Here is a 72,089-nt window from a genome sequence, read left to right on the forward strand (position 1 = left end):
AAGCAATAAAAGGATGCAAGATCTTTCTTAGCACTTTTGGAAATTTCCATTGTTGGGAAATCCCCAATGAGATAAAGAGAAAGTTTCAAGAAAGTTCTCTAATATTAAAATATCGAGCAGGCGATAATTTCCTTCCATATTCAATGGTATACCTAATAAATCCCTTATGACTGTATCAGTTGCCCTCGGGTCAGCAGGAGTAATCACACGGCCTCGTTTATGAAGACCTAATAAGCCCTCCACTTCTTCCAGAAGAGGAGTCATTTTCGTCTCTCCAAAGCGGAAAACATGGCATTCTTCATCCCAAAATTCAACGGCAGCATGAACCAAATCATACCGAGGTTGAATAGCTAGGAAAGGAGGGATGCTTCTAGTAAAGACACTGGTATAAGGAGGAAGGCGAGGTGGAGAAATATTTTCTACCACCCCTTTTAGTTGGAGCTTTCTAGCTCCACTAATCTCATTGATTTCTTGATGCATCGCATTCATTTTTTTTTTAAGGAAAGGTAAGGAAAGAAGAAGTAAGAATTGAAAGGAGAAAGAAGGAAATGGTGAGGAAATGAAGGAAGACTACCTCCCTTTATATAGGGGTGGAGGTGGTAATGGTGCGAAGAAGAAAAAGCCGTAGGAATTTGTCTTTCCGCAAACTTAGTATGAACCACCTAATGTTTTTGCATCCGAAATCCATAGATTACGTCTTTCAAGAATAATTATCTTTGTTCCTAAAATTCATGCAACATGGAATTTTGATCTTTGCCCTAGAGGATCCAATAAACATCCGTCTAAATTTGATCAGTGCAAGGTTGAGCCGATGTTTTTCAACTGCACCCGAGCCAACATTAGTGTTGCAATTGAAAAACAATTCATTCTTTTTCAAGCCAGTTTTTCAACTGCACCCAAGCCAACATTAGTGTTGCAAGTGAATAAGAAGTTCATTCTTTTTTAAGCCAGTTTTTCAACTGCACCCAAGCCAACATTAGTGTTGCAATTGAGAAAAAAATTCATTCTTTTTCAAGCCAGTTTTTCAACTGCACCCAAGCTAACATTAGTGTTGCAAGTGAATAAGAAGTTCATTCTTTTTTAAGCCAGTTTTTCAACTGCACCCAAGCCAACATTAGTGTTGCAATTGAGAAAAAAAATCATTCTTTTTCAAGCCAATTTTGCAACTGCACCCAAGCCAACATTAGTGTTGCAAGTGAATAAGAAGTTCATTCTTTTTTAAGCCAATTTTTCAACTGCACCCAAGCCAATATTAGAGTTGCAAGTGAATAAGAATTTCAGTTTCTTTTAAGCCGGTTTTTCAACTGCATCCAGGCCAACATTTGTGTTGCAAATGAGTGAGAATTTCGCTCTCTTTTTAAGTCAGTTAATCAACTGCACCTATACCAATGTTTAAGTGACCATTTAATTGAAAATCAATTAGGATTTTCTTTCCTTTTTCTTACAAAAAAAAAAAAAAAGTATATGCATCTCATTGATCAAAATTTTGTCTTTTCTCAAACATTGATTATCGTTTTACTTAAACTCAATCAATGTGAGGCAATCTGTAGACACCAAATTTTGATCTTATTGTTGTGGTTTATTATTATTATTATTATTATTATTATTATTATTATTATTATTATTATTATTCTTTATAATTTTTATCATTATAATTGTTATTTTTGCAACAATTATTATTATTTTGCTTCTTGATTACGTGGTAAGTGTATGTTAAAATATTTTTATAACTTAATAACATTTTTTTTAAAAAAAAAAAACGAAAAAAATGAGTAATAATAATGATTTTATTTCATCATTTCCAAAATACATGTTACAATTTGTACTTCTAAACTACTAAATTACAAAACTTTGAAGTAAAGCTAACACCACATGTATTTTTACCCTGCTACTCCGAAGTAATTCCGGGCTTCACTTGTGGATTAACAAGTAAATTAATGCAGCCATTAGGAGGACCACTAACCCCACAATGTACATAAAGTACACCCATATCATCCTCATGTCTTTCTCGAAGGAGAAGACCGGCTGATTTACCTGGTTGTCTTGAAACATGGTGGCCGAAATTAATGGTGGTTTTGTTTGTTTTTTTTTTTCGGGTAAGGAGGGAGATAGAAGAAGATAAGAAATAAGTAGTGAATTGAGATTTGGATAAGGGTAATCTTCTTTTTATAGTAAAAAGTGGGTATTTTTATACCATATTTTTTTTGTATATGTATAACAATCGTATAGTATAAAAGTACGATATTTTTTGTCTCGTCAGGGGAATATGTCATTTTCGTTATAAACAAGTATTGTTTAACCCTTTTAAAGTATAATAATTATATTGGTATGTTCACTTAGAGTATTAGAGTTTTTTTTTTATTTTATCTAGTGATTTTTATGATTTGTGCAATACCCCATTATTTGGTCCACTTACCTATAAAAAGCCCACTAGTCCAAAGACTTGTGCCCAACCAAGGTAGGGAAAGAACAAACATTCCTTTTCCTACAATAAAGTTTGTCACACATAAAAAAGTATTACTGTCTTAGTATTAAAGAGAGCTCCTTTTATATACACTTGTTTTACCGCAGACTAAAATAACATTGTCTTTTCATCCTGCACTTAATACTTGATCCGATAAGTACAAGTTCGGATCAAACACATCGATATTTATTTAAGGATAGTTGAGTATTGTATGGACGAGGGTAAAAGAAAAATACTTGAGGAGTGTATAAATACAACGCGTAGAAGAATAAGTAAATGGGAATGGTAAAATCAGCGCAAAAATCGGATCTTGCCTACGCCTGATCCTCTACATTTTGGTAAAAAGAAATTATTGTTTCTGGCATGATTCTTTTGTGATTGTTTCGTTTTTTTTTTTTCATTTTGTTTGTTTTCATTTTACTTTTCTTTTTTTTTTCTTTTTTTTTTATCTTATTTACTTTTTAGACTTGCTTATTTCGGTTTGGTATTTGTATCCTTTCGCCAATTTTGATGAACAGTTGTCAATAGTGAAATAATGTTACCTTTTTTTTTATCTTCCACGGTTAATATTGTATCCAATAAATTTCAAATTGGACCAATTGTATCAAAAATTATCTGACGGTAATTGGGACAGCTGGATTTCATACTGCAAATTACTATTCAAACACTATTTGACACTATTCAAGCACTATTTGACACTATTCAAACACTATTTGACACCATTCAAATAAGCATTTTCACCATTACGTTTGTTACCGACGTGAATTTAGGCCTCTGTTTTATTTGTTTTCATGTTGTTTTGATCTAGCTTTATATATTTTTTTTTACGAATGTGATACATATAAATTTGTGTTTTAGTAGAGTAAGACAAGATAAGAGTTCATTTTTTTTTTAGAAAGTTGTTCGGTTAAGGGAATATATTTTACTCCTGACTACGTTAAATTTATGTCATATGACTTAACATAATATTTTTTTTTTTACTCTCAACCATGTCAACCTTTTTGTTGTATGATTTTACATGGTATATTTTCACTTTGACCACGTCAATCTTATGACTTTATGTGATTTAGCTTATTTTATAATTTTAGTAAGGGTCATTATTTGTAATGCTCGTGCGTATAAGATTTTGTCGTATGATTAGATGTTCTTTGGTAAATTTATATGTGCTGTCTAATAAGGGAAAGGGTTAATTTTTATTTTTATATTTAAGCTCTGAAAATATTTTTTCTGACCCTACGAGTATTGTAACCTTATGTCTCTGAGTAACTTTTAGAGCTGATATCTTAGGGAGTTATTTCTTTTATAAGTGTTGTTTTAGTACCTTGGTGAGTATAATAATCAGTTAGTAGGTTTAGGTACTCTGTCATACGTATACCACGTGAGTATTTTTTAGTTTTGTCATGACTTAGTTATATATATTTTTTTAATGTCATGGCATTTTAGAACCTTTTTAATATCATTATTAGAGCTTGATTTAGTTATGGTTTTCTTTATTTTATCAATTTAAGTGTTATAAAACTGATTAATTAGTTTGTTACATAAAAAAACAAAAGAATTTAATATCAAGATCTTCATTATTACCAAAATCTTGATATTTACCATTTAAATCCTCGAATTACCTTTTATTTATTTACAAATTAACCCCTTTATTTTCCTATAAATACCCCCCTAATTTTCTCATTTTAACACACCAAAATTTCCTACTAATTCCCTCTCTAAAAATTCTCTCTAAAAAATTCTCCTCTAATCCTTTGTTTTAGTTAAAATCTCTCTAATTTAGCTTTATTTTTAAGTTATTAGCTTATAAAAAGCATCATCTAGTTAAGTTGTTATTTTTTCTAAGTATTGTTATTATCTCTAATTCCTATAAAAAAAATATATATATATTTTAAGTTCAAATATTGTTGTCATTTCTTATCTTTGTTAAAAAAAATTAATTTAATTGCTTAAGTGTTCCTAGTCTATATTTAAACCAAAAAAAAGTTTATTCTTCTAGATCTAGTTTTATTAATTCAAGTTTATTTTCTTTAATAAAAAAAGGGGGTTCATTAGCTTTATGTTGCACTAATTTCTTTTCATATCTCAAAAATTCCGAAAAGTATCACTTAGTCTCTCTTATTTTACTTTAACTAAGGAGTTATCATCTTTTAATCCTTGATAAGAAAAAGGGGTTATCCTAATACCTACATCTAACTCAAGGTATTATCCTTATTCCTTTCTTAATTATTATTATTATTATGCTAACTAATGTGTTTGTTCCCATGTGATGTTATCAATATGAGTAATGATGATATTAGGGGCTAAACTATCCCTGAATCTTTCATTACTCCATATTAGAAAGCCAAGCCTACTTGTGAGGTGATAAGTTATAAAAAAAGGGGGAAATTAATTGCATTTTGCATTTCATTTTTTTTCCAAATGCATTAAAAATATAAGGTATTAATGCATTCATATGTTTGTCTAAGATATATATTAAGAATAATTTTCTTTTAAAGTGAGTTTAAAGACCTAAGGAAGTAAGAATTTATGTAAAGGATGTTCAAGGATAAAGTTTAACTTACCACGTCCTAAAAATGGTCTATGCAACAACCCTTATGCCCAGAAACAATTCCATTTCTTTATCTCAAGTGATAGAATTTTTCAAGAGCTTTCCAAACATATCTCACAATAATGTTTTCGATTTTTATATGATTTGTAATGATTTTTTTCGTTCAAAATATCTAAAATGAGAAAAATGCACGTTTTTCTTAATTACTTTCTTTTAAAAAAATTGAATAAATTTGTTTTTTAAGAAACTAATTGTATGAAACCCATATTACACTATGGTATGTAATTTTAACTTATGAAACTTTTATCATGAGGATATCTTTTAATTTTATCTAGATATGACTTTCGAAATAATTAAAAGAGTTTTAAGGAACTTTAATCTAGAGATGACTTTAGAAATAAGAGTTTTAATAAACCTTAATTTTTGTTCTTAAAATGATTGTTTTTGAGGAAACTTAATCTTATATTAAGATGTCATTGGAAATAAATGATATTTTAAGAAACTTTAAATTTATTTTAAAACGATTTTAGAAATAAAAACTTTTATAATTTTATGAACTTTTTTTTTATCTCAAACCCTTTTCATAACACAAGAATGAATTATAACTTTGCATGCTTGTTTGTAATAATTAATGATAGTTAATATAAAGTTATGGCCTCATTTCCAAACACGAGGTTAAGATTAATTATTTAGTTGTGTAAGGTTGTAACAATTATCCATTTCCATAAAAATAAGCCCGGATCCCATTATAATTACCCGATGGATTAATTGACAATCGGATATGATAAAATAGTTTATTGTTCCCTTTTATTTGGAAGTAAGGCCTTAACAGGTGTCGTTTTTTATTTGGCCAATTCTATTAAGCCTAAACACATAACCCTTAAAACCTTACAAAAATTACCCTTGAGTGATTTTTAACCCAAAGTGAGATTACATAGTGAACCCTTACAGTTTCACTCTAAAAAAAACCTTGACCCACTAAAAAGTCGTCAATTGGGACGCATTTGTTGAATTGTCTTGTTCAAAAGACATTTTTGGTAATCACTAATCGGGGTGATTTTCCTCAACCAAGGTGGTTCATTTTACTTTTATGAGTGAATCCATCTAAGATCACTAAAAACCCACATACAAAAATAACGTTTATGTCAACTGCTCAAATTAAAAACCCAATGAAATTGGTTATGTAAAACACGGCATCAGTCCGAACTACGAAAGTTTTGATCCGTGAGTGAATTCAAAATTCCACTGTGATCGGTACGTAGTGCAACTTTGGTGCTCAAACCTACCTTATATTAATTATTATACCATTCCATGTGACTAACATGCCTTAAAACTTGACTTTAAACAACACATTAGTAAGAGCCCGTTCTTTAGAACGGAAGAGAAGACGAATTCCAGACGTTCGATTCTCTTAACCTAAATCCCGAACCCAAGACTATGCCTTGAAATTTTCTTTTTATGGAGTTAGCAGTTAGTTTTTAGTATTATTTCTTAAAAATTGATTGTTTTACAATCCGTCCTTATTCGGGTAAAAATAAGATGGCGACTCTACGTTTTTAATTAAAAGTCTTATCAGACACTTAAGTGGAACCTCTTAAGACTAATTTGTCCACTAAAAACCGTGTACCACATAATGAAGCATGGATTAATTGTGATGGGTTAGTGAATGAAAATAATTAAATTGGCATGTTGTATATGAACCACACTTTTATTATTGGCATGATAAAGAGAATGTTTAATTAAACTAAATATTTAATTTGGTTTGGAATATTGAAAAGGAATTTTAATAAGGTTCATATAATTTTCATAATTGCTATAAGAATGAGGAAAGAGCTATTTAAGTGTCTATGCACACGAGGAATAAATTATATATTGGTGCCTTAGTGCACTTAAGGTGTTTCTAACACCGAGGAATAGGAATTTTGGCGCATTATGCGTTTAAGGTGTCTTTGACACCGAGGTAGATTAAAAAGGGTTCAACATTAAATATTATGTGGTCACTAATTATTCAAGAATTAAATTGGTATGTTTAGTTATTTGAATAATTATTATGATTGATTGTGTTATGGTTTGAGAGTAATATGTAAATAACGTAAAGTGAAAGAGATTATGCACCAAAACTCTTGTAACGTATATACCTTGAGTATGAACAAATGGGGGGAGTTATGGGGTTTTATATTTAACCATAACTTCTAATGGGAGTATAGGACACTGTATATTCCTTTTTATTATTATACGCAGGAATTCCGCCACTTACGAGTGGTTCTTTTATACTGGCACGGTTAGCTCCCGTGTTAGTACCCTTTATTGGGGCAGGTTAGGGGGGAAACCCGTTCGATGCGTAATCAATGCTAAATGAATAAATTAGTTATTTATTTGAGGGTCTTGTTGTATTTTGCGTGCTTGTAAACAGGTGCAATAAGGTAAGTTGTGTGATGATGGGTGAAAGCATGTTAGTGTGTTTCATTTACGCTTATGTACTCAGCATTGCTGATTGTGTGTTTGTATATTTGTTTGGCCTTGTCTTTACTTTGACCCTACGATGACCCATTTCTAATGGAGTAGTGGGGACAAGTAGAGAGGAGCTTTTTAGGTGATGAAGCATATTCATGATGGGCATGAGTGAAGAGTGAATCATGCTTAGTTTCCATAAGTTTATGATGCGGTATATTGCTTTGATTATTTTATTATATTATGCTTATGAGATTAACACAAAGGTTTTTAAGTTGGTTTGGCTTTCATAAGAGCCTACGATGGTTCCAAGTTGTAGGTTGACTTCGTTTTATTTTGGTTTGACTTTACTTTTGTTTGGTTGACTTTTAAAGTTGAATTGTTTTGAATGTTTTTAAAGATAGTCTTCGACTATGTGTCTTTGATAATTGTCTTAGCCGTTTTCATGATGGCGGTAATGTCTTAGATTTTCCTTTTTTGAGTTTTAAAAAGAGCAAAATAGGTATTTTAAAGGAAAGGAATTTCTAGGGTATCACAATTTAAGCGGTCGGAAAGGGTATTTTTTAGGATTTGGGGGGGTGAAGGAGGGGTTTCGTGGTGGGTCTATGGTGGTTTAGAGGGAAGAGCGACGGCGGGGGCGGGCAAGGAAATGGGTCTGGGCGCGGTGCGAGTGCCGTGACTGGTTGCCTCGGCTGGGCGGTGGGTGAGTGTTGGGTAGTAGTGGCGCTGCTGCCTGGTGGTGCTATTTTTTTATTATTATTATTATTTTTTTTATAAAATAATGAGTTAAAATATTAGTTAAGATTTAATTAGTAACTAAATAAAATGTAAATTTATTTTGACCTATCATGCAATGACACATGTACATTAAACATTACAAAAAAAAAAAAAAAATTACTTGTTCAACAGGTTACAAGTCAATTCGGACCATTAAAAGCAAATTGATATTAAATTTCGAATTATTAAAAAATAATCGAAAGTTGGGATTATTTTGGGCGAATGAGGCAAAGTTGGGATTATTGTTGTCAATTTTTCCTAAAGAAAATAATTTAAATAACCACTGATTATTACTATCGTAATAACCATGTAAAAAGATAAAATTTATATGATAAAGTTTGGTGGCACGACCATGTATAGCGTCATCTACTTAAAATTTTGGGTTATTACAAATACTATGAACAACTAAATTTAAATCAAAAGGTTTCCCATGACATAGCTAGATATGGCGCGCATCGCAAGCGTTAATCTCGCAAAATTAATTTACGCATTTAGACCTGAAAATTCTCACCCAACCGTGACCCGAAAATATCAACCCAAAATTGACCCAAACACAAAACTGACTCGACTTGACTCATATTCGACCTGAAGTGGAGTTGACCCGAACTTGACCCGATACCTGAAGTGACTTGACCCGAAGTTGACCCATTACCCGAAGCAATCCCGACCCGAAGTGACTCGAAACATGAAGTGACTTGACCTGATCTTAACCCAAATTAATTGACTCGAACGAACCCGAAACCCGAAGCGATTCGAACTATATCCGAAATGACCTGACCCAAAATTAATGATACTCAAAATGATCTAACAAAATGAGAGCTTAATTACTTTACCCAAACGAACACTTATTGAAAATAACCTAAACAATACACTCTTGTGTGTATAATATTGTTGGAATGTGCGTCTAATCTATAATTTATATATAATATAATATTATTAAAACCCATGGGATTAACATGTTGACGACATGTGTCATCATAAAATTTATGATATAGCGCCACATGGATGATGACATGATTACACATTAATATTTAGATTAGATATGAACCATTACATCCCTTGAAATTCCCAACTTTTCATTACCACCCTATTCTACGATTAGTGTCACTTTATTTCTTAATTAACATTCATTTTACCATTTTTATTTTATTATTTAAACTTAAGGTATTGGTTCGAAAATATTATTTAAACACTCAAGCTAATTTTTTTTATTTTGCATTTAAACATAATACGGGGCATTGTCCGGGCCACAAACTAGTTTAATACTTATAATTTATAAATAATTTCACTTAATCATTTTATTAGGAACACTAGTTATTGTTATTATTATTATTATCAATCTTCTTTTTTAAATTAACAATAAAGCTAGATTGTGAAATGATATTTGATAATTAAAAATTCAAAATGTTTTACCTCACCTCAGAAACTTCAATGGAAAAGTGAAATAAACATGAATTTGATAAATTGAATTCAAGTTTTATAGGCGTGTTTCTTTTTTTTTTTTTTTTTTTGGAGGGCCATCACTATTCCTCATTTCCTCCTAGATCTATATTTCTTCCTCACGTTTGCGCTGGACCTCTTCTCTCTCCTCCATTGAAGCGTACTGTGTATTCTCCATTAAAGCGACTTCTGAGCTTAATCTCCTCCATTAAAGCGACTTCTGAGCTCTATCTCCTCCATTGTAGTGGCTTGTGAGCTCTATCTCCTCCATTGAAGCAGCTTCCGAGGTAAGATAATTTTTTTATCGTTTAATTTAATAGTCACTTACTCGAATTAGGGTTCTTCAAATGCTGATTATTGAGCAATTGGTTACAAAAACTCAAGTTATGAATGATTATAACGAGCGATCTCATTGCTAGAATTTCGCTATTTATAATTTTATATACTTGAATTAAGAGGAGTTCAACTTATTTTTTGATAAATTGAGTCAACTTTGGCTGATAATGTGTTGCAGGCTTTGGTTTATATAACCCTTTAATGTCAGGATGAAACCATGAAAATGGACCTTTTCTCCAAGCAATATATATTTAATACTAGTATTATTAATAATAAGAATAATATTATGCTGATTGATTAAAGTATAATCTTTAATTTTAAGGGGAAAAGAGGACATACATTGCTGCTGAATTGGGGGAGATCTAAATGGGTAGGTCTGTAAGATGAACAACAACTGTCCTGTCCACCCAAGACGGAGCTTCTTCAAGGTTTTTATACTGGTGTCATAGATTAAATCTTCACGCCTCGCCTTCATGACGACCAAACGTGCTTATAAGCTACGTATCCTTTTCGTTCTTATGCGATTGTTACTTTACTCTTTGGATTATTTTGTTAATTTTTTGAGTTATGAGAGTTATTTTTGTCAATGCTTGGAAACTGTGGCCCTAATTGCTTGATCAGTGTCCTAAATCGTTTAATTTTCCCTGTTTCTGTACTACATTGTCCAACGATGGTTCTTTTATTTTTATGTATCGCGTCTTTGGATTTGTTTCCTTAACGGATTGGTTACAGAGGAATTTGTAGCGCATACTTCTGCTGTCAATTGCCTGAAAATTGGAAGGAAGTCGTCAAGGGTTTTAGTCACTGGAGGAGAAGACCACAAAGTCAACCTTTGGGCCATTGGAAAACCCAATGCCATATTGGTTAGTTCATTCAGCTTCAACATGTATATTTACTTTTACTTCAACAGTCTTGTTCAAAACAAATGGGTTAATATTTGTTTTATGCTGAAGAGAGAGAGAGGGGGGGGGGGGGGGGGGGTTGGAGTGTTAAGATTACACAAAAGGAATTTTTGCCTTAAAGGTAAAGCAGAGGAAAATAAGGGTAAAAGAACATGTAGTAGTTTGGTTTAAGTGCCAGCCACACTTCATAGAGTTACAGGGTGGTTGTGATGCTTCTGTAATTGGTAAACTTGTTTCAGACTAACAATACAAACTTATTATATGTATCAAGAAGCATATGACTTGGCCGGAATCAATTAACTTTTTGCCTTTACGTCGATTTTGTGAAGGGAAAATAACTGAAAACTTTGGAGTGTTCTACATATTGTTTGGAAAAGTGCCATAGAAGATATCTACTTAGGCATTTAAGTTTTCTCAAATTTTTTAGTTCTTGTTCTTCATTGATCATATTAAGTTCCTCCTTTGTGGTGTTGAACATTTTTCTTGCTTACAAAAAACATCATCATGTAAAGAAGAAAACATGGGGATGCTTCGTGGTATATGGTACTTTTTTTTTTTGTTGGTCCTTTCTCTTTAATTTGTAAAAAAGATGGGGCTAATTGGTGGTTATGGTTCTTCCAGAGAGTTGGCTCAAGTGTAGTTTCGTTGTAAGTATTACTACAATCTTACAAATAAGAAGAGGCTTCTCATACATATAATGAATGCACTTGTTTTTCTCAAATACCCGTGGTTCATAATTTGTTGAAATTTGTCATCCTTTTTAACTATGACTTCTCATGCAGAGTTTGTCAGGTCACTCAAGTGGGATTGACTCAGTAGGTTTTGATTCTTCAGAAGTTCTTGTTGCTGCTGGAGCAGCAAGTGGAACAATCAAGCTTTGGGATCTAGAAGAAGCAAAGAGTATGTATACCAGCTGTAATTAGGCACATCACATTTTCAATGTCTCTGTATTTTTTTTTGAGGCTCCCATCTGTATGAAATTAATATATATTTCTTTTAGTTGTTCGAACACTTACGGGACATAGATCCAACTGTATATCTGTGGACTTCCATCCATTTGGGGAGTTCTTTGCATCTGGATCTCTGGATACAAATTTAAAGATATGGGACATTAGAAGGAAAGGTTGCATTCACACTTACAAAGGCCACACTCGAGGGGTCAATGCCATTAGATTTACGCCGGATGGACGCTGGGTTGTATCTGGTGGTGAGGACAACACTGTCAAGGTTAGATTTGTCTTTATGAAAATTATAGTGTAGTTGCAGTATAGTGAGATTGCCCCTTTTACTTCATAATACTAGCTTCTAGTGAGTAGTGAGACTAGTGACTATCTAAATTTTTTTTTTTCCCCCTGCCACGTCTAGTGTAAATATGATCATTATACCTTATTTATTTGTTTTGTTTTTCATTGTCGCACACATTGGAAGATGCAGGAATTTTAAGATGGGATACTAAATAATGTTGACCTGACAATTTTTACACTTTTAACATTCTTTCTTTCATTTGCAACTTGCAATGTTGAATTAATTGAACAATTTTTTTGCTTTACTGAATTTAGCTATTTCTTGTAAATTTAAGGATGCTGTTACCAATTTACCATGTTTACTTGTTTAGGCATGTAGGTCCATCAATGGTCTTCATCTGACACATTGATTGAACTTAATCGCATGCTAATCTAGCAACAGATATTACAAAAACTTTAACCTGTTGTGGTTAAGATACTGATTGGCACCAACCATGATATTGTACTTTATTCACATTTCGCGATTATTGCCTACTTCTGCATATATTCCAAGACTTTGAGAACTTTCTCTTTTATGTGTAAACCTCAACAATAAAACAATGCTCTTAAATGCTATTTGATGATATATATCCTTAACTTGCTTTTAAAGTCTTGATTTCAAAAGCTGAATATTTAGGTGGTGGTTTCTTTGAAGTGCTAAAGTTATAGTCATAGTGCAATATGGAATGCAGCACCCAGATTCCCAGAATTATGATAAATGTTTTACAAATTTAAAGGGCTAAGTGGCTACCATAGTTTTGATTGTTACCAATCAACAATGCGGAGTTATATCACCAACAAAATAAATGCTAACTTCAAAGATTTTGAAAATGATAGCTCTAATCAAGTAATTGGGGAGTTAGAAATATGTGGCAAGAGGGAAAGGCTATATCTAATGCTTCTTTCTAACCCCTTAAAGCGTTATGGCTCCCGCTTTGCACTTCAATTGAAAAACGGTAAACAGTACTCACTACCTTATTATTTTTATCCACTTATACTAAAAAATACCCCACAACCAACATCCTCTTAAAATTATGTTCCTGATAGAGATGAGAAGTTCTTTGTGGGACGAAGGGAGTAAATATCTCTTAGTTTGACCCAAAACATAAAGGGGATAAACAAACAAACCTGCTAATGTAGCTGTACGTATAGCTTTAGTTGGCCCAAGATAAGAAAGATTGGGGGGGGGGGGGGACTTACTCTTGTTTGGTTTTTAGATTAGAAAGTTGCACAAGCCTTATCAACTACTGTCAGGTTGCAAAGTCTTAACCTGTGGAACAGTTATGAGTTGCTGATGATGGAAGCTCCAGAGGTGCTATATTGATAACTGTTGGTTTACCTAAGTTCTTTATTACTTCAGCCATAGCTTTACTATATTGTATTACTTGATATAGTACCAATATTCAATATGCCTATGGTTTTTCTATTCCATTTGCTTGGTTGATTTCATGAGGAGGAAGAGTTAATCATTTTTGTTTGATATTTATCCTCAGTTTTGTTTGGGATGAGTTGCTATCTTTGCCAATGATATTTCTGTGGCAGTAAAATAAAAAGGAAGAAAGGTTGGATTGCTGAAATATGGGGATGGTTTTGTTTGCAATGTGGTGGTGCTCTTGGAGAAAAAGAAATCATTAGATTTTAAGGATGGAGTTTGCACGCATCAAGAGTTCAAGTTCTTATTTTTGAGGCTATTAATTGGCTAAATCGAAATCTTTGGGGAGCTTAATGTTTCATTATTTTGTAGACAAATTGTTATCATAACAGCTTGAGGGCACACTTTTAACCTTAAGGTGACCCTTGCTTGGCTTTATTTTTTATTTTTTTAAAAAAAATTTTAAATTTTTTTTTATTTTTATTTTTATAAATATCTTTAAACTTATCTAAAAGATTAAAACTTGTTTTTCTAAATGCCAAATGTATAGGGAAAGAAAGATCCTTTGTGTAATTGTAGCTTGACAAAAGCTAATTTCATATATTGTCATTTTAAAACATGTAAATTAATTGGTATCCTGTACCTATGTAAAAGAAAAAGTAAGCTACGGTAGTTATTTTGGGTGGAGACAGTATAACTGCTTACCTCTTTTTGCTTCTTTTTCTGCAGTTATTCAATTAGGGTGCATTTATCTCATAGATTTACTTGCCTATTTATTTATGTGAAATTGTTTAAGAAGCAGAGTACAAGGTCCTTATTATGATGCCGTTCTTTGACAGCTGTGGGACCTGACAGCCGGCAAACTACTGCATGAGTTTAAGTCTCATGAGGGGCAGGTTCAATGCATAGATTTCCATCCGCATGAGTTTCTTTTGGCTACAGGTTCATCACGCTTCCTTTTAGCTGAATATCATATGTCTTTTTTTTGCATTAAATCTGTTGATTTTTTTTAGAGTAGCTTTGAAAGAAATATTGATATTGCATTAGCTTCATCTTTTCAACAAAGTTTTAGATTAAGAGCTAAAACAATAGATGAAAGTGGATTGGTTGTCTGCTATAGAGTTCACATGAAACTTTAAATTTATGGCAAAAGTTTCTTTTATAATTAAATAGGCATATCATAAGTTGGTCCATTTTTATTGTATTATTGCTTCATGTTAGAGGGTCATGATGAAATAATAAAAAATAACCAGGAATGGGTTTTAATGAATTAGATGTCCTTGAGCAAACATACTTCCTCCATTCCACATATATTTTTATCATTTTGGCTTTTTAGCTATTCACATACTCCCATATAATCATCTATTATGATTTATACAAAGGGGAAAGGAATTTTGTGGGATCTTGTTACATTCGTCTTGATAGATACTTTTAAAATATCAATTTTTATTATATTACTTAGAATATAATTGAAGATACAAGTGATTAAAGCTGTGTGTTGGGAAGTGTAAATTCCTACATGTTGCAATATTTATGTAACAGAGGAAGTGTAATTCAGTATTTGTAATGAGCTACTCAACACATCAGTATATGGCTTTGAGATAAAAGTTGACATAGGTTGTATGACTTGTATCTACCCATTTGGTTTGTACTGTATCTTTTCCATAAAGAGTCTCTGATGTTCGTATTGTATACACATGAACTTAACTGAATATTACTCTCCCTTTTGTGTTATCTGTGTGCTAATCTTTATATCAACTTTGCTTATGTCTTGCATAGGTTCTTCTGACAAAACAGTCAAATTCTGGGACCTTGAGACTTTTGAGCTAATTGGTTCAGCAGGACCTGAGGTAAAATTTCCAAATAATGCTTAATCAGACTTTGACTTCTTCCATCTTTTATTTTATGGATGTATTTCATGTTACTCAGTTTCTGGTGTCAAGTCACTCATTAGTTGAATTTATCTTGTGCCCATAAGACATCAGGAGTGCGTTGTATGGCCTTTAATCCTGATGGGAGGACCCTGCTCTGTGGATTACATGAAAGCCTAAAGGTACTTATCCATCCCTATTTCTGCTGGCAATAACTGAAACTTGGGGATTTTTGTTTCTAATAATTACATGCCAAATTGATTTATCTTTTAATCCCACAATGTAGGTTTTTTCTTGGGAACCGATTCGTTGCCACGATACCGTGGATGTTGGATGGTCTAGGTTGTCAGATCTGAATGTGCATGAGGGAAAGCTTCTTGGCTGCTCTTATAATCAGAGCTGTGTTGGAGTTTGGGTAGTTGACATCTCGGTAAGTGAATTTATAATCAAATCAATATATCTAGTGGACTGCGTATGTGTTTTTCTTTTTATTTTTTTTAATTTTTTATTTGTGTGTGTGTGTGTGTGGAGGTTGGTTAACTAATTTTGATTTACAGTTAATTGATTTGTACATTGTTGTTGCTTTGTTTTCAGCGGATAGAGCCATATTCAGTTCGTACGCGCTCCAATGGATATTCTGAATTGAAGTCTGCTTCATCTGGTAATTTGTCATTGCAAAACGAAAACCCTGCTAAGGTTGGATCAGGCCGGCTATCAACATCACATAATTCAGATTTAGCAGAAAAAGAAACAAAACCTTCAGGAAGGCATTTGGCAAACTCAAACCAATCAAATAAAGATTCCAGAGTCTCTCCTAGTATGTCAACAGATCCACTAGACTGTCCTCTTTGTTTATCTCTGTTCCTCTCTTAGCTATATTGCGCTCTCAAATGCTGTTGTTCAGAGATATGATGCTGACTCGTTTTCCTATTGGTTATGTTTGCTGTTAGATCCCGGTGGTATACCTAGCACCCCTCAGCGAGTCAATATGAGCACTAGTCCAAGAAACACATTGCAACCTACAGCGGTAGTTCAGAAAAGGAATTCCTCAAAAACACAATCAATGCCAAATGCTTCTATAAACAATAAACCTGATGTTGCGCCCATAATTGTCCCAAGAGATGATGCAAGACTAGAGCAAGCAGAATTCAAGAGGGAAGTATTTTCCAGGAGAACTGTTCCTCATCCTTCACAGTCTAAGTCTTCTGAGTCGAGAAGGTTTTCAAGCGCAACTGAAGAATTTGATGGGCCAACTATTACTGTCCAACCTGAAAACACAGTTGTTAAGGCACCAGAAATGAGCGGAGTTGCAAACAAGAGTATGTTACTTGCTGCCAGAAACCTGAATACTAGTCTTCCTGTTACAGAGAGGAACCTGAAAGAGGATAGGTGTGTCGGCTCAATGAAGGTTGAATCTAATTCCTCATTGCAGCCTCTTACCAGCTCTCCGCTTGACAATTGTATGTCCTCTGATAGCTTCCTGTAATATTTTTATATTATTGCACTAATTTACCACATCAAGTACGAGTTTGATAACTTTGGCTTGAATTGACCTAGTGAGGAATTAATTTACTACATCACGTTCTAATCGGGGCATCTGTTGCTCATGGCATCTTATCACAAACATTTCATTTGGGGATCTAGTGCTAGACACAAATTTTTATCCATCTTCGAATCTTTTCCACGAGTCAGTTTAACACAGTAAACAACATTGAAGCAAGGTGGTGCTATGCAACTGGTCGGGTAAGATGTGAAAGTTATGATGAGAGTATCGAGTTTGTACTCTAGCAAGTAGCAAGTTTGCATTGGTCCTTCTGTCCTGATACAATCATTCTTGTGTCTCAGCTGTGGTCCTTCTGTATGGTGGGATTGACTGCAGATGTGTAGAAAACCATTTTGTAGAGCTAAATGGCTTAGCTTTCCTGCTTAGTGTTACTGTGGTTGAAGCTCACTTGACACCATTTTTAAACACTTGTGAAAATCATATCATTTTTCGTCAAGGTTTCTTTTCTCCATCCTTCATCAGGTTCCTGAAAGTTCTGAAAATATAGTAGTCTATTATATGATATTTCTCGACTTCCTGAGATACCCATGGAAAGACACATCGGGCCCAGTGAGAAATTTGCTTCTGAGCCTTTTATGCTCTCTGCTTGCTGATCTGATCTGATTTGGAGCTTAGTGTTATTCGAGAAAGTTTTATTCCCAATTATATAATACCTTTTGGGTATAAATATAGGATCGTTTGCTCAGTGTTCCCATCATTGACTAGGATTGTGCTATTTTACATGCAATCATCTAAGCTTTTCAAGTTTTGGATAAGGAATTTAGCCTCCCAATTTCTAAGCAGAATCTCAACTGTTAAATGTGTATTTATAAGTATCGTTCATGTGTCAGGGTTGAGGATGGCAAATTAATGAGTGATTTGGGAGTAACAGGGATTGCTCATGTATGGTGTTAATTTTTCAAGGCATAGAGGCCTTGAAAGGGAACTTCAAGGTTTTGGAGCAGTATAAAAATATCATGTATTAGAAAATGTTGTAGGGTCTTAAGATTGACTTTTAAATTGTAGAAACTGTGGAAGTAACAAATTTCAAAAATATGATTGATATGTATAAAACCAGAAAATCAAATTCTGATTCCTCAGCTATGGCAATATAAGTGATTGTTTGTCTTATATTTTCTTTCCAGATGAAATTCGAGTATCTAAAACTAGTAAAGATGCCAGTTCCACAGAACGTGCTGGTATTGCCTTGATCCCTGATAATTTCTTCTTTTTTGATGTTCCGGATTGCCTTATATATGGTATCTGTATATCTGAATTTTGTGTTCATTTCTACATGAACTAGGAAGAACCCGCTCATTGGTTGCAAACTGGGAGAATAGAGAAATATCCCCCTCTTCTGAAGATCCTACTACTACCAGCAGTACCTCTATTGCAAGCAGTGTTGTTGACTCACGCCCTATTAAGATGGTATGCACTCCATGATCCCTTATGCTGTCAGCCTTTTCTTTCATATGCTTTTCTATGGCTACTGCTTGGTATTCTTAACATTGTGGCATTAGCTCTGATACTTTACTGGCTTATTTCGACTGCATGCCTATGATTATATTATCTCTTTCCTATTGTAATTATCTAGGTGCTGAGACTTTAGTATTCCTTTTGTCCCTGCTCAAACTGAACAGTAATTTGGGGTGCAATGATTAAATTGAGAGAAAAAGCTGGGTGGATGGTGGGTTGGCGGTGTTTCCCAAGCAGAGAACAAACATACCAAAAGGAAAATGCCTTACTTTTAATCTGCCTTTATGGTGATTTTTAATATTGAACTAAGACTCAGGGAATATTATTTCATTATGAACAGCTTTACCACTTAAAATATACTGGTTTCTGAGCCATGATATTCCTGTTATCAAGCGAAATTAAAGTTAGTTATCCAATTGTTAAGGTTGGTTCAAACAGTAGGGAGTAGAGCACATGCCGTGGTAGACTTCCATGAGTTTAGAATCTTACTACGTTATGAATATATGTGCTTGTATTCCATGCAAAGTGGTTTCTTATGTTTGTTTTCCAGCCAATTAAAATGCACACTTTAATGGCTATCCACAACTAGGAATTTTCTTTATTCTAAAATGTCAACATTGTCCAAGCTAGAACCAGATTGAATTTCAGACAGTGATAACTTAATGGTCATTTGGTGGCCATCTGTATAATTTGAATACTGATAAATCTACAATGTCTTTGTGTTTATAGATTCTCTCTCTTGGCAGGAGTATGTAGGTATTTCTAAGCTTTATTTGTTAGTATCTTTTTTTTTTTTATTTTTTTTTTTTATTATTATTATGGAAGGGGAGGTACAAACGTACAAGTTCTTGTTTGATTTCACCGAGAAGGAGATATCTTAGTAAAGTTTTGTTTGTGAAATTGGTGTAGGCGTTTAGCAGATTGCATACTGTATTTTGAGATTGAGTGCTACATTGGATTGTTTAGAGTTTGGGTCTGGAGTACATCTGTTTCTCTTCCCTCATAAGGATGTAAATAAAGGATGTAAATATTCCTGTGCTTGACATCCTATTGAGTCTCATTCTCTTGCAGATTTTCATTGCTTCTTTTAAGTGTTTTTTTTTTTTTTTTCCTCCATTTTCTTTTTCTTTATTTGGTGGATAAATTAACTTTCTTTTTGAAACAAAGGGAGTGCAACAATGTGAATTTCATTTCCGCCTATGGTATTAAATATTCGTCATCTGCTTTCTACCAATGTAGTAATCTCTATATTTTTTGTGATAATCTACAGAAATCTAAGCCGCGGGGAAATTCTCATTCAACTGAAAAAGACATGCCTTCAGTGAGTTCAGTCACAGACGATGATATTATTGCCCAGATTATTGGAAGGCACGATCATTTTCTTTGTTCTATGCAATCACGTCTGGGTAAATTACAGGTATCTGCTAGAACCTTCTGTTTCCCTATTTTTTTTTTTTTTTTTTTTTTTTTAAATTAATTTTTTTTACTTGTATTATTTTTAAAAATTTGTTAGTTATTTTTGTTTTTATAAAATTGGCAAGTTGGTTCTTTTTCTTCCCCCATTATTTGAACACATCTAATTTTATGGGTGTCTAGGATAAACTGGAAGCTAAGAAAAGTTATGCTGATAACAACTTAACCCTTAGCATAGGCTGAAACATAGTGGCAAAGTCTTTATTATCATTATTTTTTCATCGGTCTTGTCGGGAACCTGGAATATGGGTGTGTGGGAAAGAAGTTTCAAGAATATGAAGTGCACAGAAACCTGCATGTGTTTTCTAATGTAAGTCTTAAATTGCTGAAGTTACCTCAACCAGCATGTAAGTCTCTGTTGAGTGACAGGTGAGAGGATAGGCATTGTAAATGATGGAGGGGAGTTGTTTGATGCACATCCTTTTTATCCTCTTGGATGGAAGTTCAAAGCTGGGGGCTGTATCTCAATTTCCAACATTTAACTTTTATTGGCTTGGTAATTTCCTTCATAATAGCAATTCATGCATCAGTACTATACTACTATGTACCTAGATGCTAGACCCTACCCTAACTTTAAGTTACGGACTGATAAGTCAACCATGGCTTAGTCATCTGCAACGGACTGCGTACTCGAGATGGTAATTTAGACAAGAAAATAGAGAAAAGGTAAGGAAGAAGACGGTTGATTGCAAATTGATATAGCCAAAGGGCTTTGAAGATTACAACTAGGCTACTATGGCTTTAGGCCATGACTCTCCAAGCTAAACTATTACAACTTTCTGAATAATTCATTTTCTTCCTTACTTCTTGCTATTTAAGTTGCTACAACACTACACATGTGACTAAGCCTTAATTGCTAATGATAACTACTTTTGTCTTCTTCCATTAGCTGCCAAAATAGAGCCACTGAAAAGTAACTCTGCTCTGATTTAGTTGTCTTCTGCTTGTTGTTGTTGTGGGTTGTCTTGTGGGTTCCTTCTGCTGTAGGTATGCACAATGGGTGGTCTGGGTTGGTGTATTACATCATCACAATATCTTTCACCAAAAAGTAATATTTGCTGTTTGTGATGCAGAATAGTAAAACATGAACAGTTGGAAACTTGGAATAGTTTTGGAACCTAATATAGTATTGGGCATTTACTTGTACATTCCTTTATGCCTTCTTTTTTCGGCTGGAGAGATAATTAACTTAGTCGTCTTTCAAGTGCAACTACTTTTATTTGTATAGTTGTATTTTGCTGTTTCTTTGTGAATTTCTCTTTTTGCAATCGCAGCAGTGCGTATCTAGTGTCCCAAGGCCTCTCTACTGGTCAAAAGGTCCAACCTATTATGAGTCTTTTCTCCTATGAATTTTTGTTTAGTTTTAAAAGGGTACTTTCCAATCTGCTGGATTAAGGAGTTTCCTGTTTCATCTGACCTCTATTTCTTTCTTTGATCTTCATGACTTCATCCTAAATAACTCTTTTGATTCTTTATCCTTTCCCTTCACCTCTTTTCAAGTCTTGGCGGCATCAAGGGCCTTAGGGCAAAGCCAATATACTTGATTTTGTCCAATCTTAAGTAGTTATTCCTTCTGCTTGTTTATATTTAGTAATGTTTATAGAAGCTTATTCAAAGGTAATCTTATCTGTTCTGGTTGTCTTCTTTTGATTTTAGCGTCAACTAGTACTTTGCTAATCTCATGTCCATAACTTGTGCCTCAAAACATCCAACCTTCTCCCACTCTTTATATGGCAGAAAGGTTACAGTAAAGTAACTTGATTTCTGAAGTAAACCTCTAAGAACTACTATTAGGCTGCCTCAATGTTTGGCCTCTTATGTTGCTCTCTATTGAACTGAAATAGTAGAATACTTTGTTTTAATGAGCTCACACCTCTAGTCTTTGAAAATAAAAGGAGACTAAGTCTGGTCTATGTATTAGTAGTTCCTGATAAGATTTCACAAAAAATCACTATATGCTTGACTGCCTTACAAATCTTTTGTCATAAAGGCGGTGAAATCCCGAGAGTTTTTAATGATTTGGAAGCAGAAAATTTGTCAATGTGTAGTTTGAAGATCACCAATTATATATTGGTACTCAACAAGAACGATGTATCTCTGCCAGCATTTTTTTTTTACTTGGTCAGCTTAACCTTTTCTGATGTTTTTTCAGGCAGTGCGTAGATTTTGGGATCGTAATGATGTTAAAGGGGCTATAGGTGCTATGGAGAAGATGGCTGATCATAGTGTAAGCTTTCTACTTCTGATGTATTTTCCACTTTACCTTTTTCTTTTATTTCCCCAAGACACTTCTTTATCATTAAAAAAAAAATAGAAACTATTTAGCTCAGAGCAGTTCATTCTCCAATCACTATGTAATGCAGGTCATTGCTGATGTAGTTAGCCTTTTGACAGAGAAAACTGACATTGTTACATTGGAGATTTGTACGTGCCTCTTGTCACTACTTGCAAGCCTTCTTGAGAGTGATATAGATAGGTAAAAAGCTTGCTGAAAATTTTTATGCTTTCAAATTAGTCTTCATAGTAGTGATATTATTGTAAAATGGAGAGGCATATTGGCAGATTGGTGCTATGTTGCCTCATCATGGCACTACCAAAAAGGGTCATTTTATATATATATATATATATATATATATATATATATATATATATATATATATATATATATATATATATATATATATATATATATATATATATATATATATATATATATATATATATATATATATATATTTTAATCACTGGTATGTTTCAAAAAAAAAAAAAAAGAAAATCACTGGTAATGGAAAGATTTTCTAAACAGCCATATGACTATGACCTGATGTTGTAATGATAATTTTTACATGATTATAACTAAATTACAGAAATGAATTTTGCTGCAGCAGAAACTACCAATTTATAACCTCATTAAAGGTAAATGTAAAGATTTCATTAAAATTTCTTACGGTTCATGGATTTTGAAGGGTGAAAGAGAAGAAGTTGATGTTGCTAAATACGGAGTAACATGATGACCGTCATTTGGACCCATTTGGCTGGAACAAAATGGTCATAGTTGTAATGGAGTTGCCTTTTCTCTTGATAATTCATGAGACACAGTAACCTTGTTAGTGTCCTTATGAGCTAAGGCACCTTAGTGTCACGACTCATCTCCTAACCCAACGAGCATTGTTTGGTTTACCCCTGTATCCGTGATATGGCCATATGATGGTTTGTGCTACATACCTTGGTGATGTTGCTTGAGGTTTATTGCTTAGAGAGTGCCATAACCTGAAAAGATGTACTGTCAAGGTGGCAATGCCATTTTTATGGTGTAGCCTTAGAAAGGAATTTATTTTTAAGGTTTTAGCAGTGTATATAGCAAAGGTCTCGATGCTTCTGTTTCCTGTTTTTTTTTTTTTTTTTTTTTTTTTTATTTTTTTTATTTTTTTTTTTTATAGTGAATATAAATGATTATATTTTTGTTGAAGATCTTTAAATTAACAGCTTGATTATACTCAGGCATTTAGGTGTTTCACTTGATATGCTGGTAAAGCTGGTGAGAGTATTCGGTTCAGTAATTTATTCTGCAGTGTCTGCATCATCTTCTGTGGGTGTGGATATTGAGGCAGAGCAAAGGTGTGTATTCTTTCCTTGACTTGCAGTTTTGTCTATTTTTCGACTTATGTTTTGAAATTTTGCATTAATTTGGTCATCTATCCTGAATTAATTGTGCTAAAAGAGTGAAAGGGTAAATCTATCAAGCTATATTGTTATTTGCTTCTGTAATGTCATGTGTACCTTTCTAGAAATTTCCTTGACACACATAAACATGTTCAAGCTAAAGTTAAAGCTGGATAAGCATAAGGAAAATTTGTGAAAAAGGACTTTTTTTAGTGACCTATGTGTGTGAAAGGACCTTATATAAAAAAAGAGAAATTCTCAACGGTGACCCCTAACTTCTGTTACGCACACATGGTAACCCTCTTGAAAATGAATTATACAAAATGACCTTATTTAAGAATTTTATGCCATTTATTTTTATTTCCTTAAATAATTAATTAAAACTAACTATGGTTGGATTGATTTAAAAAGAATAGAAGAAAAACTAAAAAAATTAAACCAACCAACAACCCCACCTGCCAGCCAGAATCTCCTCTTCCGGCGATGTTTCTCCAAGCTCCCCCTGCCGGCAACGCTGCTCAACCTTGACCACCGCCAAGCTAGAACCCCCAACCCGCCAAAGACCCTCCTTTTCTCTCCTCACCGCCACCATCACCTCTACCCTCTTCCTCACCTCAACCCGAAATTCCCCACCAGACCAAGGACTGCCCTGCCACTAGACCATACCCACTGCTCATCCTCCCACTACAACCCACAAACCTCCCTTTCTCTCTCCTCTGACCTCTCCTATGCCCAGATCTAAACCCAACCGACAACCGCTCCTCCAACCATAACCCATGACCCTCTCTCTCCCCTCTGCTCAGACCCAAACCACCCGAACTCTAAACACCTCACTCCTCTCTCCTTTGACGACCTAGCCCTTCGCCATGGTGCTAGAGTTTCGGCTGAGGTGAGGTGGTAAAGTTTCGGTGAAGGTGGTGGTGGAGTTGGAGGCGGTGTTGTGGATAGATGGTTGGTGGTGGTTAATTTTTTAAAAATGTTTTTTTTTTTTAAAAATAAATCTAACCATAGTTTTAATTAACAATTTAGTGAAATGAAATTATAAGTTGGAAAAAATTCTTAACTAAGGTCATTTTGTATAATTGATTTTCAAGAGGATCATCATGTGTGCGTAGCAGGGTCACAGTTGAGAATTTCCCTAAAAAAAAGTGCTAAATTGGGGCCTTATTTCTAAAAATATTTGTGAGATGGGACCTTTTAACGGGATTCGGCCATTGACCTAAAATTTCCAGCGTTGTCTATCACCCTTTCCCCTCCGCCTTCCATTTTTTCCGTCTCCATCTCCCACTGCCATCATTCTTTGTCAACCCTGGTCCTCCCCACCCTGAAATCCTATGTACTCCCACCGAAAACCCCACCCCAGTGGCCCAACCCACCTGTAAAACCCTAACGAAACCACCTCACCCTTAGTCTTGGCCGCCATCGACTGCTTATGGCTAGGATGGTTTCGTTTTGGGGTTTTAGGTGGGAGGGAGGGTTTTTGAGGGTGGGTGGGGTTCATTTTCGTTGGTGGTGGCCAGTGAGATGGCTAGGGGTTGGTAGTTCAGCTTTCAAATGGTAGTGTTTAGGGTTTTGACGGTTGTTACGATGGCTGGTTGGGGTGGAGGAGGTGACGGGGTGCGTGGAAGGGGAAGGAGGAGAGAGAACGGTAGTGCTATGGTGGAGGGGAAGGAGGAAGGAGAAGAGGGGTTTTTTTTTTTTTTTTTTTTTTTTTTTTAAATGTCGGCACGTGATAGTCAATGCCTGAAATTTTGGGTCAATGGGTGTATTCCGTCAAAAGGTCCCATCTCACAAAAAAAAAAAAAGGGGTCCCAATATGCCACCTTTTTTTATGTAAGGTCCTTTCTCACAAATAAGTTACTTAAAAAGGTCCTTTCTCGCAAAATTTCCTAAGAATAACTCAAACTAGGCTTGAGCTCGCCAGAGCTTTTGACTGCTTGTTTCAGTTCAATTTAAGTCAAAGGCAAGAATGTTTTAAAATGAGCTTTAGATATGCTAACTGCTGGATCAAAAGAGGCTGTTATAACTCATAGGTCTTCAACTCTTCACATGTGGGTATAATGGATTTGTGGAATGGGATTTTTGTTGTTTCCTTTATAGATTTTTCATGCTAGTTTTAATCCTGTGCAATGCATTGGTGTTAAATAGTTATACTGACAATAAATTTTTATGTAACAAAACATTTATAGAACGTAATGAAATTACTCACCCAAGTGTTAAAAAGTATGAAATGTGATTAAAACACACGAGATAAAATAATTGCACATGTAATAGCTATAATGGGCAGTTTGATATTTTAGGAAGTTCACTTTAGATTTTGTATAAGATTTTTTTATAATACATTGCCCAAGTGTCCCTCTTAGTATCGCCTTTGGTAGTATGTATATAGTCAATATAGATGTCTTATAAGCTACTCAGAATTTTTTGTCTTTTCAAAACCATTATACGAAGTATTGCTTTACCAAACCTTTTAATTCTCACTGAGTTTAGCCAAGTTATTAATGCTTATGAAATTTTTTTTGAACCCATACAAATGAGTTGTTCATTAGCCTAAATGAGGTAAACACCATATTATTTGAGTTGATTGTTAACTAAATGAGCCTGACTTTTTTTCCTATTTGTTTATGGATGGGTTTTGACTGATCTTGGTGTGTTGTCCACGATGGTATCGAGTCATTATCATCCCTAAGAGAGGATGTGGAAAAAAATACAACTATGAAGAACATAAAAATTGGGGTTGACGGTTGAGGTACCGACAAAGGTCATCTGACATAAGACAATATTGCCTCTGTTAAAATCTGTAGGTTGGAGCGGTGCAACCTTTGTTACATTGAACTTGAAAGGGTTAAGCTATGTCTGCCAGCACTTATGAGGTTAGAGTATCTTCTGGTTGTGTTTTACTCTTTTTTTAAATTTGACTTTTGAATAACTAGCTCCTTTTGCTTTCTATAGAAGAGGGGGCTCAGTTGCGAAGTCTGCACAGGAGCTAAATCTAGCGCTAAGTGCTGCTTCTGAATGATGACAGATTCCATTTCTTGTTGGAACATAACATCCAAACCACCTGACTGTATTTAATCAATGATACTGCTGCACCTGATCTGTCCCAGTACAAGTCAAACACCATATGCAGCATGCAAGTTCATGCTGTCTGGGCTTGTGTGTTCACATGCTAACTGAAATCATTAACCAATACTGTTTATACTTCATGGTTACTGAAGGCGGAAGCTTGCTTATGTAGCCCCACCTGCTAAAGTCGCAAAGTTATGCAGGTGGCAACTGATCCATTGCGCCTCATGGAGCGAAAGCTATTGGTGCTTTTACTCCTCTAACCCAATATTCTGTAACCACTGGTTTCTTGAGTGAAGAGGTGTATTAAATTTCTTTTGTTCCATTTGTATTTGTGTACCAAGAAAGTTGATTCACTCAAAATGTTCAATTTTTGTGCATGTCGTGTAGATAGCTTTACCCGTGTTGCTGCTGCTGCTTAGTTATCTGCAGTAGTACTAACAAATTATGTTGGGAAATCTATGAGGCTTCTAGTAGTGGTAGTAGATTTAGTCTTTCCAAAGTAGGGTTTGAGAGTGTAAAGTCTTGGTATGGGGTAATGAAGATAAATGGTGCTTCCTTAAATTTTTATGGAAAACATAACTTATGGCAGTCTATGCATTGTTTATATACTTCACCAGCTTCTTGAACATAAAGAGTTATTGTTTGATGTTAATGAATTAACCTTAGCCCGTGGAGGCCGTTTGATCAAAGTGTAATGCAACTGTCGATTATAATTTAAATTGGCATATTGCAAAAATGATTTTATTGTACATTCACATATTGCAGAAATGAAGTAACACCCCATTTAATTTGATCACATACTCTTACATATTAAGGACTGTTGTAGCCGATGGACAGAAATTAGAATTAGATACATGCATGGACTTGAAAACGCATTTGATCACACTCTGGAATCCAACGTGTTGACTTCGAATGAAAATATCTTAACATCTAGAGATGATGTTCATAAGCTCATTTAGAACGGGAGCTTTAACCACTTGAGCTATCCCTCACTTTCATAAACATATTTAAATATTAAAACCAATCCAATTAATATGAAATTATGATTTCCCTTGATTAATACTTGAAATCACCAACACCACCATGTCCATCACTTGTTCTCTCCTGATTCCTCACAAGCACTTCCCTTGACAATCCCACAAGTCCACAACACTACATTTTTTTTTTGAAAGACACAACACCACATATTTAGTTGCTAACAAACGCTGTCACCTAACTCCGGTACCATTATACTCTCTCCTCCCTCCCACCACAATTTCGATGATGGGAATGATAATGGGTTTGAGCAGAATCAGAATAATCATAATCAAAATCATATTCATAATTATAGTAATAATCATTATAATTATATTCAGTTTAGTAATGGTGGGAATGGAATGATGATGCAGTCAGGGAATAAGTATGCTTCAGTGGTTTCTTATCATTAGCCTCCTACTGTTGGTCCTGGTAATAATTCAAGATGGACCTCATTTAGGATTATATGTTTATGACAAAGGTATAAACTTTTCTGATTTCATTAATTTTGAGTTTATGATGATTTTTAATTTGTAAGATTATTGACTTGAATTGTGAAATTTGATTGCTTGATCTATTCTGATTCTTGGGTACTTGGTTTTTTGTGCTAGATTGATCAGCTTAGTAGGGTCTGCCTTTGAAAGTTGTAGTTTTCCTGCTTTCATTATGATTGATTGGGGGATGGGGTGAGACTTGTACAATGGGAGAGCCGTGACAGTGGGGGATGGGGTGGGTATGAAACAGATGGAGACTCCGCAGTACATGCTATCTTGCAATTGCATGTCTCAAACATTTTTAAAAAAAATTGTGAGAGGACATTTAGGTTATTGTGAGCAGGGACGGACCTATTAAATGGCCTGACCGGCCCCACCAAAAATTATTATTTTTTTATTTTTTAATTAATTAAAGGTGTAACTTTATAGGTAAAATATAATTTTAATGTAATAAATAACATTAAATTAGCTTTGTCAAGTGATAATGCATTGAATTTGTGCAAAGAATCTTAGATTTTGGTCTACTTATCTTTTTTGTGTGTCTCACAAAAAATGAGGTAATGGGGATGAACTTACATTTACGCATACCAACTTATTGTGAAATCAAAAGTTAATCCAGAAATAATAATGGAAAAAAAAAAAAATCACCCTAGTGTCAACAATTTGTCACTACACTGACTCAGTCACTAGTGCAAAATGTTTTGGACTTGATCACTTAGATTTTTCTGGTCCCAATTTGATTCCTTTTCAAGTATTTTCTACCCTTGTGGCCTTGTGTTATGGTACAACGTGACTCCTACGCAAGTAGGAAAAAATAAAGCACCTCATCTCACCATATATATATTGCAGGGATATATATGCCACTGAAAATGCTTCAAAAGCCACTGAATTATGCTACTAGGCCCAAGCTGCTCCAACTTCTAGTTAACTGGCCTTCCTTACAATTACACCTAATTCTTTTCTCTTTTTTGAAAACATCTTCTTAAACCCACCTCATTAATTCTCACCTAATCATATCCTTCATTTCCATCCATACACAACAAATTCCAACTCTTTTTAAGATAACTTACTAGCTTGATCAACGATTATGTCACCACGTATTGGTCTAATTGGTAGGATACTGGTATGGATCATGTTGGTGGTAGGAACTGCACATGCAACTCTTATGCATCTTCCTGATAATACATCAGTGCCAAATATGTCTGTGGGTGGCAGGCGCCGTAGTCTCCTAAACAATGGCCTTGCTCTTACTCCACAAATGGGGTACGTACGTGTACTACTTCTTTCTTGTCATCCTTTAAACTTGAAATTCAGTCAAGGACAAATAAATGTCTGTCTATATTATATTCAACTGCATATACTTCATATATATTTAATCTAGAACAAAGGTCAGCATGATTCTGTTTTAAGGTTATTTAATTGCAACCTAAACCTTTCCCCTCTTTGTGTTCGTGCAAGTTTCCTATTTTTACTCTCCTTTAAATAAACACGAATGTGGTGACAAAAAAAAAAAAAAAATCAATCCGAGAAACCAAATCTTTGTGAAAACCAATTCTGTCATGTTTTTCTTTATAGTTGAATCTGTCATGTATTTCTTCGTCTTGAGTAGGTGGAACAGCTGGAACCACTTTGGCTGTAAGATTGACGAGCATTTGATAAGAGAAACAGGTAACTGCTTTTCTAATCAGTAATATTTGGAGATTCTTCATATGTTCCATGATATGAATATATGATGGACATCTTTGTAAACCATTCCTGCAGCTGATGCTATGGTGTCGAGTGGCCTAGCAGATCTTGGGTATAAATACATAAACATTGGTAAATCTACAAACTTTTTAAGATAATGTTTGGCTTACTGTTCTTTTAAGTACCGAAATTCTAAATTATTTTAGTCCTTAAAAAAAAGGTTCTTACTAAGTCATCAACTGTAACATAACAGATGACTGCTGGGCAGAACTCAACAGAGATTCTCAGGTGCATTCTCACCCTTGAATATCTGATTATCTTACTGTATCCTTGAAAGTGAGGGATAGCTCAAGTGGTTAGAGCTTTCCTCCCGGTTCTAGGAAATCATGGGATCGATTTTCACCCTCGTCCTTGTGGCTCTCTAAACACCGAAAAAAAAAAAAAAAAAAACTGTATTCTTCACATTTGTGATTTCTCCCACTAATCCCACTCCGTTCAAATATTCTAGGGACACTTGGTTTCCAAAGCTTCAACCTTTCCATCAGGAATTAAAGCACTAGCAAATTATGTTCATAGCAAAGGGCTGAAGCTTGGAATTTACTCAGATGCAGGGTATTCACTCTATCTCAAAATATTATGGGTCATCTCAGAAAAAAATAAGTAGTGATATGAAGTCAATCATGTTACAATTCTATGCATGTTTAAGCAGCTTAAATCTGATACCAAGACTGCTGGTTCAGAATTCAGACTTGTAGTAAGACCATGCCAGGCTCGCTTGGCCATGAAACGCAGGATGCGAAGACCTTTGCCTCCTGGGTGAGTAATTGATATCTTGATATGATACAAGGTCACTCAACATGGAATGGTAAAATACAGATTGCTCATCAGCTGTATTTTTGACTTTTTTCCCCCTCAAAAAATGTCTGAAATAGGGTGTTGATTACTTGAAATATGACAACTGTGAGAACAACAGGATTGACCCAAAGGAAAGGTTTGTAACTACTTACATAATATTGATGTACTTGTTCACTGGTGTTTTTATCAACAATCTGAAATTGATCTGCTTCATTAACAGCCCCAAGGTTTCAGGTTGAACATTACCGCCTTTCTAGCACTAACACTATCAATTGTGGATAGGTACCCTAAGATGAGTAAGGCCTTACTAGAAAGTGGCAGACATATATTTTTCTCCCTATGTGAATGGTAAGTAATTCATCAATGCAAGTTCAACTCGAAGGAGTTGTAATTTCAAATTTAGTTTACTATGAGGATATTCGACAGAACAATAGCATGATTCTCTCACAATAAAACTTGGTGATGAGCAGGGGACAAGAAGATCCAGCAACTTGGGCCCCGAGTATTGGAAATAGTTGGAGAACGACGGGTGACATTCAAGATACATGGAATAGGTAAAAGAGTAAAGTTCAATACACATTCTTATATTTGATCTGAACATCTATTTTTAGCAGTTAAAATGAGGGACTGTACTAGTTCAAGAATAGAACAAAAGTTTATTTTTCCTAATGCTTTATTGGGCTATTAAATCTGGAAACTCCTGTTGTACTTCAGTATGACAGATATAGCAGACAAAAATGACAAATGGGCATCATATGCTCGTCCTGGAGCATGGAATGGTAACAATAAGAAACATACTTATTCTCATTTTTATGATCGAGTTTCAGTGCTGTTTTCGATATGACAGATGAAAGGGGTTTAACATTGTCTGCAGATCCGGACATGCTTGAAGTTGGTAACGGAGAGATGACTAAAGAGGAGTATCGTTCTCACTTCAGCATATGGGCATTAGTAAAGGTACCATTCTAATACTCTGACTTTTATTATGCAACTCGATGAAGATGATTGGCCTGTAATAAAAACCTTGGGTTTCTGCAGGCTCCTTTGTTGGTTGGATGTGATGTGCGAACAATGGATCAGGCAACTCTTGAACTGCTAAGCAACAAGGAGGTCATTGCTGTCAATCAAGGTAAAGAAGGACTGGAGGAGGTTGTCAATTACTTCATATATACCAACCCTGTGAAGTGAACTTACTGACAAGTTTAAGTTTTATAACCAGATAAGCTAGGGGTTCAAGGGAGAAAGGTTAAGAAAAATGGCGATCTTGAGGTAATATATACTTTGCAGCTCGCTTTGTGTCAGACTAGCCATACCGTGTGGTCTAGCTGCTTGTAAAAAAACAAAGTAAATACTATAATACTAGCCAAGTAACCCCTGTAATATTGATCGAGTAACCCCATAAGGTAACCCCTGTAATGCTGACCAACTAACCCTGTAATGGCTAGCCACACAGTATGACCAACCACATAAGAGTTTGTGTATACTTTGTATACACTAGTTTTTCGGAGTCACTTTTGGCATGCAAGTCTCAGACTAATATCTTATGAAAATGTTTAGGTATGGGCTGGCCCATTGACTCAGAGGAGGATGGCTGTTATTCTATGGAATAGAGGATCTTCATCATCAAATATAACTGCATATTGGTCCGATATAGGTCTTAAGCCAACAACTATAGTGGATGCTCGGGACTTATGGAGGGTGAGTTCGTTGTTACCTTTTGTTTCTTATAAATTGTTGAACAGGACAATTTTCTTGTTTTGCTTGATGTTCAATCTAACTCCATGATCCATCTTCATTCAATACCCTTGAAAAAGCAGCATTCAACTCAGCGTGGTGTCAAAGCTCAGCTTTCTGCTCAAGTTGATTGGCATGCAGTTAAGATGTACATCTTAACACCCCACATGTGAGATTTCCAAGCCAAAAAGATCGCGTAAAAGCAAATCTTCTTGTATGATCAGCAGGGAGAGGAAAAGATGATTCAATAATTAGGAAAACAGACCTATGCAAAACACGTAGACAGTGTTTCACGTTGTATACTACAGTACTACCCAATATATACATGTTATGTTTATGGGCAGTATTTTCCGATAACAAAAGTGAGATTCAAATAAAGTACTGCTAATTCTTGAAAATCAAGAATTATATTTGTTACTACCTGTGCTGTGGCAATTTAACTCATTCTATGTTCACGTAAATGTAATTATAATGTACATTTTCATAGCAAATAAAAAAAAGAATATGATGTATAATATAAAGGAACATGAATAACAATCACACACTCTTACATATTCAGGACTGTTGGCATGCTGCATAAAGAAAGCATATTTAAAATGTTGACAGTCATAATAAAATCCTCTTTGTTGTGTTCAAACTTAAAAAACAATCATCTAAGGCACCACCACAATAGAATACCTCATTGCAACGTTCTAGATGGGACAACTCTAAAAATGTACAACACGAAATAATGTGCAAGTAAACAATGAAACACATCAACTTTATAGCTTAAATCAGGAAACTTGAAAAGGGATTTAGAGAAGAAAACATTGTAGCAGGAGGTCTGCAGGAAGAAATCCGAGAACAAAACACAGTTTGCCTGAAATATCTGTCCTTGGTTTATTTCTCCCGTTTCTTCTAATAGACGAGAATCAGAGACTAATGTCTTACCCAATCCCTTGACAATGCAAATCATTGATAACAGAAGCAGCCCCAATATGATGAAGTGCTACAATAGCATCACCGGGAAGACACAGGCCCCTTTCTGTTGCTTTCTTCAGAGTAGCCTCCAGAATCACCTCTGTAAACTCTGAATCAGTAGCCTTGGCAGACCCCTCAGCTAATAGAGAAATTAAACCTCTGTATACTTGGCAACCAATTTAGCCGCTGTAACACCACATGTCATCAGAACAATGAGCTTTGCCTGGGCTTTAATAGCAGTTCAGATAGCTGAAGATGCAAGACTCTCCAAGGGGCTCATTGGTAAAGGTGTAGCCCTAATCATCGCTTTGAAGATAGCTGCATAATCAAGGGAAGATTCTGCCTCGATACATATACAGGCCATGATCTTGACAGCAAGCTCAGGGTAAGCCCCAGCTGCACTCTCACCACTAAGCATAACACAGTCAATTCCATTAAGGACGGCATTAGCAACATCGGTGCTTCAGCATGGAGATTTAACCATGGATTCAAGCATCTGTGTTGCAGTAGCTACAATTGGTCATAAATTCAGAAGCCTTTAAATCAAATTGCTACATTGTATTAATAATTTAGACAAATAACAATCAAGTACACTTATCTTGAAACAAAAACAATGTGCTTGTCTACTACATATATCCAAATTTTGAACCCAATCCAATAAACAAAAGTCTGGCCACAACTCACAAGCCATCAATGGTTTTAAATATAAACGTGTTACATTATTATCTATACTATACATTAAAAGGGGTTCCTAAATATGTTTATGTGCCACATGTAATCGTTTTTTACACTAGAATCATGCCACACAACCATTCACTAATTTTAATTCCATGTCATTATTAACTAAAAATGTGCATACAAACAAGTTTGAACACCAAACCGCGTAGATAAAAACCATACTTATTACCATCTTAGCTAGAAATAGATTATGTATGATTAAAAGCTGAAACTTCAACGAGTGTAAAGAGTGAAGATTATTCCATCTTAGCTGAAACTTCAATGAGTGTAAAGAGCAAAGGTTATTGAAAAATCTCATAACTATTACTCAAATAAGTATGAAACATAGCATTGCATTAACATCGGTATGTAGGTCAACTCGGATATATAATTGGATCAAAACAATAATCTGAATCAACTCAATACTCAATCTTCATCATGTCAGTATAGTAGCCAAAACAACAAAAGCGGACCTTTACACGATTTCGTTGGAATTACTCCATAACTTATTCAATGAAATCATAGATGCCGTATGGCTGTTTACTAATGATATTTTTTCTTCCTTCCTGTAAAAATATATATAAAAAAAATAAAAAAATTATAAAAGAAATTTTTTAAAATAAAACTGCCTTTGCCTTATAAAAAAAAAAAAATTATAGGTTATAACTTGTAAATGTGTTGTATAAATAAATGAATTGTCATTACAAATTGAATTGAAAATAAGTGACTTACCGTAAAAGTGAATGTAGAAATCACAATTTGGTTTATACATGAATATATTAAATAAAATTTAAATTCTTTATACTTGAATATGCAACCCTATAAATATGGATCAATGGAAATCACTCTGAACAACAAGTTTATATTAATTAATCACAAATTTTTATATGCGGCCTATTGTACCGTGCGGCAGGGGTTACTTGAGTTTATGGGTCAGGGGTTACTTGAGTTTTCGGGGTTACTTGAGTTTCTCAATCAGGGGTTACTTGAGTTTCTCGGTCAGGGGTTACTCGAGTTTTTCGGCAAGGGGTTACTCGAGTTATTTTGGTCAGGAGTTACTCGAGTTGCCGGGTTTACTTACTTGAGTTTTTCGGTCAGGGATTACTTACTTGAGTTTTTGGTCAGGGATTACTCGAGTTTTTCGGTCAGGACTTACTCGAGTTGCTGGGGTTACTTGAGTTTTTCGGTCAGGAGTTACTTGAATTGCCGGGGTTACTCGAGTTTCTCGGTTAAGGGTTACTCGAGTCACAATTTTTTGTATGCGGCTTGAACGAGAAACTCGGGTAACTCCTGACTGAGAAACTCGAGTAACCCCTGAATGAGTAACCCTTAACCGAGTAAACCCCTGTCTGAACCCCTCAAGTAATTTCTGACTGAAAAAAATCAAGTAACCCATGACTGAAAAACTCAAGTAACCCCTAACAAAAAAACTCGAGTAACCCCTGCCGCATGATGTGGCCTGCTGTACCAAAAAGTTATTGTTGATTAATTTCATACAGAAAGTATGAGTAATATATTAAATTAAATTTAAATTCCGCATACATGGATATAACAAATAATACAAGATCCAAATAATAATGTGTCCATCACAATAAATTTAAATCTAGCAATCAAAGTTGGTTGAATTGTAGGGTTTTCTTAGCTTGAGAAACAAGAAGAGCTGACAAGAGTTCATTCCAAGTATCAGGGACACCAGGAAGACACCAATGAGAACAATCATTGCCTTGGTTACCATCCAAACCATATATTGAAGGATGTCCATCTTTTCTAAGTTGTGACATTGTTGTTACGTCTAGTAACGTAACCTTTTTTGACATGTTACTCAATATTTGCTTTACTACTCCGTCTGCTGGTGGTAAGCCTGCCGGATAGGTTGATCCTGGTATCGGTTTTGTTTCTCCTTTACAATCTCCAGTACTCGCGTTCCACTCTTGAGACCTAGTACAACATAAATGAAAAGAATCAACTAAGAGTGTAATTATCAATATTGAGAGTTAAAGTTATGTATTAGCATATTATTAAATAAAATTTGTAAAAAACAAAAAAGGGTCAGATATTATGAAACGGAGGTAGTATTAGACGTAAATGAGCATGTGATACTAACCTGTAGTGAGTGGGGGAGATGCCTTGGAAGAAAACTTGAATGTTGTTGTTGTTAGCATATTTGTCAACCCACTTAGACCAAGTTGTCAATCCATATTTATAAGCAGTCAAACGGTCCATGTCCTTGTAAATCTTTTTGCCCTTTAGGATGTAATCCCATCTGATTTTATGTTGAAATCAAGAATCAGATAATGGCTGATAAGAGTTAATCTAACATTAATCATAATCTAATTAGTGTTTATATCTATAAATTTAATCCTTTTAAATACATACGTATGTGTTTAAAAGGATTAAAATGATATACTCCCTCCATTTTTAAATACTTGCTCCATTTTTCCTTGCGTGGACTTTAGGAGAAATTAGAGAAAGTAATAAAATATGGAGGTAATGGGGTAAGGGGAAGAATAAAAAATTGTAAAAAGCAAAAGTAGTGGAGAGAATGGAAGGAGAGAGAATATGAAATTAATATAATATGATTTATGTTAGGTCCACTATATGAGAGAAATGAATTAAATATTGTAAAAGATTTCCAAATAAGGAAATGGAGCAAGTATTTAAAAACGACCGAAAAAGAAAAGTGGAGCAAGTATTTTAAAAACGAAGGGAGTATATTTTCTTACTATTTCGTAATTAATTGCGTATAACATAAGAATGATAAATATTACTCCCTCCGTTTTTTTTTTTTTTTTTAATTTGCATCACTTTGGATTGCACAAAGTTTTAGGAGAGTAATATAATATTGTGAGTGGGTAAATAAATTATTATAGTAAAAGTAAAATGAGGACCATGAAAGAGAAAATATGTGAGAGATGATAGATATTTTTATTATTTTAGTGGGGACCATGGAAGAGAGAGAAATGATAAAATAAGTTGAATGAGGTTTAAAGTAAGAGAGAAAAATGATAAAATTTAGTATAAAGTTACCAAATATAGATTTGATGCATTTATAAAAAAAAAACACCCCAAAAAGGAAAGTGATGCAAATAAAAAAAAATAGGGAGAGAGTATTGTTCATTTATATAGTTGATTTATTTTTTTAAAAAAAATAACTTCCTTAAATAAATTTAGTAATTAATTATTAAAAAAATAATAATATACTAAGGACACACTAGAAATTGACACATGTTATTAGTGGTGTGTCTTTTAGTATATAGTTATTATTGATTGATTGATGATTATGCAAAAAGTTTCCACCAAGATTTCACCTTCTATTTTCTCTCTTTTACTTACTCCATGTATTTCAAAATAAATGTTTCGTTTTAAATTTTTTTTTTAAAAACTATTTACATACACTATATTGACCAATGTTGATATAAACTAAATAGTTAAACGATAGTGCTAAACATATTCATGTATGTAGGTACATGTTAAAATTATCATACTCTCAATTGACTTAATGTATAAAATCTATAAACTATTTATCATTTCTACATACCAATAATTAGAAATATTATTAGTCAAAGTTTTGTAACGATATATGTGCTAATCAAATTATGATATTTATTTTAAATTAAAGGGAGTATAATTTTTCAATCATTTGTATGATTTAGATGAAAAGTAAAGTGTAATTGTTAATTCAAAACTATGAAGGGAGTAGTGTCAAAGAGATGTATTGTATGATACCCTTGACTTTTGCTTCCTTTGTGGACCCACCAATGCCAACTGTTGAAGATGAGAACATCCATCCCTTTCCAAGCATTGCCATTGTTTATAGAATCAAGCTTTAGCACCTTCCCTATCTTTTCACTTACAACATCAACCAAATATGGAGTTCGATATAACATCACCGAAATGTTGTACTCCTATATATGATAGACACAAAAGACATATAATCATCATTTTTATACTTTCTTCCTCAAAATAATAATACCATAAATCGACAATTTAAGGACATTCCAAGAAAAAACATGTCACATATTTTCTTATACAAGTAGTAAAAGCAACTTTAGATGTGATGGGCAACAAACATTATTGTAATAATTTTTTAAAAAACGTGATAGGTTAGGACAATATCATAATTTATAATTACGTACTTTTAAAGCATATATACTTTGTTCCATAAATTTATTGTAACTAAACAAAAAAATGTGCGTCCTTAAATATTTTTTCCCCTTACTTTTGGACAGATAAAAGAAAAGGCTTTTTTTTTAAAAAAAAAAGATTTGCGTATTATTTAATAAATAAAGTAAACTTATATGATCCGGTCGAAAAGATTAAAAGAAAAACATTTTATCTCCATAAAAAAGAACAAACTAGAATAGAGAAACCTAGTATAAGAATTGGAGGGACGTATAACGTACATATAAATCAACCTTTATACGTAGTATAATATAATTAGATAATAAGTCATAATAAGCATGTACCATTATGGTATGTGTAGAGAGGGCGCCTTTTACTGTAAGATTGTGATTACAATGTGGCAGGGCTGCTTGCAACATGCATGTAAATGATTGCCATTGATCAAGGCTTAAGGAATCTCCCACAAACATTATCTTCTTTCCCGTGAACCTTGTCACAAAATCTTGACCATCGAATCTACATAATAAATAATATATAATATATCAAGAAAATATAAAATAAACAAACCATGCAAATTCTTCCCTTGGAAATATATATGCACAAAAAGTTTTATACAAATTCTTACATAAAGCCAAATAGGCAAGTATCACCCTGGGTGGACATAATAAATGTGTCACCCAAGATGATATTCAGATACCCGAGTATACAACAAAATTAAATAGACAATTTTAGATGGCATCACCCTGGATGGACGTAAGTGTGCCACTCAAGGTGATGTTCATAGACCCGAGTATACAATAAACGACGTGGTTAAGGAGTTACCTTGGTAAATGGCAATCACTAGGCTTCCACCTATATTTGAGGTAGAGTTGATCCGGGCGCCCATTGCTTAAGCAATCAAACTCTTTGATGATAGATGAACAAGTAGAGGAGTCATAATATGGAGTATAAGCATCGTCATACACCCAACTACCTTGGAAAAGATTACAACCAGAAGATTTATTCGATTTCGAAACCTCTATTGTTGTTGAATCCTCCACATTAGCTATACATTGATGCAAAAGTAAAACAAATATGGCTAAAGCAAATTTGCACTCCATTGCATCAAAGTATGAGGAAAAGAGAGAATGTGTTTAGGTGAGTAAGAACTAGAAAGAAAAAAAATGTGAGCTTTTATAATATGATATGGTTAGTTAGCTTAGATTTTCGTTCACTATTTGTATTTTCATGATTAACTGTGGGCTCTATGATTGATAATAATATAGATATACTAAGCTTTTTGATTAATTTATTCAATGTTACATATTATAGATTATTGTTGTGTATAGCTAGCTTGTTCTTGAACCATAAGACACTTTTAAAATAAGTGAAGGTTACAAAGTAAGCAATGCAAAAACATGTCTGTCAATTCTGTACCTTATTATCTTTTGTCAAAATATTGGATGTATAATTTAGGCTATGTTTGGCAACACTAACTTAAATGAAACTGAAACTTAGAAAGATAAGATGCTGAAACTAATGATAAGGTAGTAGAGTAACATTTAAATTAGGTAATGGTTATTGTTTAATAAAGAGCTGAAATATTTTGAATAAGTTTTTTAATAATTGAAATAAAAGGTAATTGCAGACACTTAAAAAAAATTTCCGACCAAATCCAATGATGAATAAACTTTTCACTGTCATTTGATCTGAGTTTTGTATTGGATCGAAAGAACACTTGAGTCTTGCTTAGAAACCCAATCCAATTCCATTTCTCTATCATTTCAAGCCATTTTAGCCTTTTCATTAGCGGATTAGCCAAAGCACTTTTCCTAATCCAAAATTCATAAACTACTTTAGCCCAATTTCCTCTTTTTATAACCGTGACCTAAAATCGAGCTAAATTTGACTTTGTGCTTCATAATTTTAAAGCAAATTTTACATGGTTGGATAGCCCTTTTAATAATTTTTCTAATGATATATGATCATAAAGCCCAATTGAGATTTATAACAATGGAGATATGAACGAAATATTATACTCAATCCAAAGCCGACATCCTTACACTTTTTTTTACCATATCCAAAAATATAGAAATAATCGATGTGTGTTGACTTGATTCTAATTTGTTTAGAAAGTAGACTTCTAGATCTTTCTAACTAAAAATTATTTCCCTAAATTTAATTTTGGGACCAAAAGTTATGATAGAAACAAAAATCGCTAAACCAACAGTACATGTCGACATGCCAAAATTGGCTTGGCAGGCTACACATCAACCGGCGCACTGCACAAGCAATGTGTTACACTAATTTTGTTGTGATTGACATTTTCTAATGTGCTACGATGCATCGCGTCGTGCCATGCCACCAGGGCCGTAGCAAAGGCAGGGCAGGTAGGGCGACCGCCCTGGGCCCCCGAACCAAAAGCCCAACTTCAGTTTAATGCAAAGGCCCCAAAATAATTATGTATTAAAAAAAATGGAAAAAAATAAGGAAGAAGCGTATAACTGTATAAGCAAAACATTGAATTTCAGAAATTCAATAGCCATATTTTTCGCTATTCAACCTTCTTCCTCCCTAATTTTTCTCCCAAAATATTCACTTTCCTCGGTGAATTTGATTAACCCAAAAAAAACTACCATAAATTCAATTCTATCCCCTTTTTTCGGTAAATTTATTTTTCAATATGTATCTCAATTAAATTTTCGGTCAGATTAATCCCTTCTCCTAAATAATTATGACAAACAGTAACTTTATCCTTCAATTTTTAATGGAAATTTATCTAATTATATATAATTCTCTTTGTAAACTCTACTTTATTCATCTAAATCTTTTCTTTCTATTAAGTTTTCATCTGTACAATTTCTTTCAATCAAGAATTATAAAATTGGGGGAAAAATATCTAAGTCATTGATTAGTAGTTGTCTGGTTGAATTGGTTGTTTAATTGTGCTAATTGCTTCGACTCGTTCGACGAGAGCTACAAGTTCATCATTCATCAGTATGCTAAGGTTATTTCTTATCTAACTTTTTAATTTTGTACTTTTTCATTTCTAAATCATAATGTAATTATGTAATTTTATTTTTATTTGGTTAATTTTACTAATTTTTTTTGTTTCAATTGTTTTGTATTTTTCAGATTTGATTACTTGAATTGACATTTGTTTGGAGTGAAAATTGAGCGTACTAAGTCTTTTGTTCAATTGCTTCAATAATCAGGTGTTTTTGTTCTATTCTATACTTATTAATTTATTATTGGTTTTGTTTGAAAGAATGTTGCCTAGAAAATATTTATCTGGTAATGATAAGAGGAAAAAAAGAAAATGGACATAAGAGTTAATAGAATCTCAAAAGGGTGCCATTGACAAATTTTTTACTAAAGTAGTACAAGTAGAAGAGTCTTCTAATGAATTGGGTGAAGATGAAAATCATGAACAATTTAATGAGAATATAAATAATGAAAATCATGGTAATGAGGCAAATGAGCCTAATGAGGATGCGACTAATATGAATGAACCAACGAATGTACCAAATACATCCGATGTTAATGATGTTGGCAATGATCAAGTAGTCCCTCCTTTAGATATTTATGATCCTAAAAATTGGGGTAATCTTGACATTAAAGGAAGGGATATTTTGATAGAAAAAGGACCTATTAGAGATTTGAACCTTGTGTTTCCAATTGATAACAAATTAAGGCATTTTTCATATGCCTATTATAGTAAAAAGTTGAGTAATGGTGAGACTTTTGATAGAAAATGGTTGGTTTACTCAAAATTAGCTAATAAAGTATATTGTTTTTGTTGTAAATTGTTCACATCTCAAAATAACAAAACTTTTTTAGCAAGTGATAGTGTAAATGATTGGAAACATCTTGGTGAGAAACTCAAATTACATGAGAATAGTTTTGAGCATATGACAAATATGAACACTTGGTATGAAACAAGAGTGAGATTAGAAATGAATAAAGGCATTGATAAAGACTTGCAAGAGTCAATTTCAAAGGAAAAAGAGCGTTGGAGGCAAGTGTTAATTCGAATAGTTTCTGTTGTGAAATGTCTAGCTAAAAATAATTTTTTATGATGATAGTAATGGTAATTTTTTGGGTTTTAATTGAAATGATAGCTGAATTTGATTTGGTAATGCAAGATCATGTTAGACGAATTCAAAGCCAAGAAATTCACAAACATTACCTTGGTCCGCAAATTCAAAATTAGCTTATTTCTCTTTCATCTCATGGTGTTTGGACTTCAATAATAAAAATAATAAAAGAGTCAAAATATTTTTCTGTAATCCTTGATTGTATCCCTGATGTGAGCCATCAAGAACAAATGACTTTCATAGTAAGATGTGTAATGTATCAAGTGATAAAATCAAGATAGAAGAATTTTTTTTAGAATTCTTAAAAGTAGATGATACTTCTGGTTTGGGACTTTTAAATGTATTGTTAGATGTATGTAAGTCCCTTGATTTGGATATTGATGATGCGAGGGGGCAAGGTTATGACAATGGCTCTAATATGAAAGGGAAACACCAAGGGGTTCAAAAGAGATTGCTTGATATTAATCCAAGGGCTTTATATATGCCATGTGCTTGTCAAAGTCTTAATCTCACTCTTTCTGATATGGCACATTCTTGTGTTAAAGCTATTTCTTTTTTTGGAATTGTACAACATATATACACATTATTTGCACATTCCACTAAAAGGTGGAAGATTTTAGTTGACAATGTCCCGAGTTTGACTGTTAAATCTTTGTGCAATACTAGATGGGAGAGTCGAATTAAGAGTGTTAAAGCTATAAGGTTTCAATCTCCTCAAATTAGATTAGCTTTGTTGGAATTGTATAATTCTAGTGATGATGACACTAATATTGCTAAAACAAAAAGTGAGGCCGAAATTTTGGCTAATTCTCTTGCAAGTTTTGAATTTTTACTTGGCATGGTAATTTGGTATGATATTTTATTTGCTGTTAACATTGTGAGTAAAAAGTTGCAATCTAAATCCATGAGTATTGGAGCTATAATGAACGAAGTGCAAGGTATGATCACATATTTTGAGAAATATAGAATTGAAGGGTTTGAATCTAGTTTGAATACTGCCAAAATCCTTGCACTTGATATGGATATAGAGCCAACATTTCCAACAAAGCGTCGCATCACTAGAAAAAGACCATTTGATGAGAATGAGAATGACGATAATGATGAGGAAATACAATCACCCGAGGAATCTTTTAGAGTTAATTATTTTTTGGTGGTTGTTGATATTGCAATAGCTTCTTTGAAAAATAGATTTGAGCAATTGGAGGTGTTTGATAACATTTTTGGTTTTTTATTTGATTCAAATAGGTTGATATCATTGGATAATGATGATTTAAGAAAATCTTGCACAAGTTTTATGACTACCTTTACTCATAATAATTTTTCGGATGTTGATGCAGATGATCTTTTTTTTGAATTGAAAGTGTTACAAATGACTTTGCCAAATGATTTGATGTCAGCATTTGAAATCCTTGAGTTTGTCAAAGCTGCAGATTGTTATCCAAATGTTTCTATTGCTTATTGAATCCTTTTAACTATGCCGGTGACAGTACAGTTGCATCTGTTGAAAGAAGTTTTTCAAAGTTAAAATTACTAAAAACCTACTTGAGATCTTCAATGTCACAAGAAAGGTTGAATTGTCTAGCTACTTTATGTATTGAAAAAAATATGTTAGAACATATCAATGTAGAAACTATTATTAGTGACTTTGCTTCTAGAAAGGCTCGTAGAAATATTTTCATATGAACGCTTAGGCTTTGATTTCAATGTTTTATCTATAGGAAATTTGATGTTTTTAAAGATTATTATGCGTAATAAAACATGTATTTTTTTGCCCACCCAATTTTTTTTTAATTTTAAAATACTATATGTGAATTAGGGCCCCAATTTATGTCTTCGCCCCGGGCCACCGAAATTTCTAAAACGGCCCTGATCATGTTTAGGGATTATTTAAATTATTAGTAATATGGTAAGGTGTTTTATTAATCTTGTTAGTATCATGGTTAGGTACTTAGGTTTGCACTAATAATTTCTTAGCATCATGCTTAGTCTCGTTTAGGATATGTACTAATTTATTCCCTAATATTGTCAAGTTACTTCAAACCTATGTTTATGCATGTTTATTTATCTATTATTATGATCATCAATTGCATGATGTTTTAATCAAGACTTGTAATTAAAAATAAAGACTAATAAGAAAATTTGGATAATCGGTTTGGGTTCACTTTTAATCTTGTTGTTTTATTCAAGTGATGATCATCACAATAATTAATTAGTTTGTGTGTGCATTAAATTTAACCAACTTAGCATAATTAGTTTTAAGCAATTTGAATAATTATTTGTATGTTTATGGGTTTCAGTTAATACATGTCGTTATAAAAATCAAGTAGAGGTCAATACTGGCGTCATTGACTTCCTGACTCAATTTTGTACCTTCATGACCAATTATCTAGTTGTGGTTAGGATAATTGTGGGGTTAGTAATCTCATGGATTATGAATGGAGTGTGTAACCTTTATGGATTAAATCATTTTTGCTTTTCAGTTTGTCCCTTTTTATGGTTACTAAGTGATGCGTGAACAATTTACAAGTTTCATAAAAAACTTATTAGCGGCTCTCTACTTTTCTGTCCCTAATCGTTATAATGTCAAATTCAAATTCCGCTGATTGCCAATCATATTCACACATGCTAAGGTAGGCAAACTTCAAACAACGCTTATAGTAATATAATGATACTAGGGAAAATCATAGGTCCATGGAGATAGTAGTACTCAAAGTATGTAGTAATATCTCAATTCAAGTTCATTTCAACGTCTAAATCTATTTTAAGGCATCACTTGCCAAACACCTATAATTATATTCCCTCCATCCCTTATTGATAGTCCCTTATGATGAAATTTCACAGGAATTAAAATTATTAAATAACTTAAATAAGTAGTAGTAAAACTACATTGGAAATGTAAATTTACATGGGGTATGAAAAAAAAAATAGAGAGTTTGTAATAAAAGTTTATGAAAATGCAAAATTTACATAAAGAAGCTAAATTTGCACAAATTTGTTGCAAATTGGAGGGTATTTTGGTACAAAATTAATATTAATAGTTGTTGGAAAAAGCAAATGGGACTATAATTTTAGGATTTAAATTAGGCCATGAGGGACTATCAATAAAGGATGGAGGGAGTATAATTTAAGAGGCCTTAACATTTTAGCACCCTACCTAATGCATATTCAAAATATGGGAATTTCTTGTTTTTGTTTCTACTAGTTATGTAGATTTTACATATATATAGGTTTTTATGTTTCACTTGAAAATGTTTTCTATTTTAATTATTAATTAGAATTAAATTAGGTTTTGAGATAGTTTAATCAACTATTTTTTCAAATTTACTTAGATTAGATTTTGGGTTAACAATCCAAGTCTAATTAGGATGCCAAGTAGGATAAAGGGTTTCTAGATTATTTCATGTACAATTACTCCTATAAATAGGGGTGAGAAACCAACAACTAAAAGAGTATGTATTTTCCTTATGAAAACTTGATTAAACATGAATTAATTAGTTCTTGTGAATAAATTATGCTAAGTTGCTTCTCTCCTAAGTAAAGTTTAGAGGATCAAATTTCCATGAATTAGGCCTAGCCCTAATAAATACTTCCTCTGTTCTTTTTTACTTGACCAATTTCTTTTATTATGTTTTTCAATGTAAAATTTTAACGATCAATAACTTTAATTGTCCATAAGTAAATATTATAAAAGTTCGTTATACATTATGATAGTACTTATATTGAGACGAATTCAAAAAGATCCCACATGAATATGGTTTTCCTTATATATTATTCACAAAAGTCAGTAAAAAGAGGGTGGTGAATAATGTAAAAGTCAAAGAAGATCAAGTAAAAAAAACAGAGGAAATATCAACTCGGATCTTTATTTTACATAGATATGTCCAAATTGAACCAAAAACACATTTGTTTTCAGCCAAGGCTGTCATTAGACAATTTCTTACGCATTATCAAAGTTGTTAAACATCATTACCATTTAAGATGCCTAAAATGAGCTGCCAAGGTTGTTAAACATCATTACCATTTAATCAAGATGCCTAAAATGAATTGCCAAGCGGAGCCTTAAGCTTTACCAATTCGGATGTGTGTAATTTAAGCTAAGCATGGCATTTGATATTTTATAGTAATGCATGTGTGGCATCACTAAGGATTGTTCATGATTGATCTATACTTCGATTATTAATAACATAAGAAATTATACTTGTTCGCAAATTTGTGTTACTTGAGCTTGATTGTTCTTGTTGGATTAAAGAGAGAAAAACCATGCTTTTTTTTTATAGTTGATCAGTTTACTCCACAAGGAGGTTGTGGCCTATAAAGTTTGCGCACAAGTAAGTTGTGGAGTAGACTTTTTATTTCTTCTTTATAAGAAAATCAGTCTACTCCACAAGCTGGTTGTGTCAAATAACGATTGCCCACAAGTGGGTTAGTTGTGGAGTGGACTTTTTGATGTCTACATTCATTCATCTTTTGGCATTCTTCCTTCATCTATTGGATTCTCTTGTAACCTCCCATTAAAGTGGTTGTTTATGGTGATTTAATCAACTTCTTCATGATTCAAGTTGATTCATGCCCCTTGATGTCTAGATTCATCCTCTTGAAGCTCCATCCTTGTCTATAAAATTAGCTTGATTATTCTTCATTATTTATACACATCATACACAAAAATTAGCTAAATACACAAAAATTAGCTAAACACATTTTGTTCTTTGGGCATAAGTTTACTTGACTCCACCTCTTACTCTAAACTGCCTTTATGTAAGAGTGGTGTGTAACCTTAGGGAATGAGCCGCCAATTACAATTGTGCACCCTGGTTACGCCGGAATTCGTTTTCAAAGGCAGTGATTTATCACGCCACACCGAATTTCCCCTATACTATTTTACTTGTTTATTTCCTTTGACTATTTGTATTAGACCCCTCTTATTTAAAACAGTTCTATTTATGTTAAAGTAGCTATATTCAATTCACATTATTTAAGACTTTAAGTTGTTATTATTAACTTATTTAAAAATAATCAGATCATATCTTTTACCTTTTTATTACATTTATTATTTACCGTTTAATATCTTTATTTTTGTAATTTTAAAAATTATGAAAACTTCTTACTTCAATTCTTTTGTGTTAAGTTGACAAATTTCTTTTAGTCACATATGCCACACACATACTTTTATATGTAAATATCTTTAATTGCGTGTTAGGAAAATATATAAAATTTTGATTTCTGAAAACTAGACGTTGAGGCGAGTCGAACAAGACTTTGCTTTTTCTTATTACACCACACCACAAAACAAAGTGAAAGAAATTAACATGAATAATGCATAAAGTCAAAACATGTTAACTAAAAGGAAAAATAGAAAATATATATTTGGAAAGAACTTATTAACACGATCCTATGATATCTCATCTTATATATTTTTTTTATCTTATAACTTAGTGTACAAATCAAATTAGATTAGAAAATTTCAGATCAGTTTTGATCATATCATGTGACCAAAATATAGCTTGCGAATGATTTAAAAAAACAATTTAACATGTTTTATTGGAAATTTTGATTTTTACCACAATCCCCCGGGTGGTATTGGCTTTTACCACTGATAAGTGGTTTATTTGACCACTTATTGTGGTGATTTTAACCCGATTTTGCAATTATTTCCCCTTTTTCTAACCCGTTTTGTATATATATCTTGCATTTCGGCTTTACCCCCTCTTTATATGTGTTTGTCCATGATTTGCAGGTGTTATGACTCACTTTAATTTGACAAGCAATCAAAGCTCGGGGAGGAATTTAAGGCAAGGAAACAAAGAAGGGAGAGCCCGCTCCTGGAGGAGCGGGCGTGCACCTCTCCAGGAGCGGGCGCTTCTGCATGATCCTAACTTCCTGCCAAGTCTAACCCTGTGAGGAGTGGGCGTGCACCCTAGGAGGAGCAGGCGCTCCTCCTCTACATTTTGAATCTACCAATATGCTGAAGTAGGGAGGAGCGCGCATGCACCCTCTGTGGAGTGGGCGCTTTTCCCCTTAAAGTTGAATCTGCCCATCTACGAAGAACAGGGGAGCAGGCATGCATAACTTTGGAGCGGGCGCTCCTCACTGAAAATCCGTTTTCTTTTGATGGATTTTCCTATGTAATTCGGGGAGTGTAAATAGTACCCCTTAGGTTCATTTTAGAATTAGAGAGCAGTAGTATAGTTTTCAGCATTTCCTCTTAGTTTGAAACAATCAACTTTGGTAATTTAGTTTAGAAATCCTCAAATTATGTAATAGCTAGTTTCAAGGATTATTCTCAAGATTCAACATTTGTACTCAACATTTGAAGCTTCAATTAGTAACTTCTTCTACTTTCATCCGATCTATTTAATTTCTGATTTCATTTTGTTATTGCAAGTCATTTAAAGCTCTTTAGTTCTTGATAATTTATTGTTGGATGTTAGTTTTATCATCAGTTAATCACTTTTCCCCAATTATTGAACTAGTTAGAACCCTAATCTTTGTTTGCATGTCACTTGAAATGAGTTGTGAGTAGTCCTATTTGCTAAGGGTTGGGTGAAGCACAACCTAATGGTTAGTTAAGTAAACTTGGGAGAAGTATTGATGTTTGATGTGTGATTAAATTGATTGTATGAGATTGCTTGTTAGTTCTTCATGATAGGATTAGCTACCCTTGATTTAGGAGCTTGATAGCATGTTATGCTCAGTTTGACATGGAAATGTAAATTGAGTATGTCATTGCTTATTGCAATTTAATTATGTATCTTCTTTTACTAAACTAATAAGGGATCTAAGTTTAGTAGTGTGAGTTGTTTTCCTAATTGCATGAGGTTGATCTTACATGTAGTCTTTGTTATCTCTTGTCTATTATTTTCCTGATTGCCATGGTTGAGTGGATCCCATTCCCCACACTTGATTTAGAGCTATAGTTTGTTTGTTTACTTGACGAACCTCTAATCACCAAAAGACTTTGAATTAGCTTGAGTGTTGTAGGCGTCGTTTGAAGTGCGCCTACGTTGAGCATGTGTGAATATGCTTGGCACTCATAGAAAGTGGGAATTGACGTATACGATTAGGGACAAATAAAGTAGGGAGCCTCCAACAAGTTTTTAAGGAACTTCTAAACCGTTCACGGATCATAAAGGGCAACCATGATAAAGGAACAACGATAGGCAACAACGATTGACCCATGAAGGTTACACCCCATTAATAATCCATGAGATTACTAACTCCATAAGGTTCGGAACCACGAAAGAAGGATCGGGAATGATGGTACAAAATGAGTCATGGAGTCACATTCACCCGTATTGGCCTCTACTCGATTCTTATAGTGAAAAGTGATTCTTGCGATCTCAAAGGCATGCAAACAAAGATTCAATTTGCTCCAACTATCATTAGGCTAAATTGGTTGAATATTAATGCAACACATAATTCTAAAATATTAGTGATCACTTTAATTAATAACAAAATTAAAAAGGAACCTAAACTAGTTGTCCAAATTATCTTATTAGGCGTGATTTTCAATTACATATTCCCTTTAAACATGCAATATGGTGATCAATAATATAACAGAATAAACATTAATATTGGAAGCAATTCAATCATAATAACGTTAGTCAAATCAAATATAAATTAACCTAATCATGATACTAGCAATATAAAAATTAAATAAGTAATTAAATTAACTAATTACTCACATTACGCGCGTTTCTTAAAATTGCTACATCATGAATAAATTGTTAGTAACTTCAAAAAAAATATTAATCAAATGGAAATTAAATTAAATAAATGTAGAGTTGATTTGGTCCAAACCCTCAGTTAATTATACCTTCCACGCCTTGGTTTAAGCATAGAACCTCGGGTATTATATGAACTCTTTGGAGTGCTTAAGGAAGGAATGATGTAGTCAGGCCTGTTTCTGAGATTTTGGTGGCCTATGGGCGAACTTGTAATATGGGCCCTATTTAAAAAGTGATGTTAACATTTTGAATTTTAAAGGTATGCAAGAACAAAATAATATATAAAATAATTATGATTTAATGTAGAGTAATTTAATTTCTGATTTTCATTATTAACAAAAAAAAAGTCATTTTTTCCAACCCAATTAGCATCCACCATAGTATATACATCAAACACAAAACTTACATCAGGATAAAATTATTTTGAAAAAAAATCAAGATAAAGTTACTTAATGGAGTACAACTTAAGCCAATATTCAAAAAATTATACATGCAACTAATTTAAAACCATAACAGCAAAACCCTTCAAAAATTCCCGGCAAACTAGCATATAAACAAGTAATTAAAATGAATAAACAACAACAGAAAAAATCTAGAATTTACTCTGAACACCCCTAAAAATCAAATTAGGGACCAATTAAAAAAATTGAACCTTTAAGAGATCACCATCATGATTAACTTAATGCTTTTCTCAACAAAAAATCATATACGAAAACGATCTGCTCAATCCTTTTTCGTCATTCTCATCAACATTCTCTATTTTTTTTTTTTTAGATTTTTTAACTAGAACCCACCATTATATGTACAAGTATATAGAGAATCACTTTCTTTCTCTTTCCCCTCCTAATAAATTTCTATGAATAAGGTTTAAATTGAGAAAGAATTTTATTTTCTGAGAATTGGACCTAGTCAAACTAGGGGATAAATACAACTATTAATTATAGAGAGTAACTATTTAGGGAAATGAAGATATTTTACTGCTTATTAGTATCATTATGCGTGAATAAAAAGCGTTAAAAATTATGTTCTTTGACTTTTTTAATTAAACGAAATTGTTTTTTTTTAATACTAATTTGGGCTTCCCATTCCGGGGCCCCGGGCGGCCGCCCCGGCTGCCCTGCCCCAGATACGAGGCTGGATGTAGTTAGGAATACAGGTTTAAGGTTTAGAAAATTAGAGAGAGAAAAGAATGATCTTTGGTGTAGAAGAAAGGAAGAGAGAATGATTTTTTGTGTCCCAAAACTGCAGAAATCAGGTCTATATTTATAGGGAAAATGAGTAGAGGTACACACGAAACCCTAAAAAGATAAAACCCTAAATTTGGGTACCGTGACACGTCAGGGGTTTGCCGCGACACGGCAAGGTCTGTCGTGACACGGGACATAATACCGCGTCGCAGTAAAATAACTGCCCTAAAGAAAACACGGGAAATTCCCGTGACACGGCACATGTACCGTGACACGGCATAAAATTCCGTGACGCGGCAAAGTCCGCCGTAGCGCGGCACGTGGCGCCGTGTCACGGTGTACTGTTTTTTCTGAAATGCGTCCAGGTTCATAAACACGTGAGGGAAAGCGGAAAATACACGAAAAAGCACCGTGACACGGTGTAGAGTATCGTTTCAAGGCAATATGCGCCGTGCCACGTCAGCTTTTGTCGTGTCGCCGCATTTTAGCTGCTGCGCAGTAATTCTAGTTTTTTACGCGTGGCAATTCCAGTTTTTTTACGCGTTTTTAAAACTACGATAACTTTTGATCCATAACTCGGAATAAGGCATATAATATATCATTGGAAAGATTATCAAATATAATTTCCAACCCAATAAGAATCAGGTCAAAATCATTTGTAGATTTTAAGATATGACTGTTTTAGTGAAAGGGTGTCGGTTTTGGGCCGAGTTTAGTATTTTGCTCATATCTTCTTCGTTTTAAATCGAAATTGGGCCTATGATATATTGTTGGAAATATTATTTCAAGGCCTATCTAACCAAATAATAATTGGATCAAAATTATAGGTCCACAAAATCAGTTTCTCTCGGTTTTGTGATGTGGACACGAAAAGTGGAAAGTAAGTTATGGTTTAGGGAAATAGGCTAAAAAATGGATTGGTTTATGAAATGTATTGGGAATGAATACGGATTTAAGCACTCCAAAGGTTAAATACTCAACCCGACCAATAATGGCGGTGAAAGGTTATTCATCAAAGAGTTTGGTTTTGGGGAGACATTTTTAGGTGTCTACAAGTGTTAAGGTCTTTAGCAATTATATCCCGTTCCTTGTGGACCGAAGTCTTACTTATCATTCTATTTGGTTTGTGAGATGTTTGTTTATAAATGTGTTTGATTGAGTGTGAAATGTGCGACCGTTCTAACGCCCATCAACCACCTACTCTTTTAAAAGTTTTATTTTAACATCACAAAAAAGATTATTACTTTCATTTGGACGACTAATGTTAACATGTTTAACCTTATTTATACTAATGGTTATGACAGTGATGTAAAGATCATTAGAAACAGGTTATGATTTTCCATTGGCGAATCAAATATCAATTAACATTCGAACAATGTATAAGCAACAACGCTTAATAATTGATGTTGACAGATTCCGACGCACAACAGTGAGGTGAGACGCGTCATCATATTCCGACGCGCGACAATGAGTTGAGACACGACAGTAAGTCAAGTCACGTCATCAGATCCCGACGTGCGACAGTGAGATGAGACACGAGTCGAGTTGAGACGCAACAGTAAATTTAGTCACGTTATCAGATTATGACGACGTTGAGTTGAGACATGATAGAGTTTTAAATGACACCAAATGATGCTGTAACAATAAGCAACGACAAACATTAATGAAGCCAAGTGTATTCATATCAATAAGTGACCAAAGGGTTAGCGAGAACAACAACGTTAAACAGTCAAATGACGAAAGCAACGCGAGTACAAATTATCTCATCAATTAAAGATTTAATGTCACACGAATGTCATTCGTGACTTGCATGTTCAATACAACTCTCATGCAATATCTATCCAATCATTTTGCTTTATTCATTTTCATATGATTTATTTTGCATGTGACCCAAGCCGCTTATGATCTGACGAATTTATATGTTCCTTTGTCATTGCATGTGTCGTTGCATTATGTGTTTCCAAAGCACTTTCGATGACACCATGAGGATGATCATTCACCGTCTAAACACCACGATGTACGAATCCGACATTAATTTCTAGTGACAATCGCTCGATGACACCCGATTGGCAACGAAGACACTTGACTCTAAACGTTAGACACGAGATGAAAATGTCCAATGGTATGAGTTTCATAACTTAGATAATGCATCTTACATAGCTATTGAAATCATGATGACAACCAAAGTATATAACATATGATTCTTGTTAATCAGTTATGCATATGATTTATGTCTTAGATAGCTAAAGAAAAGGTTTAATTCGAAAGTCATTAGGTCATCTCTTAAGTTACAACTTAATGCTCATCATTGATACACTTGTCATAAGACATGACGCATGTATAAACATACAAACCACTTATGCATGACACAGATACAATTCGAATAGTGCATACATTTAGACAATCACATGCATAAGAGCATATATTAGAAGTCATAAAGCATATGAAATTTATATCATGGCTCAATAAAATAACGTCATTAATAAGTTACCATTACTTAGCTCATATCCATGTTGAATGATCTTGGCACGCTTCGACATTCAATTGGCCTTGTCGCTAGAAATTTGTCTCTTGACGCCTAAGACATTGTGGTCATGTCACCAGAAAATCTATGCTTCGAAAGCTTGAGTGGCCTTGTCGCCTGAACCTTAGTCGTTCTGCGACGTCATTGATGGCTACGTCGCCAGTTTGTCATTAAGGGGCCTAGTCACCTGACATCTTTCGATGACACTCGATGCCTAGTCGCCCGACATCTCTCGATGACACTCGATAGGGCCTAGTTGCCGTGTTTTAATTTAAGACCTATAGTATGGCTATGTTGCCAGATACCATTTCTTATATGGCCATGCCGCCCGATATCACTTTACAACGTCTTACATGTTCATGTCGTCAAATAATATTTTATGATACCATAAATGGTCGTGCCACCTGAATTTATCATTTGTTTATCTTTTTACTTGGCTATGTCCGCTAGTAAGAATCGATGATTATCTAACTAATAATTTTTCTTTGAGTAGCTTTATCTCCAATAAGTGTTGCAAACAGGTTATTTCAACACCGAGTCTATGCTCATTCTACTTTGAACAAAGGTTCTCAACTTTGTCAAAAAGTGTTGCACAAGCGCCCTAATATCACGATTGTTGGACTTGACTCCCGTTGAACAATAAGCAAAGTCATGCTGTCTCGAGAAAAAGATGAAATAACACAAGTCTCTCAATACCAATGCACGTGTGTAAAGACAAAAGTATGGTAAGCCACAAGCAAATGTTGCCAATGAACAACGCTAGTGCCAATATGAATGTAACATCAAGTGTAAAGATGATTTTCTTAGTTTACGACATGCTTCAACTAAGAAAATGGGGGCTATTGTTATGGGCGTAATTCCTACGACACAAAGTGAAGTTCGAAGGGATGTCCTATTACTAAGATGGTCGCGTGTTAGACGAGTCTTAGTGCCCAAGGTTGAATTAGATGGAGAATGCCAAGGAGACTAATGTCCATGTCCAAGCAACAATTGACATCAATGGCGCATCTTAATGACGACGCATCTTAGTGATGGACGTCAATACTCGACACCCGACAGCTATATTGACATCTAGGGGTGAAAGTTCGGTTTTCAGTTTAGTTTATAGCCCAAACCAAAACCGAACCACTCTCATTAGGTTTTTGAATTATACAAACCACACCGCACCACTTTACTTTTGAAACCAAACCAAACCAAACCATATAAATTTTGATTTTTTTTTTTTTTAAAAAAAAAAAACCAAACAACACCGAATTTTTTAGGCCATAATCTGCAACTTTTGTGGGCTTCCAAACCATATAAACCAAATTGAAATATCATATTCATCAACATAGCACTAGCATCATGGGAATAAAACAACATTAACAAGTTCTAATTCAAAGTTATAAGGCCAATTTGAAAAAAATAAATTCAACATTTCATCCAAAAAAAAAAAATGTTCAACATTACAAAAAAAAAAAAATTAGGTTTGGTTTTTGTTTTTCAATTTCTCAAACCGAAACCGAACCACTCTAATTCAGTTTTTAGATTTTAAAAACCATACTAAACCACATTAGAAAAAAAATAGAACCATATTTCTAATTGGGTTCGGTTTGCGCTTTGGTTTGGTTTAAACCAAATTAGTTTCACCTCTATTGACATCTAAAGGCCTCCAGTGACCTATCAACCTCTAGTGATCTCCGTCTTCCTTCAGTGGCTTCCGCAACCTCCAGTGACCTCTAATGCAACAAACGTTATAAGATGACGCACGACGCCAATGTCCAAACAAGACGCGTCTCGTAGTGTGACCCTAGAAACCTGCGAAACAAGTCAAGGTTGTTACTAGTGGTTGCTATAATAAGGAGAGCATTTCAACAATCCTTTAACCAGTCAAGAAGGTTGTTACAATGAATATGAATCCCCAACTAGTCTACATTCATCATATGACCAAGTCTAGAAGTCAACCAACTACTTCCTAGAATCAAGGAAGTCATCCTTATCTTCCTTAACCAATTTTTAACCGCTAAAAGGCCTATAAAAGGGGAGCAATGACCAACCATAAAGGCAGATCATTCACACCACATTCCAAGTACAAACATCCACATTCAATACATTACAAAATACATCATCAAAAGATACATCACAAGGCTTCGTTCGATGATCTAAACGATGACATGTCTCATCCGATTGTTCTACAAGCTACAATGTCGACTCAATGTTCATATCTCTTCTCAATAGCTATAATGTATACTTAATCTCTTGTTTTTATATATTTCTTTACTATCTATGGACTTAGACGCCCCAATAGTTATTGTATTTGTATCAATAATGGATATAACGCCTGTATCATAGTGAATTGGTGGACAACACAAATAGCCACTAGCGATTTTCACCCACCTTCATTGGGGTTTTCCGCGTCACCATATTGTGTCTATCTTCTTTTTATTATCATTTACATCTTGCAATCTCTTTTGATCTAGTTATCGGCATGCTAACCAAAGGTCGTCTCTTTAGCGATTTTTGGAATTAACAGCATATTACTAGATTCCGTGCCTAAAATTATTTGAAATCTCATGCTAAAATCATTAATTTAGATGACTCTTAATGTATAATCATTCATCATTAACAAGAAATTGAACAGCTGATCATCAATAATTATATAAATAAATTAATATAAATAAGAGGAATTTAGGAAAATGGGTAAGAAAAACCAACCTGAAAAAATGAACCCTGAATACCGGAATCGCCAATGGAAGGTTCAACCCCCAACTCTCTCTCTCTAAAAAAATAAAGATGTTGTTAGTGGAAAAAAGTTAAGAGCGCGTCAAAATGAAAAAAAGAAAAGAAAAAAAATGAATGTGAATTGAGAGTATATTATAGTTTGTGGACGGGAGATTGAGTAATTGACAAAAAGGGAGGAAGGTGTTAATCTGTCAAGCCCCTAATTTTGTCCAATCTTCGTGCTTGCTTGTTTCACTTCTAAGCACAAACGACATTATGGTTGTTTTGATTAGATGCTACAAGGTTTTTTTTTTTTTCTCTGGACTTTACTCTTTGGATATCTAATACATATTTAATGCCTTTGGTGTACAGTATATAAAATAAAATAAATTAAAAAAATTCATCCAAGGTATAGATAAAAGTGGTAATATAAATTAACATCATAGGACTCAAGACTCGCAGAGCTACATTGGGTACAATAAATGAATAGGTGGAGGTGTAGTAGATGCTTTGATAGGAGAATTTGGTGTTGCAGGAGCCTAGAGGTACAGAAATAAAGGTTATAAAAGGGAAAATTGCTATCAAGTTCTTTTGCCATAAAAGGAAGTGACAAGTCAAGAATTCAGTCAACATAATAAAATGAATGGACACTGGACAAGCTAGACTGGGAGCCATGATTCAGGTATTTAATATGGAGTATGTCACATACAGACATGTCTACAATATTCATTAAACACTAGTATAATTGTCTTGCACCTTAGAAATAACAGAGTTAAACTTATATAGCCACACTAAGTGTAAAATGTTGTAACATAAAAGTCATCATCAACTAAAGGTTGTGCTGAATCATTATGCCATAATGAAATGATTTTTGTAAGATACATACAACTGACATGGAAATTTTATATAGATCCACATTTCAACTTGAGCATATGTACAATTCACATCTTGGCTTGCCTCCTCGGTTATTTTATGATCCTTCTAGTTTTTAAAAATCCAATAGCAGTTACAGTACCGAATGTGCCAACTCTTCATATTATTGGAAAAAACAGTAACACTTATAAAGTTTAGCAAATGAAATTCATACTAGAGGACGATTATTGCAACAAGAGAGCAATCATAAACTCACACATGGTTTTGCAAACACTAACACATTGCAGTTAATAGTATACCTGCAATGCAACATGAGATTCCACTTCCCTTCTAGTTCATTGAACAACATAACCTGAAAATGAGAGAACAAAAGGATCTAGAAATTAATGTGAAAACAGATAGTATAGTAATATATTCTGAATATCTCGACCCAAAAATAAGGTTAAAGTAGTAACATAGGAGCAAAGAGATGAAGCAAGTGCATAGAAATCTCACAAAGCAACTTCTTTTGATTCAACACGGAAATCCCTTACGTTTGACCTCTTGCTTGGAAAAACAGGAAAATTGACAAACAGCCACACGGGTAGGGAAGGAACACTTAACCACACCCAGTGCCACTTTGACACTCAAAGGTCCTTCTTAGTCGGTCTCTAAATGTAGCATCTTCTGTATCTTCTATTTAAGGTAAGTATTTACTAAAAACTCTGGACCATTTTTCGAGGATAATATTTTGATATCAGCCTTCTTCTTATCATTTAAGATAGACTGCACGTCTTGTGAAATGGCAGGCTCATGGTTTATCTAAGATTTCTTTGATAGTTGCGCTGCTTTAGATATATATTTGCCATTTGTTGATATCATGTTAGAATTAGATATGTTACTGTAGGGAATATTTCAAGCATCCCACACTTGAGCCCCACTCTGATCGTACACTTAAGCATGGTGGCGTCCAAAGGGAATGAAGGTAGAGCAAAAGAGTTGCCAACAAGTTTTAGGAACTTGTAAACCGTTTATAGGGTGAAGGTTACACCCCTTCACGATCCATGAGATCGCTAACTCCATAGTGGTCTGAAACCATGACTGGATATTCGGGGATGAGGGTATAAATTCAACCTAAAAGAGATTGAACCTGCCCTAAAATAGGCCTCTACTTTATTCTTCTCATATTCACGTGTGCTTTCTGACTAACATACAATCAATATATTAATCCTAAACCTGTTTAATCTATTTTGGTTAAATATTAATGCACAAATAAATCTATTATTGGCGATCACTTGAATTAAAATCACATTAGCCTAAATAAAATTATTAATTATCTTATTAAGCTTGATTTCAAATACAAATTCCCTTTAAACCTGCAAGTAGGGGCGTGATGAAGCAATAACAATAATATCAAGCAACATATATATTATTGGTACAACAAATCATCATCATCATCATAATAACAATCTCATCAAAGCATAACAATATTATTAGCAATATCCTAGGCATGATACTAACAATATTAATAACAAATCCTAGCATGTCACTAAACAATAAAAATCAAAGCTTTAGCCCTAACATGATGTTAACATGATAGAAGAAAATAGGAAGCAACCTAAACATGATTCTAGAAAGCAATAAATAACATCCTAACATGATACTAGGAATTAATATAATCTAAGCAGGATTCCTAAAGATATAGAGCAATAAAACTACTTACTTTGTTGCCTCGTATCTCTTTCTATCAAAACAATACACATTTTAGTAACTTCAATAAAAATATTAAATCAAACAATTAATTTAAATAATAATTTAAATTATATTTGGGACCAAACCCTCAGTGATTATCAACCTTTCACGTCTAGGGCGAAGGCAACTTCGAGCTTGGTTATGTGCGTCTAAGACTCGTGAATGCGGTATTGTGTTTAGAAAAGGGAAGGCTTAGAAATCAAGAGAGAGAAAGAAAGAATAAGCTTTAGCTTAAAGAGAGAAGATAATTAGATGATTGTTGATGAATTGTTGATCATTAAAAACGGAGGAAAAAGACCCTATTTATAGAGAAAAACGACCGTAAACGATAGAAAAGAGTCAAAATTCGACTCAAGTAAAACTGGTTCTGTAGCGACGCGACAACCTTCATCGCGATGCGACAGCGTCATCGCGACGCGACAGCCTTCATCGCCACGCTACAGCGTCATCGCGAAGCGACATACATCATCACGACGCAATAGTGTAGACACCTAATTGTGTCTCAACAAAAACCAAACCCAGTGATGAATATCTTTCACGTCATTTGATTATCGAACAAGGTGAAATGTGAAAGAGACTTGTGAATGCTTCTGTTTTAACAAAAATATTTCTTTCTGTTTTTGAAAATATTCCTTTTTGTACTCTATTTATATAAATGTCCAGTCTAATTTAGTTTGGTCCATGATAAGGGTCCAATAATGGTGTAGTTGGATTGGGTTTGAAAAGAGATTTTCAACGATATATTATAAGCTCAATTCCGATGAATAATGAGGAAGTTATGGCCAAAATACTAAATTGGGCCTAAAATGGTTTTATGGCCCAATGATCTAGTGGATGGCCCATTAATTAATATTCCTAAAGTTATTAGGATTGATTTTAATCTTCTAAAGAATCTAGAAGGTTATTTTGAGTTCTAATGGAGTTATGAATAATAATTATGTTTTTAGAAAATAAAGAATTCTATTTGGATTAAAATAAGTGTTGTAAAGAGATTAAATTTGATTTTCAAAGATAAGTATGGGCGTTATTAAGAATTCCGTACGGGTTTAGAAAACGCGTAAACCAACGTGAAACGACAAAGCTGGTGTGCCACGACAAGCCTGTCGCACAACGACAGGGCTGTCGCGTTGCGTTGGACCCTATCGTTCTGCAACAGGGGCAATTTTACTCCTGATAGGATTCGGTCTTTTTCTGATCGTTTTCGGGCTATTTTCTCTATCAATAAGGTCGTATTTCCCCGTTTTCAGAGTCGTCAACAATCATTCACAATCTTATTCTTTCTCCCTTTTTCTAAGCCTCCCCTTTTCAAATAAAAATACCACATTCACAAGTTCTAGACACACCTAGCCAAGCTCGAAGTTGCCTTCGCCCTAAATGTGAAAGGTTGATAATTTCTGAGGGTTTGGATAAGTTACTAACGTGTGTATTGTTTTGATCGAAAGAGATACAAGGCAACAAAGTAAGTTGTTTTATTGTTATATATCTTTAGGAAGCATGCATAGATTTTATTAATTCCTAGTATCATGTCAAGATGCTTTTATTGCTTTCTAATATCATGTTTAAGTTGCTTCCTATTTCTTATCTCATGTTAGGGATAAAGCTTTGATCTTTATTGTTTAGTGACATGCTAGGATTTGTTATTAATCATGTTAGTATCATGCCTAGGATCTTGCTAATAATATTATTATGCTTTGAGATTGAGATTATTATTGATGATGATGATTTGTTGTTATTATGTTGCTTGATATAATATTGTTATTGCTTGACCACGCCTTCTCTTGCAGGTTTAAAGGGAATTTGTATTTGTAATCACGCTTAATAAGATTATTAATAATTTTATTTAGGCTCATGTGATTATAATTCAAGTGATCGCCAATAATAAATTTATTTGATTGTGTATTAATATTCAACCAACATAGATTAAACAAGTTTAGGATTAATATATTGATTGTATGTTAGTCAGAAAGCACACGTGAATATGAGAAGAATAAAGTAGAGGCCTATTTAGGGCAGGTTCAATCTCTTTTAGGTTGGATTTGTACCTTCATCTCCGAATATCCAGTCATGGTTCCAGACCACTATGGAGTTAGCGATCTCATGGATCGTGAAGGGGTGTAACCTTCACTCTGTGAACGGTTTACAAGTTCCTAAAACTTGTTGGCGACTCTTTTACTCTAGCTTCCTTCCCTTTGGACACCACCATACTTAAGTGTATGGTCACAGTGGGGCTCAAGTGTGGGAGCTTGAAATATTCCCTACAAACAGACATCATCGCGACGCAACAGATTACATCGCGATAAAGCCATCTCGGCGCGATGGACCTTATCATGACGCGATGGATGTTGTACGATAAAATTCGTACGGAGTCCTTCTTCCAATTGAATTTGGCTAAGTAGAATCCGTACTTATCTTTTATTAAATCAAATTTAATCCTTAAAACACTTATTTTATCCCAAATAAAATTCATTATCCTTTCTAAATAAAATAAAAGTATAATTATTAATCCTAATTCCACTAGAACTTAAAAGAACCTTCTAGATCATTCTAGAAGATTAAAGTCAATCCTAATGACTTTAGGAATGACAATTAATAGGCCCTCCACTTGATCATTGGGCCGTATATAAAATTCATTTTAGGCCCAGTTTAGTATTTTGGCCATACCTTCCTCATTATTCATCGGAATTGGGCTTATAATATATCGTTGGAAAGCTCTTTTCGAACCCCATCTAACTACACTATTATTAGACTCATATCATGGACCAAAATAAATTGGACTGGACATTTTCATAAATAGGGTACGAAAAGAAATATTTTGGAAAACAGAAAGAAGTATTTGTATTAAAAACAAGTGCATCACAAGACTCTTTCACATTTCGCTTCGTTCGATAATCAATGACGTGAAAGATATTCATCACTGGGTTTGGTTTTTGGGGAGACACAATCAGGCGTCTACAGTTACACTCATCTAAAACTGACCTAAGTAATCCAATCAGCATAATCGTAAGGACTACCAAGTTCTGACTCATGAATGCCATGTTAAACAATCCATATTTATATGTCTTAAAGATCTCAAAACCAGCAGGATTACAATCAATGAGAGCTAAAATAGGTACCTGTAAGGTTTCCCACACCATTTTAACAAACATCCTGCAATCTAAGCTTGGTTCACCCTCACCGATTATGACGACACATGGAAAATGGCAATGGAACCTTTGTGAGAGTAAATCTTCAAAAACAGTCATCTTTTCTACAATAAGAATAAATTTTGGATGTTCTTTGGTGATTTTAATAGATTTGATATTGGTGAAATTAATTCCATACGGTTAATTCAATATATTAGCATCGTCCTCAATATCTCCATTTGAATCAATATCGCTTCTAATGACAACACTATTTCCAACAAAAATTGAATTTGAGTTTGACGCTTTAACACCTAATGATTGTCGGGTGCAAAGAAAAAGGCAGCATAAATCATCGATATAAGACGAAACTTTAGCCATGGTTACTTCCCCTTTTTTCTTCTTAAAACTATGGTCATTTGACAAATTAATATAGAGTATTTTATAAGTCATTATAAAATTGTATATGTTTTTTTTTATGGTCGTATAATTAATATAGAGTATATTTAATGTTTTCATACAATATATATACTAAATTAAGTCCGTGCAATGCATGAAATATTAGATTTGAAGTAAAACAATACTTTGTATTTAGTCAATAAGATATGAAATGTAACATAAAAATAAATTATATTAAAATTAATTATAAATTAAAAAATTACATAAATTTACAAATGATCTATTTATGAAGCCATCAAGTCTAATTGTCTCCTCTAATCCGTCTATTAAAGTACAAAGGTTTCTATCCTCTTTGAATTCACAATAAGCATAACACTTATTCACCTCATTAAATTCATAATTCATGTTGCCTCTAACTGGGAGATGAGCGAACCTATTTTCTTGGATACTTTAACTTTTCTAACATAGCTCTGTGATCAAAGATCTACACGTCATCATTGAGAGTAGCTCCCTCTTCCTCTCCCTCCAACTTAAGATGCTCAAACTTGGCACTGACACCACTAACATCAGCATCACCACCGGTTACTTCTTCTAAGGCCATTTAGATTTCAATTAGTAGAGCTGCACCAAGTACATAATAGAATAATTATTAATATTAGTATATTCACAACTATAGCTTAATTAAAAAAATGATTTGTTTTGACATAAAAATACAGAGTATAATTTGTTTGTAGCAAAGGGGTACTTAAGAGTTACAAAGTCAAGATTGAAATTGATAGTAGTAAAAATTTGTTATTTTATATTCAGATTAATAGAGTAATAAAGGAAGACCCACACTAAACTGGTTTGGATCATATCGTAATAGTTGAGATTTTTTTTTGAAAAAATTGTTAAAAGTAGAAGTACAACCTTTGAGTGCTCCACCAAAAACAAGTCAAACTTTTGATTATTTCTGAATAAGATGTTTTCGCTTTAAATAAGATACTTTACTTACAACTTGAATAATCGATTAATAATTTTTTTTTTTGGAAAAATTGCCATAATTAATCTCAACTTTGCTCTGTTCGCCAATATTAATCCCAACTTTTGTTTATTTTTTTTATTAATCCCAGCTTTGTACCCAATCCGCTCCCATTGCACCCAAGTGACTTGCAACCGGTTAAACAGGTTAACATTTGTGAGTTAGATTTTTTTGCACATGTGTCACCACGTAATTGGTCAAATATTAAAAAAAAACCAAAAAAAAAAAAGCAACCACCCTTAATGGCAGCCACCCTAATTGGCAGCCACCGTTAAAGGCAGCCGAAATCAGGGACGGGAAAGGAGGGGGTGACCGGAATTCGATGGAGAATGCAACAGGGTGGCCGAAATTAAATAGGTGAAGGAAGGAAGGGCGAAATCCGCACGTTAAAGAGAATGGAAGGGGCAAGAACGATGGGGGAAGAGTTGGGGATGTCGAAATCGGAAGGGGATGAGAGGGATCTGGTTTCGACGGAGAAGGTTAGTGAAGGCGGAAACCGACGGGTAAGGTAGCGGAAATAGAGGGGGAAAGGGGATTTAGGGTGGTTGATGGAGTTCGATGGGGATGAGGTGTTGGTGAAAACAGAGGGGAAGGGATATAGAGGGTGGTTGAACAGACGACATCATCAGCAACAGTGTCGCATCGACCGCTGTACCACTACCACCAAAGGCAGCATTAGCAGCAGTCGCCACATGTAGGGAATATTTCAAGCGTCAATTTTGAGCCCCACTACAATCATGCATTTAAGCATGGTGGCATCAAAAGGGAAGGAAGCTAGAGCTAAAGAGTAGTCAACAAGTTTTAGAAACTTGTACACCGTCCACGAGGTGAAGTTTACACCCCATTCACGGTCATAGAGATTGCTGACTTCATAGTGGTCTTGAACCATAACTAGATATTCGAGGATGATGGTACGAATCCAACCTAAAAGAGATTGAACCCGCCCTAAATAGGCCTTTACTTTGTTCTTCTCATATTCATGTGCGCTTTCCAATTAACATACAATCATTAAATTAATCCTAAGCACATTTAATCTATGTTGGTTAATTATTAATGCATAGATAAATCTATTATTGGCGATTACTTGAATTAAAATCATATTAGCCTAAAATCAGATTATTAATTATCTAGCGTGTTTTCAAGTGCAAATAACCTTTAAACCTACAAGAGAGGGCGTGATCAAGCAATAACAATAATAAATCAAGCAACTTAATAATATTATAATATGTTGACACAACAAATCATCATCATATCCTCAAAGCATAATATTACCAAGATCCTAGGCATGATACTAACATGATTAATAACAAATCCTAGCATAACAACTAAGCAATAAAAATCAAATCTTTATCCCTAACATGATACTAGGAACATAATGATATTAGAAATATTAGTTAACTCCGTAAACATGATACTAGAAATTAGAATAATAATCTAAGCATGATTTCTACATCAAAAGAATAGCTAAGTAATCAAATTACTTACTTTGAAGCATGTACCTCTTTCTATAAAAACAATACATACGTTAGTAACTTTAATGAAGATATTGAATCAAACAATAAATCTAATCAACGAATTAAAATATAGATTTGGGACCAAACCCTCAGAACTATTAACCTTTCACGTCAAAGTCTAAGGCAACTTCGAGTTTGGCTAGGTGTATTAGCGTCTCTAGAAGGACGTATGGTGTGTGTATTTATGAAAATATTTAGAAAATCAAGAGAGAGAGAAAGAATAAGTTTTAGCTTAGAGAGAAGATTGATGATGATTCTTGGTGAGTAAAAACGGAGGAAACCGTCCCTATTTATAAAGAAAAGCGACCGAAAATGATTAAAAAAGTGTCAGAATTCGAATCGGACTAAAAAATCTTTTATCGCGCGGCGATAGATTTATTACGTCGCTTCAGATTCATCGCGGTGTGATAAAAATAGTTTTTTGTGGATTTTGTTTTTATCATAACTTTTGATCTAAAAGTCGAAATAAGGCAAATAATATGTCATTAGAAAGATCTTGAAGTCTACTTTCCAAACCAATTATATTAAGATTAAAATCTTTTGTAGAATAAAAGATATGGTCGAAATAGTGAAAGAGTGTCAGTTTTGGATAGAGTTTCGTATTTCATTCATATCTTCTTTGTTGTAGCTCAGAATTAATATTATAATATATCATTGGAAAGATAATTTCAAGGGCTATCCAACAAAAAAATATGAGGCACGAAATCATATCTGAATATCTTTGAACTTCTTTCAATTCGAATAAAATTAGGACTTTCAAAAAGAGGAGTTTTATTCATTTTCAAACTCTTGATCTTTATCTTTTGAAAAAGATTGATTTAAATCTTTTCTAGAAAATCCTAATAAATCCTAATTAGTTTAGGAATATAATTAAGATTAATAGACCCTCCCCGTGATCATTGGGTCCGCACATAAAGCTCGTATTAGGCCCAGTTTAGTATTTTGACCGTTACTTCCTCGTTATAACTCGGAATAGGGCTTAAAATACATCATTGGAAAGCTCTTTTTAAGCCCTATTCAACTACATAACTATTGGACCTATATTATGGAAAAAAATAAACTTATTTAGATGTTCTTCATAAATAGGACACAAAATGAATGATATTAGAAATAAGAAATGAATTATTTTGACTTAAAACATTTTAGAAAAGGGGAAATTCATGAGACTCTTCAACATTTCACCTTTCTCGATAATCAAAGACGTGATAGGTACTTATCACTAGGTTTGGTTTTTGGGGAGACACAATCAGGTATCTACAGAAGCCCCCACTTTGATTGAGTTTGGAGAAACATAAGTTTCGAAAACAAAAGTCAAAGCAATCGATAGGGATGGAGCTTGATTAAGAACGTTCTGCGATCTTAAATCATTCTTTGCAACGCTGATACCTGCAAACTAGAGTTAGTTATACAAATAAAGGAGTTAGAAACGCATATCTTGCACTATCGAGTACACGCCTCTTGGTACCATCTTTCGCTGCATTTTGTTTGACAACCTCCACAATCTTAGCGAAAGCCATCGAAGACCGCTACTACATGATCATGACAAAATTATTAATAATATTTGTAATCATTGATCTGATATTATAAAGTGATTATGAAGTAAAGTAAGAGTTTAGATTTTGGAAAATATATTTAAGTAGAAATTAAAAATATAAAATGTAAAAAAAAAATAAAAAAATAAAAAAAAAACAAACAAACAAAAAATTAATTATCGAATCAGTTCGGGTAACCGTTTATAAAATAATACCCAATAACCATACCGGATAACAAATTATCGGAACGGGTACCCAAACCGTTAAGGTTATTGGATAATAATAATGATGGTGGTGTGCATGAAGAAGAGCATGCTGCTCCGAGCTTAGAGCATGTAGCCCTGCACACGGAGCATACTGCAGTAGCACGTCTTGCGGGTGCAGCTGATCCTGCGGTTGGGCAGATAGCTTGGCCAACTCCTTTTTCTCCCGCGAGAAATCCTGCGGGCGCAAGATCAACATCATAGCCAGCGAACCCAGTTTCTGCCTCAAGCGCTGGAATTTCAGCAGTAAATGGGTCTTGCATGCAGCCCGAAAAACCATCACAGATGCCAAGCCGCATCTTGATTCTTCCAAGCAACATTCGGATGTAGAGCAGCCTCAACCGAAGCTCTTAGGTAGGGGTCACTATGAGAAATTTCCTCCAGTCAAGCTCCGTGATTATGTGACAAATTCTGTTTTTGCTAATAGTCCATCTTCGTCCTCTCCGTCATCCAACACTATTTCAGGAACGTCTTACCCTTTAGTATACTATATAAATTGTGACGTATTTTCTGTGAGTTATCTCAAGTTTCTTGTAGTTGTTATTCAAGAAAAAGATCCAAAATCCTCTAAAGAAGCAATAAAACTTGAAGGTTGGCAACGTTCTATATGAAAGAGGAAATAAGGGTATTAGAAGACAATGACACTTTGACCTTAGAGCATATTTCTTTTGGCAAGAAGGCTCTAGGCATTCAATGGGTGTACAAGACGAAATTTTTGTCTAATGATGATATTAAACGTCTCAAGTCTTGCTTACTCGTTTAGTAATCATCAGAAAGAAGGTATAGATTATGGTGAGACTTTCGCTTCAGTCACAAAAATGACTACATTTCAGACTTTTCTTGCAATTGCAGCTTCTAAAAATTGAGAGCTTCAACAGATGGACGTCCATAATGCCTTTTTACATGGTGATCTAGATGAGGAGGTTTTCATGAAATTACTTCCCGGTTTTGAGAGCTCGGATCCGAGTTTGGTGTGTCGCTTGAGAAAGTCTTTGTTTGGGTTGAAACAAGCTTCGAGGTGTTGGTTTGCAAAGATAGTTACAGCTCTAAAAGGGTATGGTTTTCTCTAGCCTTACTCTGATTATTCTCTTTTCACATACACTACTAATGGCAATGTTTAAATTAATTTCTACTCTATGTTGATGATCTTATTATTTCTGAGAATGATTCCACTGCAATGACTGTATTCAAGGCTTATTTCAGTGATTGTTTCAAGAAAAAAGACCTTGATTCTTTGAAGTATTTTTTGGGCATAAAAGTTGCTCGTAGTTCATCTGGTTTGTTTTTGTGTCAACAAAAATACACCTTGGATAATTCGAAAGCAGGGTTGTTAGGAGCAAAGATGATTGGTTATCGATTAAGCAAAATCACAAGCTTAGTCTTGCTAATGGTGAGTTACTTGCGGATCCTGGGTCCTATCGCAGACTGGTGGGATGGTTGATTTATCTCTCAGTCACAAGATCGGATTTAGCGTATTGTGCTTATGTTCTTTCTCTATATATACAAGAGCCTCGTAGTGAGCATTGGGAAGCAGCTCTGCGGGTGGTTTAATATTTGAAGGGTACCCCGGGTCAGGGGATTTTGTTGAATGTCGATAGTGATCTGACTTTGCAGGATTGGTGCGATTCGAATTGGGGGCGTGTCCCTTTACTCGTCATTTGTTGATAGGTTGGCTTGTGTTTCTTGGCCACTTCTATTTCCTGGAAGACCAAGAAACAACCTATGGTATCAAAATCTTCTGCTGATGCCGAGTATCGATCCATGCCTTCGATCACATGTGAGTTGAAATGGTTAAAGGCTTTATTATTGAGTTTGGGGGTTCAACACCCTAAGACAATCAAGATACTTTGTGATAGTCAATCTGCCCTACACATTGCCTGAAATCCAGTTTTTCATGAACAAATGAAGCATATTGAGATAGATTATCATATTATTCATGATGCTATTACAGAAGGCTTAATTGTTCCATCCTATGTTTCCACTTTATCGCAATTAGCGGATATTTTTACAAAGGCGCTTGGGAAATCACAATTTGATTATCTTCTTTCCAAGTTGGGCAAATTTTACCCCCATGCTCCTGAAGGATTTATGTCTTCGTCGTGTGCAATTACTAGATATATAAATGGATCAAATTATGGAGATAATTAAGTTCGTACATTTGGGTCGTCGTTTTGCCATAGCTAGAGGTACTAACAATCTTTTGGGCTAGTAAAATAGCCCAAAGCCCAATTGGACGGATCCTATAGGGTCACACAAAGGGTCTAGATCGAGCACGAGAGGACAAGGCCCATGATGGGCCTCATCCTCTAGTATGGCCGGCCACATGGAGTGGATTGAAGGGTTTTGGGCTTCCTAACCCTAGTCTAATTATAATATGATTATAAATAGACTAGGTGCCTAGGGTTTGCTAAGAAGTATGCAATTATCTGATTAGTGTGATCAAACCCTAATTAGCAACCACGAGACCAACCCCTCTCATACTCCTCTCTATCTCACGGCTCTCTCCTCCTCCCTTGGCGCCAGTGTGGTGGTTCGTGGTGGTGGTAGATCGTGGTGGTCGGTTAGTCCATTAAAGGTGGTGATCGCGGTTTTCTTCAATCACTCGACCAGTCTAGTATTGGTGGACGGCTCGTTCGAAGCTCGTGGACTAAGTAGAGGAGCAACACTTGGGGCTCTATTCTCTCCCTGATTTGTCAATCAAATTGCTACGTGGAATTCACGCTACAAAGGTATGATTATGTGTATTGTGTGTTATGCATGTGATCTTGGGATTAGGTACTTGATTGAATATGATTCATGTTTTTCCGCTGCGTAGTACCTATAAACTCCTACATTGGTATCAGTTAGCCTCTTGCATGAACGCGCTTGATCATAATAATACGATTATTTGATGTCCATGTTAATTTATAATCAATTAAGAGGGAGAAATTAATTTAATTATGGTTCAATTATTATTTTAATGTGATTAAACTTTTGGAATCGATTAAATGTGATTTAATTATGCTCAAATAGACATGAAGATTACCGAATTTTAGCCTTAATATGTTCGAAATTTTCGAACCCCCAAACCCTAATTTTCGAATTTTTCAAAATTTATAGCTCTAAAATATGATTTTTATGCTTGATTTTGATTTAATTCGATTTATTTTATAATTCATAATTTTAATCGGATTGATTTTTGCATAAAAGTGTTTTGTAAATGATCATCGATTTAATTTTAAAAGTTAGAATTAAATTGGGATTGATTTTATGATGAACCCTAATTTAAGATTGAATGTTGATTTAATTTTAATTTTTGGACTGATTTAATTTAATTTTAATAAAAGTTATTTTAATTAAATTAAAACACAAAAAAAAAAATTTAGAGGCGACAGCCACGGCTGGGTGGCGCAGCCACGGTGGCTGCCGCCGCTGCTGGTCCAAGAGGGAGGGGAAGGGGAGGTTGGAGGGTGGCTGTGGGCAGCAGCGTGCAAGTGTTGCACGGCTGCTGACATGGTTGCCAGTGCTGCTGCCCTTGCGGCAGTGTCTGCCGTCAAGGCAGTCAACCACCGTGGCTAGCTTCGGCTAGCCAACCACGGTGGCCGGCGGTGGTGGTGTACGGGTTTTTCAAAAAAAAATATTAATTTTGAAAATTATTTCAAGATAAATATGATTTATTTTGGGATAAAGTAAAATATTTTGAAAATATGATCTTTTATTTTGGATAAAATCTTTTATTTTGGATAAAATCTTTTATTTTAGGATAAAATCAAATATTCAAAAGTTGTTATATTTGACATTATCCATATTTAAAGTTGTTAAATTGGTAACTATCCTAATTAAAGTGGTTAATTATGGATAAGATTGATTAGGTTATTCTGAGCATATTCCAAAAGGATAATAATTTATTTAAATAATGTGATTATCCCATAATTAGATTAGGATAATTGATTTTAAAATTATTTGATTGACTAATAATCAGGATAGAATCTCCTAAAGTTGTTAGGATAATCATGGAAGATTAAATATGATTTATCTTTCTAGATTAAAATAAGATTTGATTCTATCTCATGCCTAATTAAAATATATGATATTTTATGATTGGTCATGAATAATATATGATATTATCTAATTATGATTTAAAATATATGATATTTTAGGAAATGCGTTGCCTTAATTATAAACCATTCGATGTTGTAGTTTAGACAAGCATGTTGAGTGATTTATTATATGGCCCTTTTATAATATATGATATTATGTTGCTATATATAGACTAGTATGGCCCATAGATTCTAAAATACGATCTGCGCATCGTGATGTATTTTTGTAATCTAAATACGGTCTGCGTACCGTTAAGTATTTTTGTAACTTTTATTTAAAGTAAATAGATTAGTTATTTAAATAGTGTTAGTCCAAAGAAGCCCATGAAGTGAAGGCCCAAAGGAGCAAGGTGGATGGAGTTCCATGATGATTCAAGTGGGAGCTTTTCATTTATAGTTTTCTTAGGACTAAGGGGCCATACTATGTCATGTTTTATTGCATTAGTAGATTATGTATATTAGATTTTTATGTTGATTGATGATGCGCTAGAGTTCACTAAATAATCACAACATAAATGAATCTAGGTCCCAGTAATATTGAGATTGCTTTTCCAATTAAAAACCCAATGAAACCTTCGATATTTATGATGGGTCATGCCAAAGTTGGGTGTCATATTATATTTTTGGGAAGTTAGGGTAAATCAAGTTTTACAATTTTAATTGGTTATGCTCAACAAGGTTACCTAAAGAGTTTAGAACCTTGAAGCAAAGGGAAATAATTAAACATGTGATGGTTAATTATTCAACCAAGAGTTACAAGAGTTGTAATCCGTAAAGAGTTTACTTACCTTGAAAATGTAATGGTTGATGGTAGGGCCAAAGTCCGGTCAATTATTGCACAAATAAAGGATCTTGGAATCACTTAAAATTCAATTGGGATCAATTAACATTGAATAAAGTGCTTAAAGTTACCTAATTAATTCGTATATGGTACTTTAATGTTAAATTAAACATAATTATTAAACTTTGCCTTATTTTGACATAGATGGGTAGCCGTAATCACAATGACAACATTTACAATCTTCGACCATTCCTTGAGAAGGATAGGTTGACAAGAGAAAACTTTTCCACTTGGGAAAGAATGCTAAGGCTCGTTC

General features: G+C 34.0%; 4 protein-coding genes and 1 pseudogene across 5 annotated transcripts; 4 read left to right on the top strand and 1 right to left on the bottom strand.

The window, feature by feature from the left end:
- The first annotated feature begins 9,761 nt into the window (after nt 1-9,761).
- Nucleotides 9,762-27,276, top strand: LOC145574777 (katanin p80 WD40 repeat-containing subunit B1 homolog KTN80.3-like). Of its 2 annotated transcripts, XM_081632635.1 has the most exons (19): nt 9,762-9,967; nt 10,339-10,517; nt 10,749-10,879; nt 11,701-11,818; nt 11,919-12,145; nt 14,413-14,515; nt 15,353-15,423; nt 15,552-15,626; nt 15,731-15,874; nt 16,039-16,261; nt 16,395-16,904; nt 18,133-18,186; nt 18,291-18,415; nt 19,734-19,880; nt 22,089-22,163; nt 22,300-22,412; nt 23,438-23,554; nt 26,404-26,472; nt 26,552-27,276. In XM_081632635.1, the coding sequence occupies exons 2-19, from the start codon at nt 10,490-10,492 to the stop codon at nt 26,616-26,618; spliced, it is 2,397 nt and encodes a 798-aa protein (XP_081488761.1). In that variant the 5' UTR covers nt 9,762-9,967; nt 10,339-10,489; the 3' UTR covers nt 26,619-27,276. The 2 variants fall into 2 exon arrangements, 1 of the variants encoding a protein (XP_081488761.1); XR_014098170.1 differs by lacking the exon at nt 26,552-27,276 and having other exon boundaries at nt 22,331-22,412; nt 26,404-26,423.
- Nucleotides 27,277-29,048: 1,772 nt separating this feature from the next.
- LOC145574778 (alpha-galactosidase-like) lies at nt 29,049-32,871 on the top strand. Its single transcript, XM_081632636.1, has 15 exons — nt 29,049-29,439; nt 29,786-29,844; nt 29,938-29,994; nt 30,116-30,150; nt 30,371-30,474; nt 30,603-30,678; nt 30,795-30,853; nt 31,000-31,065; nt 31,188-31,271; nt 31,432-31,496; nt 31,592-31,674; nt 31,756-31,846; nt 31,937-31,986; nt 32,275-32,415; nt 32,535-32,871. Exons 1-15 carry the CDS (start codon nt 29,264-29,266, stop codon nt 32,622-32,624), a joined length of 1,236 nt encoding a protein of 411 aa, XP_081488762.1. The 5' UTR covers nt 29,049-29,263; the 3' UTR covers nt 32,625-32,871.
- A 2,757-nt stretch (nt 32,872-35,628) lies between these two features.
- LOC145576670 (protein trichome birefringence-like 38) lies at nt 35,629-39,407 on the bottom strand. Its single transcript, XM_081634390.1, has 5 exons — nt 39,073-39,407; nt 38,595-38,766; nt 37,855-38,033; nt 36,233-36,391; nt 35,629-36,066 (listed from the first exon to the last, which is right to left on the bottom strand). The coding sequence occupies exons 1-5, from the start codon at nt 39,348-39,350 to the stop codon at nt 35,739-35,741; spliced, it is 1,116 nt and encodes a 371-aa protein (XP_081490516.1). The 5' UTR covers nt 39,351-39,407; the 3' UTR covers nt 35,629-35,738.
- A 1,908-nt stretch (nt 39,408-41,315) lies between these two features.
- On the top strand, nt 41,316-42,442 carry LOC145575532 (uncharacterized; annotated as a pseudogene).
- A 131-nt stretch (nt 42,443-42,573) lies between these two features.
- Nucleotides 42,574-43,788, top strand: LOC145575533 (uncharacterized). The gene has a single exon (XM_081633391.1). The coding sequence runs from the start codon at nt 42,574-42,576 to the stop codon at nt 43,786-43,788; it is 1,215 nt and encodes a 404-aa protein (XP_081489517.1).
- Nucleotides 43,789-72,089: the final 28,301 nt, after the last annotated feature.

Source organism: Chenopodium album, chromosome 13 (assembly GCF_948465745.1).
Source record: "Chenopodium album chromosome 13, dcCheAlbu1.1, whole genome shotgun sequence".
NCBI classification, from domain to species: domain Eukaryota; kingdom Viridiplantae; phylum Streptophyta; class Magnoliopsida; order Caryophyllales; family Amaranthaceae; genus Chenopodium; species Chenopodium album.

Excerpts from the sequence above, each read along its gene's own strand:
- LOC145574777 (XM_081632635.1), top strand. The coding sequence starts at position 10,490 with ATGACGACCAAACGTGCTTATAAGCTAC. Across the intron at positions 15,627-15,730 it reads GATTACATGAAAGCCTAAAG|GTTTTTTCTTGGGAACCGAT; the intron begins GTACTTATCCAT and ends CCCACAATGTAG. Across the intron at positions 18,416-19,733 it reads ACTCACGCCCTATTAAGATG|AAATCTAAGCCGCGGGGAAA; the intron begins GTATGCACTCCA and ends GATAATCTACAG.
- LOC145574778 (XM_081632636.1), top strand. The coding sequence starts at position 29,264 with ATGTCACCACGTATTGGTCTAATTGGTAGGATACTGGTATGGATCATG. Across the intron at positions 29,845-29,937 it reads GCATTTGATAAGAGAAACAG|CTGATGCTATGGTGTCGAGT; the intron begins GTAACTGCTTTT and ends CCATTCCTGCAG. Across the intron at positions 30,679-30,794 it reads CGAAGACCTTTGCCTCCTGG|GGTGTTGATTACTTGAAATA; the intron begins GTGAGTAATTGA and ends TGTCTGAAATAG.
- LOC145576670 (XM_081634390.1), bottom strand. The coding sequence starts at position 39,350 with ATGGAGTGCAAATTTGCTTTAGCCATATTTGTTTTACTTTTGCATCAA. Across the intron at positions 38,034-38,594 it reads TCTCTACACATACCATAATG|GAGTACAACATTTCGGTGAT; the intron begins GTACATGCTTAT and ends TATCATATATAG. Across the intron at positions 36,067-36,232 it reads ATCTCCCCCACTCACTACAG|GTCTCAAGAGTGGAACGCGA; the intron begins GTTAGTATCACA and ends ATGTTGTACTAG.
- LOC145575533 (XM_081633391.1), top strand. The coding sequence starts at position 42,574 with ATGTGTAATGTATCAAGTGATAAAATCAAGATAGAAGAATTTTTTTTA.